Consider the following 72089-nt stretch of genomic DNA (forward strand, 5'->3'; position numbering starts at 1 on the left):
ATCTTTGCATGAATCTCTGAATTTTAGAATGAAATGTATAAATGAGGACATGATGAAGGCCATGATTGTACATACACAAGCCTTTTGACCAAAAAGCTTACCTTGAATGATAATTATATCTTTTGCACCCTTTTTGAGCTGAATGATATTGTCAAAAATTTGAACCCTAAACTTAAATAATTATCTCCAGATACCTTGTTTAGATTGTAGGAGAGCATATAGTTTAAGGCAAATTTACCCCAAATTTGGGGGAGTGGAACTAATTGGGATGCAAAGAAAGAGATAAAGCATCAGCACACACAACACACAAGTTGTCTGTTAAAAAAAAAGTGTGCTAATGTAACAAGGTCAAAAGAAAATGAAAGTGAAAAGCTAGTGAGCAAGCCAATTGTATTAAAAAGACCATTGGGATAAGTCTAGGATTGGTGCTCTCTTAGAATCTAAGCCTTTGAATCCTAGAAAAACCAATATATTTTTGTAGCCAAGCCTCACTACAAGCCTAAGAAAGTACTTTTGATTCTGTTTATACATTTATGAATTTATGGCATGAGATGAAATTCAAAGATTAGACTTCTTGCTAGTTGTTATTAGTGAAACAGTAGCCATGAGACTGTGGTTTAGGACACTTTCCTTAATATCTGTCTTATGATTAACTCCATCTAATTGTTCAGGTTACATTTTATTCTTCTCTTTGGATAACTACATACCTTGTGAAAGACAAGTGATCAGGGCATTTTACTTCATTCTCTTATCATGAAATCACTAACTTTTGTTGCATACACCTTTGTACATAGTCACTGCATGTTATTGTCACTTGAGGACAAGTGAGTTGTTCTCTTTTTGCTTGAGGACAAGCAAAACTATAAATTTAGGGGAGTTGTTAGTCGGTGCATACGACTAACTTTTGTGTATAAAACTTGTGTAAATTGTATCAAACTCTTCCAATTTATGGTTATTTTGTAGTGTTATAAGTATTTTCTGTTAAGTATAGGTAATAAATACTTAGTACTTCCATTTTGTGTGTTTAATAATCATTTTCTCTCAATTTCAGGTTAATTAGACAAGCTTTGAAAAGTGCTATTTTTCACCTTCTCGCAAAGCCAATCTACTGGCATAGCGAGTGTCCACTAAGTGCAACACTCATGGGCTAAGCGCGAGGAAGACTCTGGAAGAAGATGAGCTGTATAGGTTCACTAAGCGCACCGCTTCATCTCACTAAGCACACCGCTTCAGTCCATCCGCTAAGCGAGAAAGGCACTCACTAAGCCAAAATTCACTAATGTGTGCTAAGCGGTCCATAATTGCGCTAAGCGCAGGAGCACAAACAAGGCCACCTATTTAAGCCTGAAATTTGATTTTAGAGAGAGAGTTTGGACTGGGATTCAGAGCTTTGCATGTCTAGAGTTTCTAGAGAGAGAAAGGTCCAAGTTCCAGAGAGTTTTGAGAGATTTTGTTGTGTAAAGATCTGTATAGACTAGAGCTTGAAGCAGGAGCCGGTTTGTGAGCTTGAGATGAGTTTGTGAGTGATTGTGAGATCCTAGAGGTGAAGGAGACATCCTCAACACTTGTATTTTTGAAATCTTTCATCTTGTTCTTCTCTTGTTGTAAAGAAGGCTTCCTGGTTATGGAAAGTTAAATCCTCTGTGGGATCTTCCCTGTAGGTACATGATGTAAATGTATTTCTATCTATTTAATGATGTTTTGTGTGTTCTTTGTGTTATCTGCTTTTCACTCCAGTATGCATTTACCTTGATCACGTAGATGCATGCTTTGTTAGGGTCATTCAACAGTGGAAACTGGTCTGACTCTAAAGTTCTTGATAGTACAGGGCTAAGTTGTCATACTATCACGAGGAATCAGGGTGCGATAATTTAGTTGTGTATGTGTGTCTTAATGCGGTCCTGGTTGAGTTTAGTCCAACAATAGGAATCTGTGGACAATGCTTGATCAGGATTAGGCTAAACTATCATGAGGAATCGGGGTTTAGTATTTTAGGAGACACCATAGGAACACATTGAAATTCTGATACTGAGGACAGATGTCGTACAGGATGTCACGACATCGCGCTTCAGAACATGCAGATTGTATATGACAGTATGAACAGATTAAACAAGTAAATAACACAAGAGGATTGTTAACCCAGTTCGGTGCAACGTCACCTACATCTGGGGGCTACCAAGCCAGGGAGGAAATCCACTAAAATAGTATTAGTTTGAAGATCTAACAGCCACTGTATACAACCTTCTCACCTAACCACTACCCAGGCAACTTCTACCTAAGAGCCACTCTTAGATATGAGAGCCCCTCTCACTCCCTCTCAATCACTCACCCGTGTTTACAAACAAATCAAAGACACACCAGAGATTGCTCTCTGAACAATAGAGATCAACTCTACACACTCAGGTCCAACACTTGATGTTAGGGTAACATCAAGGTGGCTCACAAAACACTCAAGTCACAAAACTCACAAAATAACTCTTCAATCTCTGACTTGATTCAAAACTCGTGCAGCCTTCATGTTTATATAGCAGTGTACGTATCTGGGCTGCAACAACTTGCGCTGGATACGATCTATCATTCTCCTGAAAAATCTGCACTTAAAGATCTAAAAGATAAAGTTTTATCTTTTAGTTTTTATCTTCAATCTCTAATCCCTGAACGAAACTATTCAAGTTTGTAATTCAAACTTTAATTATCTTTTAATTCGTTCCTAAAGATAGAGCGCCTAATCTGTTGCTGACTGCACATTAATCTATTAAAGATATAACAGATTTATGTGTCCAGTATTTTCGGGCAGGATGTCCTGGACATTGTATCCGACATCGTGGATCCTGCAGCTTCAATTCTTCATTTGACCTTTTATCTTGCCTTGTGCATTGTGCAGCCCGATCTGATTCCTTGACATAATGTTAGACATCATGTGCAGCAACTCCAGCTTTCCTTCATTGTCTAAGTGCTTATGTTTTAACAAAATTTTAGCCAATCTTTTAAAACTTAGTAAAGCTAGGCACTAACAATCTCCCCCTTTGGCAAATTTTGTCTAAAACATACTTAGACACTTCCTGAGCAGGTACGAGCAGTCATGCAAGTGGGATCAGCAACTTTCATTATCAGAGTAATCAAGCACAGCAGTATCTGTAGTGGTGACAGCAAAATTCTGCAAGTTGCAAATCTACAAGTCTTTTCCAAGATGTCAAGACATCTCACGTGACATCAGTTTTCTGCTCCCCCTGTCTCCATGCTCTTACTGCTGTGAAGTGAATATTCTGCTAGGCAGCAGTTCACTGCAACATCTTCTATCAGCTACTAGTTCCAGTAGTTTACATCAATCATCATCAGCAGCAGCAGTATAAATACTACTCCCCCTCAAAATCATAAATTATGTATAATATCCTACTACTCCCCCTTTTTAGACAGAATTTGGCAAAAGTAGAATGCATGATGTGCAAATATTACAGACCAATAACAATCAATTGTTCAAAGGGACATGCCCCAATAGCTAGTAAGAGTAAAAGGCAAAAAAAACTAAAGGTCTGATGGTCATGGGGTGGCATCAGAATCATCATCATCTGATTCTGTATCCTCTGCTGCATCTTCTTCTTCCTCAGCTGCTTCTCCATCATCAACGCCATTGTCTGAGAGTCTTTTGATCAGGCGTTCCAGCTCCATTTTCTTCTCTGTGTTGGCTTTGATGGTTGCCTCCAGCACCTTGCATGTGTCCTTGAGTTCAGCAATCAAATCATCCTTGGACACAGCACCTGAAGCAGCAGCTTTCCCTGATGTCGAGACAATGTCTGGGACATGTGTCCCCTCAAACAGTTTGTAATGCAGGGATAGAGGAGATTCTCTCTTCTTCACAGAGTCAATGTTGTTTAAAATATTGGGATGTTGACTCAACATAATGCCACACAATACAGTTGGGAAGGCAATGGGTAATTTGACAGCAAAAGATTCTGAATGCTTAATAGTTTGATCAAAAATATAGTTTCCAAAATTAAATTTGGACTTGGTTCCAACAGCATACAGAAATTTTCCCAAACCTGTGGCAACAGTGGAAGTATGATTGGTGGGTACCCAGTTGGCAGTGCCAATCCTATGCAGGATTGCATACTTCACACTTAGCTTCCCTGCAGAAAGCTTCCCTTTCTTTGGCCAATGCTGGACTTGCTTGGCAGTGATTTCCTTGGCAATTTGATGCTCAGAAACAGCAATATCCACCACTCCTTCAGTTGGTCTGCCCAGGTATTTGTTGATTACAGCAGGGGAGAATCTAATACATTTTCCTCTAACAAACACTTTCTGATACTCATCACTCTTTCTGTTTGTTATGTCAGAGGGAATGTTGACAATGAATTCCCTGACTAGACTTTCATAACAATCTCCCAGCTTGGTGACAGTTTTCAGCAGTCCAGCAGCCTTGATGAGGTCCATGATCTCCTTGCAATCCAAGGCATCTCTTCCCAGTTCTCTTTCTAAAGCAAGTCTGCGTTGATATACAAATTTCCACCTTTCAACATTGCCAATGGAGTGGAATGAAATGTTGTCCAATGGGGCATCAGGGACATTTCCAGGCACCTTTTTCCCTGATTTCTTGGCTCTCTTGATGTCGGGAACATCTAGTTCGACATCATCATCAGAATCAGATGAGGAAATTTCTTTCCTCTTCTTGGAAGGGATTGCAACTTTGCTCCATCTGGATGTGGTAGGAGTGATTGGTGTGCTCTTCTTCTGTGCAATAGTTTTGATTCGTCCAGACCTAGTAATGGGGGTTTTTCCCTTTCTGCTTTGTAATCTTTCTGCAATGCCAGGTGCCAACTTTTTGGCAATGGGTTCCTCATCAGATTTTACTTCTTCTAGGTCAATGAGGTCACCTGGAGCAGGTTCTGGTGCCCTTGGTGCAGGGGTCTCCTCTGTGGCTTGATCCTCTTCCTCTGTTGATTTCTCTTCACTGGATGAAGAGAGGACTTCAGCATTTGGGGTGGAAGATGTTGGGACATCTTTATCAGCATCAGGGACAGAAGCATTTTTCAAAATGCTATTCACAAGACTGCGGATCTTCTTATCCATCTCAGTGTCTTCTTCCCTAGGGCTTGTTGCAAAGCTAGGGTTTTCAGAAACCTTCACTCTCTGTTGTCTTTTAGGGACCAGTTTCTCAGGAACAGGGACTGGACCAGGAATCATTTGTATGGGTTGGATATTGAATGCAGGTTGTTCCTGGTTTGATGGAGTTTTGGAGGATGATGGAGATGATGGTACAGAGGGTGAAACAGGGGATGAGGTTTCTTTTGGTGAGGTAGCCATGGAGAAGCAGAGCTTTGGGAGTGGTTTCGTGAATATCTGAGAAGTGTTGGGGAATGCTGTTGAAAACGAGATTGCTACGAAAATGTAAGTTTGAATGAGGAATGTAGGGGGATGAGTGAAACGAAGGTTGAATTTGTTTTGGCCCAGTAGTGAACGTGCTATTAACGTTTGAGCACGTTCAGATAGAAGTAATTGCTATAACTCCTCTAGCAGACAAATGCCCAGCTTGCCCCTCAGTTTTTCAAACTAATTTGCATCCAATGCCTTTGTGAAAATATCTGCTACTTGTTCCTCAGTGGCAACATGCTCCAGTGTGATAACTTTATCATCAACAAGATCTCTAATATAGTGATGTCTAATGTCAATGTGCTTGGTTCTGCTGTGTTGAACAGGATTTTTAGAAATATTAATAGCACTCATGTTGTCACAGTACAATGTCATGACATCTTGTTCGACATTGTACTCCTTCAGCATCTGCTTCATCCAAACTAGTTGTGAACAGCTGCTTCCTGCTGCAATATACTCTGCTTCTGCAGTAGATAGGGACACACAGTTCTGCTTCTTGCTGAACCATGAAATAAGATTGTTTCCCAAATAGAAACATCCACCAGAAGTGCTTTTTCTGTCATCTGCACTTCCAGCCCAATCAGCATCACAATATCCAACCAGCATTGAATCTGAACAATGACAGTACATAATCCCATAGTCACTGGTGCCATTTACATATTTCAGAATTCTCTTTACTTGATTCAAGTGACTTATCTTGGGATTGGCTTGATATCTTGCACAAACACCTACTGCAAAGGTGATGTCAGGTCTGCTTGCTGTTAAATATAGTAAGCTCCCAATCATGCTTCTGTACAGACTTTGATCAACACTGGTGCCAGCTTCATCCTTTGACAGCTTCAAGTGAGTAGGTGCAGGTGTTCTTTTATGGCTGGCATTTTCCATCCCAAACTTCTTGACAATGTTCTTTGCATACTTGCTTTGTGAGAGGAATATGGAGTCTTCCATCTGCTTCACTTGGAGTCCCAGAAAATAAGTCAGCTCTCCAACAAGACTCATCTCAAATTCAGATTGCATCTGTTGGACAAAATGTCGAAGCATCTCATTCGACATCCCTCCAAACACAATGTCATCAACATATATCTGTGCTATCATCAAGTTTTCAGCATCTTGTTTGACAAAGAGAGTCTTGTCAATTCCTCCCTTCCTATACCCTTGCTGAGTAAGGAACTCTGTTAGCCTTTCATACCAAGCTCTTGGAGCTTGCTTCAATCCATAGAGAGCCTTCTTGAGCCTGTATACATGATCTGGATGAGTTGGATCTACAAATCCCTTTGGCTGCTCCACATAGACTTCTTCATTCAGGTATCCATTCAGAAACGCGCTCTTCACATCCATCTGGTACAGCTTGAATTTGAGGATGCAAGCTACACCAAGTAACAATCTGATGGACTCAAGTCTAGCAACAGGGGCGAAAGTTTCATCAAAGTCTACACCTTCAATCTGAGTGTAGCCTTGAGCAACAAGTCTGGCCTTGTTTCTGGTTATAACACCTTCTTCATTGGTTTTGTTCTTGAAGATCCACTTGGTGCCAATCACATTAGTTCCCTCGGGTCTAGGAACTAGCTCCCAAACTTCGTTCCTTCTGAATTGCTCCAATTCTTCTTGCATAGCATTGATCCAGAACTCATCAGTCAGTGCCTCTTTCACATTCTTTGGCTCAGTTTTGGAGACAAAGCATGAATTGGAGACAATCTCAAACTCCCTTGATCTTGTAGTGACTCCTCTGTTTGGATCTCCTATAATCAGCTCCTTGGGGTGCATCTTCTGGATTCTAATGGAAGGACTCTTGTCAGGTTGATTGATGTTTGGTTCATCTGTAGCAGAATCAGAGTTTTCTGCATTTTCTGCATTTTCTGCACTTTTAGCTGTATCTGCTACATTGTCTCCCGATGTTCTGACATCGTCTTCGACATCCTTCTTTCTTGCTGGAGTTAGATCATCAACAACCACATTGATGGATTCCATCACAGTTCTGGTTCTGGAATTGAATACTCTATATGCTCTGCTGTTTGTAGAGTATCCCAAGAATATTCCTGCATCACTCTTGGGATCCATCTTTCTCCTTTGCTCTCTATCTGCCAAAATGTAACATGGACTTCCAAAAATGTGGAAGTGCTTGACAGTTGGCTTCCTCCCTTTCCAGATTTCATACAGTGTGGTTGGAGTCCCTCTTCTGAGTGTGACTCTGTTGTGGATATAGCATGCTGTGTTCATGGCTTCAGCCTAGAGATTATAGGGAAGTTCTTTGGCATGAAGCATGACCCTAGCAGCTTCTTGCAAAGTCCTGTTTTTCCTTTCAACTATGCCATTTTGTTGTGGTGTGATGGCTGCAGAGAACTCATGAGTGATGCCTTCAGATGTGCAGAATTCAGTAAACTTGCTGTTTTCAAACTCTCTGCCATGGTCACTCCTAATTCTCTTGATGACACAGTCTTTTTCTCTTTGAAGTCTTAGACTCAACTCTTTGAATACTTCAAAGGTGTCTGATTTCTCTCTGATAAAGTTGACCCAGGTAAATCTGGAGAAATCATCCACAACAACATAGGCATACCTCTTTCCTCCAAGGCTTTCAGCTTGCATAGGCCCCATCAAGTCCATGTGAAGTAGTTCCAGCACCCTGGAAGTGGTCTGATGTTGAAGCTTCTGGTGGGACATCTTGACTTGCTTTCCAATCTGACATTCACCACAGATTCTGCCTTCTTCTATTTTCAGATTGGGAATGCCTCTAACAGCACCTTTGTCAATGATTTTCTTCATGCCTCTTAAGTGCAGATGTCCAAATCTTTGATGCCATATTTTGACTTCATCTTCTTTGGAGGATAGACATGTGGAGGAGTAACTAGTTTCTTGAGGTGTCCATAGGTAACAGTTGTCCTTTGATCTGCTGCCCTTCATTAGAACTTCACTCTTCTCATTTGTCACCAAGCATTCTGACTTTGTGAAGTTTACATTGAATCCTTCATCACACAACTGACTGATGCTGATCAAGTTTGCAGTCAGTCCCTTTACCAGCAGTACTTTGTTCAGACTAGGAAGTCCATCATGGACTAGCTTTCCCATTCCAGTGATCTTTCCTTTAGAGCCATCTCCAAATGTCACATAGCTAGTGGAGCAAGGTTCAATGTTCACCAGGAATTCTTTAACTCCTGTCATGTGTCTGGAACAGCCGCTATCTAGGTACCAATCTTCCTTAGCTGATGCTCTAAGTGAAGTATGAACAACAAGACTAACAATCTTGTGTTTTGGAACCCACATCATCTTCCTTCCGCTGCTGCTACTTTGAGTTCCATGATGTGGATGGCCATGTAAATGATAGCAAAAGGGCTTTATGTGACCATACTTGCCACAGTAGTGACACCTCCACTTCTTTCTTTTGCTCTTTTTCTGCTGCGTTCCATGATGTCGAGACCGATGTTGTGACATCGTGGCTCCAGTGCTGTTTTTGGCAGGAACAAATTCTGTCATGGTTGTTCTGCCAGCAGATTTATGATTAAATCCAAGTCCTCTCTGGTTTCCAACATTCTTCCCAAGCTGTAGCACCTCATCAAGCATATCTGAGCCTTTATTCAGCATCTTTATTGATTTTGTCATGTTTTCCAGTTTAGAGTTCAGAAAACCAATTTCTCCTTTAAGCTCAGAGATCTCCTCTTCATGTGCCTCCTTCTCAGCCTCCAGATTTGCAATGATCTTCTTTAGTTGTGCTTCTTGCTGAAGAATCTTCTCACTTTTGATGCATAGTTCTCTATAGGATATAGCAAGCTCATCAAAAGTGATTTCAACATCAATATCACTTGAATCTTCATCAGATTCAAATATCCCAGTGAGTGCATTCACATCTCTGTCAGAATCACTTTCTTGTTCACTCTCTGTATCATCAGACCAACATACAGAAAGTCCTTTTCTCTGCTTCTTGAGATGGGTGGGACATTCAGCTTTGATGTGTCCATAGCCTTCACACCCATGGCATTGAATTCCTTTGCTGTGACTGGGCTTTTCATCTGACTTCTTCTGGTATTCACTACCTTTCCTGATGTCGAAAGGAATGTTTCGGACATGTGGTTTCTGCCTCCTGTCCATTCTTTTCAGCACTTTGTTGAACTGTTTTCCAAGGAGCACAACTGCGTTAGTCAGACCTTCATCAGTATCCAGGTCATACTCATCTTCTTCTCCTTCATCATTGGACACGAACGCCAGGTTCTTGCTCTTCTTTTCAGTCCTATCCGAGAGTCCTAGCTCGAAGGTTTGAAGGGAACCAATGAGTTCATCTACTCTCATGTTGCAAATGTCTTGGGCCTCCTCTATTGCAGTGACTTTCATGTCAAATCTCTTAGGCAAAGATCTGAGGATCTTTCTCACCAGCTTTTCATCTGTCATCCTTTCTCCCAAGGCAGTGCAAGCATTGGCAATTTCAAGAATGTTCATGTGGAAGTCATGAATGCATTCTTCCTCCTTCATCTTCAGATTTTCGAATTTTGTAGCCAATAGTTGCAATCTGGACATCTTCACTTTGGAGGTTCCTTCATGAGTGGTTTTCAGAATCTCCCATGCATCCTTGGCAACTGTGCATGTGTTGATCAATCTGAAGATATTCTTGTCAACTCCATTGAATAGGGCATTCAAGGCTTTGGAGTTTCCAAGTGCCAATTCGTCTTCTTCTTTTGTCCAGTCTTCTTCTGGCTTCAATTCATCAGTGGGCTTTCCTTCTGTGTTCAGCATCTTGGGATGTTCCCAGCCTTTGATGACAGCTTTCCAGGTTCGGCTATCCAGTGATTTGAGGAAGGCCACCATCCTTGCTTTCCAGTATTCATAGTTGGTTCCATCCAGAATTGGTGGTCTGTTCACTGGTCCTCCTTCTTTCTCCATGTTCATCAGAATTTATCTCCCTAGATCTCACTCAGTGATTTCGAGTGCCTGCTCTGATACCAATTGAAATTCTGATACTGAGGACAGATGTCGTACAGGATGTCACGACATCGCGCTTCAGAACATGCAGATTGTATATGACAGTATGAACAGATTAAACAAGTAAATAACACAAGAGGATTGTTAACCCAGTTCGGTGCAACGTCACCTACATCTGGGGGCTACCAAGCCAGGGAGGAAATCCACTAAAATAGTATTAGTTCGAAGATCTAACAGCCACTGTATACAACCTTCTCACCTAACCACTACCCAGGCAACTTCTACCTAAGAGCCACTCTTAGATATGAGAGCCCCTCTCACTCCCTCTCAATCACTCACCCATGTTTACAAACAAATCAAAGACACACCAGAGATTGCTCTCTGAACAATAGAGATCAACTCTACACACTCAGGTCCAACACTTGATGTTAGGGTAACATCAAGGTGGCTCACAAAACACTCAAGTCACAAAACTCACAAAATAACTCTTCAATCTCTGACTTGATTCAAAACTCGTGCAGCCTTCATGTTTATATAGCAGTGTACGTATCTGGGCTGCAACAACTTGCGCTGGATACGATCTATCATTCTCCTGAAAAATCTGCACTTAAAGATCTAAAAGATAAAGTTTTATCTTTTAGTTTTTATCTTCAATCTCTAATCCCTGAACGAAACTATTCAAGTTTGTAATTCAAACTTTAATTATCTTTTAATTCGTTCCTAAAGATAGAGCGCCTAATCTGTTGCTGACTGCACATTAATCTGTTAAAGATATAACAGATTTATGTGTCCAGTATTTTCAGGCAGGATGTCCTGGACATTGTATCCGACATCGTGGATCCTACAGCTTCAATTCTTCATTTGACATTTTATCTTGCCTTGTGCATTGTGCAGCCCGATCTGATTCCTTGACATAATGTTAGACATCATGTGCAGCAACTCCAGCTTTCCTTCATTGTCTAAGTGCTTATGTTTTAACAAAATTTTAGCCAATCTTTTAAAACTTAGTAAAGCTAGGCACTAACACACATGAGCATTGTTAGATGGAGAATATCTTTTTAGCATCAAGCACCTATTAGGAAGGCCAACGTGTTTTCTACTTGTTTTTACACATCATTTCTCTCGCTTGATTTTCTTACTTTTTGCACAGATAGTTTACACACCCGTTCATATTCACACTTATCTTTACACACCAGACACCTATTTGCTAAAATAGATTACCAAATAACACAAGTTCCCCGAGAGTTCGATACTCAGTTCTTACCGTTTTATACTACTTGTGCGATCTGGTGCACTTGCCGGAAGTGAACAGTAAATATACCTCGTCCGTGATCAAGTGCAGAGTCTTCAAATTTTCATAAAATTGTGCAATTTTCAACTCTTTCACTCAATTGAGTTGTCGTGCTTTTGCAATACAAAATTAGTCTCCAAACATGGGTTGTGCCAAGAAAATGCATGTAAAATGGCATAAAAACTCATACAAAATATCACAAAAAGTTATCTATCAGGGATCATAAGGAACCACTCATATTGTGTTGAAACTCCATGGAGTAGAGTTAGTGTTGACATCTGAGTTTGGGGTGGCCTAGTTGTCTATTGGTGTATGTAGTAGTGATAATTGGTTTAGTTAGTTGTCAATGTGTGTCACTTGTTATAATTATGTATGATGAGAATCCATGATAGTTGACATCAGCTATGGCTTATGTGAGGTATGATGATATGAATCCTAATGACAAATGGTGATGGAATTATGTTGTTGTTGATGGTTGAGGCTATTGTTAGAGATAGAGGAAGCAACATGAAGACTTAGCCTTGAAGCTTGAAGAAGTTTTGTCTTTTACATAGTTCTTTTTGAGACAATGATTGATTTTTAAGGAGTATCTGCTTTAACCGATTACCAGGTGATATAATCAATTAATTTTCTCTTAAAAAGTATTTCAAAAGTGATCAAGGACACTTTAATCGATTACATTGTTCTTGAAAGTTTTCTACTTTTTGGGAAGAACACTTTTATCGATTGAAATGATAACATATTCTCGTACTTCTTTGAAATAATCGATTATGTTGTATATTTAATCGATTACAGGTGGTTATAATTGTTTTCTCTATAAATAGCCACCTTGTGTTCTCACTTCTAACAAGTTTTAACAACTTCTGAATGAGCTAGGATTACGAGCCAATATTAGTAAAAGAAAGACGAGAAGAAAAAGTGCTTAAAAACAGTGTGACTCATAATTTCTAGTCTTTGATTATGAAGATCATATTGTGAAAAGTGAGTTGTGATTTTCTCTTGAGTTCAAGAAGACAATCATTCATTCAAGCAAGGTTCTTGCAAAGGATTGATCAAGTTGTGTCTATCTTTGACTCTACTTTTTTGTGTGATTTACACAATTGTTAGTTTGTGCATGAATTTCTACAGGCATGGTAGAATAGGTTTTTCTAGTTTGGGTTAAGGGTAGGTTTCTCTTAGGCTTTTATTCACAGAGAACTCTAGGGTTGAGTACCTTAGTCTCTTTTTATGGGGTAGGAACTGAGATTTTTTGTTATTGCTTGTAAGGATTCTGTGTGCATAGTGGAAATCTAATTCGATTTCGATTAGATAACTGGATTAACTTCTCTAGAGATAGAGAGTTAATCAGTATAAAAGTTGGTGTACTTCTTCTCTTGATCTTATCTTTCTTTCTCATTCTGGTCTTGATCAATTTACCAAAGGATAAAGAAAATATCCTTTTGGAAGAAAGAACTTTAACAAAATGTTTTTGTGTAAAGGGTAAATGATTAAATATTGGTTTACCAAAGTTTGTGATACGATCCGCACAAGGAAGTTTCTTTTAACTCTGGTTTTAAAAGTCTGTTTTGTTTTAGAAACCAATTCACCTCCCCCCGTTCTTGGTTTGTGAGTTTGATTGTCTTTTTCAATTGGTACCAGAGCTACATCTTGTAAGTTACTCAAGATCACAGTCTTTCTCAAAACGGGATCAAAACAAAGAACTTTCAAAGATGGTGCATCTTTAAATCGACCTCCGTTTTGAGGGAGAACATTTTTTTTTGGCAAAAGAGAATGGAAATCCTTATTCAGTCAATTGATCCCAGTGCATGGAGTTCTATTGTTAAAGGTCATTTTATACCAACTAAAGAAGTAAATGGTGAATTGGTACCTAAAGAATGAGATGAAATGAAAGATGATGAGAAAAGAAAAGTGCAAGATGATCAAAAGGCTAAAAACATTTTAACTTTTGGTTTATCTTTTGATGAATTCTTTTGTACTACAAGGTGCAAAAGTGCAAAGGAAATATGGAAAATGCTTGAAGTCACTCACGAAGGCACAATGGATGTAAGAAGAGCAAGAAATCACATTCTTGTATCCAAATATGAAGCTTTTCGAATGAAGAACGGAGAAACCATTTCATGACTTCAAACAAGATTCACCCATATTTTGAAACAGCTTCTTGGTCTTGGAAAAATGTTTGAAGATGATGAACTAAACATCAAAATCCTCAATTGTCTTATAACAACTTGTGAACCAAAGATCACAACAATCAAAGAATCCAAGGACTTGGCATCAATGTTGATGGAAGCTCTCTTTGGAAAATTGCTTGCATATGAACACAAGTTTATTCAACAATCTCATGCAGAAGAAAAAGAAAAGAAATTAAAAAGAATTTCACTAAAAGTTAACTCTTCAAAAGAAGATTACGCCCCGGTGTTACTTGTTAATATGGATGCGTAAATCTAACCGGCAAGTGTACCGAGTCATGCAAGTAATAATAAAATGGTAAGAGCCGAGTATCGAGCTCAGGGAACTTGTTTCATTTGGCAAAGCATCATTCAGTAAGCAGGCATGTGTGCAAAGAATTGATTATCATGAATTAAAAACAATTGTGGTTTCTATTCTAATCAAAACAGAAAATGTGAGCAAGTGGTTGTGAAAAAAGATATGTAAAAGCGTTGGGTCCTCCTACTGAAATACATGATGCAATTAAATGTATTTCTCTATTTAAGGTTATTTTTGTGTTTTATGTCGAGAGCTAAAATACCAAACACCGATGTCTCGTGAGTTTGGACTAATTCTAATTACACCTCGTTCTCAGATGTCTCTTGTTGAACTTAGCCTAACCGAACAGCGTTACGACTACAACATAATAAAAACTAAATTACCGCACTCCATCTCCAGATTATATGATAACCTAGCCCTATTCTATCCAGTTCTATGGATGCAATACATTTTCCAATGCTAAAGCTCCTAACAGCACATACAAATGGGTGATCAAGCCACAAGCATGCGATAATTAAGCACGGATAAAAACAACGAACACAAAAAAACAACTTCAAATAGATATGATAAGTATTTACATCAGGTACTCAACAAAATTTCCCAACAAAGGATTTTACCCCTCCATTACAAGGGAGCACTTTTCACAAGTAGGAGAAGGGTTTCAGAGAAAATACCAGATTGCAAAATAGTAAGGATGTCTCATCCACCTCTAGGAACCTAGAAATTACTCCTAAACCTAAAATCCTCCTAAAAGCTAAGGTTTTTGCTTCCTTACTTTGCTTTTCGCCTCTGTTCTTCTACCAAGCTCTTAGTCTATTCAGACCCCCTTTCTTTCTCTTCACTTCAGGCTTAAAAAGGGCTTTCTGTCCTCGAAGGCGCGCTTAGCGCCATTTTTGCACTAAGCGCGAGTAAGTGAGCTTTGGCTCAGTGAGCCAGGCGCACTTAGCGCAAGAAGAGACAAAAATCTCATTGGGCGAGCTGGTGACGCGTTGAGTGCTTGCTGATGAGGCAGATTCTCTCCAAGATTCCTCTTACTCGCTAAGCGGGCTGATGTCTCGCTTAACGGATGAATCTCGCTAAGCGCATGGACCAGGCTTAGCGAGACAACAACTTCAGCACCTTCCAAAATTTCTCCTTTTTACCTAAAATTGAAGTGAAATTTACATTAATTCCATAAGGAAGGTCTCTACTGAGCAAAAATAAAAACTAAACAAGAAATATTTACATTCCTACAAAAAGAACCATAAATTGGGGAAAATATATACATTTTGGAAAACTTTTCTATACAAAAGTTAGTCATAAAAGACGAATAACAATTAAAAAGAAAGTTACAGTGATAACAAAGATGCAGAGAGTTTCAGCTTAATGGTAAAGAAGTTTGGAAAATTTCTCAAAAAGTCCAAAGACAGAAAATTCTCTAAACCTTCAAAGAAGATGGAAAGCAACAACAACACCTTCACATGCTTCGAATATGGAAAGCAAATCTGAATGTCTTATCTACCTTAGAAAACAAATCATTGAAAAGAAAGGGAAGAAGGATGGAAAATAGAAAAAGGCCTACATAGCTTGGGAAGATAATGCATGGACATCCTCCGACTCTTCTAGTGATAAGAAGTTGCAAATGTATGCTTGATGGAATATTCAATGGATGACTCATCAACTATTGAAGAAACTAAGGTAAATTCTGAATTTGAAGAAGTTTTGGAAGCATTTAATAAAATGCATGAAGAAGATCAAAGTCTTATTGTTTTTTAAAAAAAAAAGCTGAAAAGTGATATAAAACTGGTTATCACTAAAATCACTTCAACACAAAGTGAGCTAGATAAATTGAAACAAGAAAATGAAAAACTTGTTTCAAGATATAAAGCCACTGGTTGTGTTTGTACCTCTACTTCTCTTAATATGGATGATTACAAGTCTTTGCAAACTGAATTTGAAAATTTCAGAAAGGATCACTATGCAGAATGTATGAAGTTGCAAGCTGAGCTTTATTCGTGAAAATTAACCCCATTGGACCTAACTTAAATTGGGTACCACCTCTCTCTAATTGATTTTGTCTTATCGGTGTGCCTAAAAACAAGGGACTCATTATGGTGCTTGGATAGTGGCTGCTCTAGGCACATGATGAGTGACAAGTCCAAACTTACTAACTTTGTGTCAAAAGAAGGAGGATATGTCACTTTTGGAGACAACAATAAGGGAAAAATTATGGGAGAAGGAAACATTGGAAATCAGTACAATACACTAATAAAGAATATTCTATATGTTGATGGACTAAAGCACAACCTTTTGAGCATTAGTCAACTATCTAACAAGGGCTTCAAAATTGAATTCAACAAGAATTGATGTCTTATTAGTGAAGCTATGTCCAGTGAGATTGTCCATATTGGCAAAAGGATAGGTAATATCTATATGTTAAACATTGAACATACATCATTTCATGAACTTAGTTGTTTGGTAAGGAAGATTGATGATTCTTGGTTATGGCATCACAGGGATGCACATATAAACATGCATCATCTTAATCATCTAGTTAGAAAAGACTTAGTAATTGGTATTCCAAAACTCAAGTTTGAGAAAAATAAATTGTGTGAAGCATGTCAAAAATAGGAAGCAAGTTAAAAAAGTTCTTATCAAAGTAAAAACATTGTTTCTACTTCAAAACCCCTTGAACTACTTCACTTAGAGTTATTTGGTCTATCTAGAACTATGAGTTTGGGTGGTAATTACTATGTTTTAGTTATAGTAGATGATTACTCAAGGTTCACATGGACTTTGTTTTTGAAAACCAAAAATGAAGCTTTTGATGATTTTCACAAACTTGCCAAGATTATTCAAAATGAAAAGGGTCTCATCATTTTTTCACTTAGAAGTGATCATGGAGGTGAATTTAAAAATGAGTCTTTTGAAAATTTTTGTGAAGAAAATGGAATTCATCATAATTTTTCTGCCCCAATAACACCTCAACATAATGGTGTTGTGGAGAGGAAAAATAGATTCCTTGAAGAAGTAGCCAGAACTCTTCTAAATGAAACAAAGTTACCTAAGTATTTTCTGGGCTGATGTTGTAGATACTATTTGCTACACTTTGAAAGTACTTATTAGACTTATTCTAAAGAAAACCCCTTATGAACTTTATAAAGGAAGAAAACCAAATATATTTCACCTAAGAGTTTTTGGTTGCAAATGTTTTGTTTTAACCAATGGTAAAGACTCCCTTTGAAAATTTGATGCAAAGGCCAATGAGGCTATTTTCTTGGTTACCGATGATAGGGGTCAGGTGCGGCTGCATGAGACTTTCTACCAGTGCAGGGCCAGGATTCCAGCCCATACACGTGGCCTACTATGGAGCAGTTTGAGGCTGCAGTAGCATGGCCGGGGGATTGGCCCGAGGATCAGACAGAAACCGCCGGTGCTCTTGGAGGTGAGGACAAGGTTGAGGATGATCAGAACATAGAGGACCCGATAGATTTCCTCCTGTGAGAGAAGCAGGGACGGCCGGATCGTGAAACTTGTGATTTGCCTCTTTCGACATTAGTGCTTTCATGTGTTTGACATTGTTATTTTCATGTGTTCAACATTAGTGCTTTCATGTGTTTGACATTGTTCTTTTCATGTGTTTGACTTTATTTGCTTTCGGTTGTTTGACATTATTTCTATTAGTTGTTATGTCCAAACTGAATATGCCGCTATCACTTTCAGTTATCTATCGCGCATTGTCGTATTTACTTCGTGATATTTTGCATGAAACGCTAAAAAATGTAGGTCTTGTGTACTTTCAGTTGCACACCTTGTTTTCCATAACATGTAATCATGGATGCCAACTGTACCCGATTTGCAAACTATCTCTAATCTTTTCTTGAAGCGATTGACCAAAAGAAATAGACAGAAACAAAAAATGATAAAGATAAAAGTTTTGGTCAACTAAAATCCAACACGCTTTTGAAAAATGAACTTGCCAAAATTTCACCATTCAGAACACGAGCAAATTTTTGAGAAAAAATGTGTGTACCCCTGAAGGGTGAATGCTGTGAATTTTTCCCGAATGCCCAAATGGACTCGGATGAATGCATGAATTGATAAAGGAGCATGTTTTGGAAACACTGGGTTGACTTAAATAGAAAAATGAATCCTGAGCCTTAGTGTCACATGACCACAAAACTTGGTGCTTGAGCGTCCACATGGGTGCATGCATGACCAATTTTGCATAAAATTTCTAAATCCTCATTGTTGCATGCATGTCATGGAAATAACATGGAACATTCCCTTATCCCTGAACCACTAGTCGAACCAATGCCCCGACATACATCATGTTCGGTCTTTCTACAAGCCTTTTGAGCCAAAATCTCAACTCATTGGCCATAAACCTTGACCTAGGATAAGAATTTCCATCCTTGCCCTCAGAGGAAGGAATAGAGGGATCTCCCAAGAAAGAAGATCCATTCACTGTTAAGCTACAAATGTGCTTCAAAAACAAAAGAAAAAGAAAGTTCCCGGTCAAAGATCAGAAAAAGGAAGAAAATTCACGATTAAAGATCGGAAGAAAACGAAAGAAAATATATAGAAAGGTCTTCGAACCAGACAATGTCTAAACAAACATACAGGATTGTCACAAGCAAATGAGAAAAAAAAGGAAATCATGACCGGCGACACATGAAGTGGTCCTCTCCCTTTGATTACCAACCAAAATTTTGTGCGTCGGCGACTCTTTCGCCCCGCACTAAACAAAAACAGGAAAGGAAAAGGCCGAAACACCCAAAAGCAAAATTCCCCCACCAAAATCCAACTTTCTAAATGTCCTATTGATCCATGATTATGCATATTATCTTTGATTTGATAGGAAATGATTTGCAAAGTCGAGTCATGACATATCTATGGTTCGGAATTAGGATGAAACACTTGCCTGTGTGAGATTTATACACTTTGAGTGATTTTCTTCTATTTCAGTTGGACCTAGTGTTTCCTCTAAATGTTCGTTTAGAAACGAAATTCGAATATCCTGAATCTCATTTGTGGTTATGAGAAAATTTTATCAGCATACTTTCCTTCCCCAATAGACACCTTGTTTTTCTTCAAATATATGTTGTTTTGATCGGTTGGAGGTTTTGTTTCTTTGTTAAAGCATGTTCGCATTTTAGTGAGAGAACACCGAGACTACTTTAGTCTCACCTTCGTCATCCAGAGACGGAAAGTCCGATGACATGTGGAGACACCTCATGGTTATCCGCACCTTTGTCAACCAGAGGCAAGCGAGCCCGTTGGCGCGTAAAGACCAACGTGGTTGCCTACATCCTTTGTCGAAGACTCAACGTCTATCGACTGAGACTACTTTAGTCTCACTTTCGTCATCTAGAGGCAAATGAGCCCACTGACACGCAGAGACAAATTATGGTCATCCGCACTTTGCTATCCAGAGACAATCAAGTTTGATAGCACGCGGAGACAAATCATAGTTATCCGCCACCTCGTCAACCAAAGGCAAGCAAGCCCGTTGACACGCCGAGACAAATCATAGTCATCTGCCACCTATCGTCAACCAGAGGCAAGCGAGCCAGTTGACATGTCGAGACCAATGTGGTCATATGCGCCCCTTTTGTCGAAGACTCAATGTCTATCGGCCGAGTCTACTATAGGCTCATTTTGCTATCCAAAGATGTAACATCCCATTTTTTTCATAAATAAATTTAAGAATTTTTTTAGTAAAAATAATAAAAATAAATAAATAGAGTAAATAATAGGTTGTAAATGCCCCTAGCTATAAATAGCAACATGCTAGGTTTTTCAGACAGACTCCTCAGTCTCCTCTGCCTCTCATTTTCGTTTTTCCCCTTCTCCTCTCAAAACCCTTTCTTTTTCCCGCAGCCCACAAAACCTGTCTCAGAAAAATGATGATCTCGGACTCATTCACCGTTGGATCGTCGTGAAATTTGAGCACCACGTTCACAACCAAATTTTGAGCATTCTCACCGTTGGGAATTGCAAAATCATGTCTGCGCTTAGAGGAAAACCCTTCGCATTGTAACTTTTTATTTTCCCGCAGAAACCCAAAACTGTCTCGGTAAAACTACGATCCCGGTTTCGTTAACCGTTGGATTTTCATGACATTTGGATATGTTGCTCAAAATTCAATTTCGCACACTCTCACCGTTGGGATTTGCTAGATAATATTCGTGGTGGGAGAAAAAGGAATCGCATGAAGACAGTACAAGCGGGGGCTTCAATCTCTTCTCCGTCTCTCTGACGTTCGAGACTTCTATCGGAGCAGTCGGAGGAAAAACTTGAGGAATCTCAGGGAACCACTATAGATGCCGCTATCGTTGTCGGAAGACACGTGAGTCCGCTTAGAGGTAAGGGATGAGTTATTCACAATTGGGAACTAGTGAGAACATGTGTAGGGATCCTTAGAGATATCAATTGGAATGGGTTTTTGGGTGTTTTTGCAATTTCATTTTATCCTTATAATTATTACAGTGAATTATATATGTTTGACAAACCAATTGTTGTGAAATTGATATGCTATTGTGTTGAGCGTGAACCCTATAAATTGAGTATTTTTTTCTAATTAATATGAATTGATAAAATAAAGTAAGGAGAAATTTAGAGAGAGATATTGATTTTGTATTTACTCTTTTTCTTGCTATTTAGGTTTTTATATATAATTAAAAAAATTAATATCATAATTGAAACTGACCAAAGTGTTCATATAATTATTTAGAATTTGTGCATTGAAAGCTTACTTTGAAATTTGTGATTTAATATGATGTATGCTAGTTTATATATAGAGAGGTAGTTATTTATATTAATAATTTATGTAAATAATATTGTAGAGTGTTATAGTATGATTCCAAAAATTATTAAGTGTTGGAATTTGAGAATATTATGGTTAAATTTTATGAACATGTGTATGTTGTACCTTATGAATATCATTGGGAATGTTATGAGATGGTTGATGTGATGTTATGAGATGTTAATGTGTGGACATGATATTCGATTGTGAATAAGTGGATGTGTTAACATTTGATGTTACGTTAATTATATCATGAGCTGTGAATTATACAATAACCCGACCAGTGTTTATGCGCAGTGTTAAAGAGAAAGTGTAGGTTCCTAGTTAGGAACCAATGTTAAATTGTAGCGCAATTGCGTTAAACATGTTTGAAACATGAGTGTGAGGTCGTGATATTGTATAATTCATGAGCAGTGCTCATAAATGAAATATGTGATGAATTGTGGAAGGATATGTTGCCTTGAGATTATAATATTGTTATTGAGATTGAGTAAAAGTGTAAAGTAGAACAGATGTTGAATTGTGAGATATGTGAAAACATGTGATGGTGGATTGTGACATTATGAGATGTGAAATTGTGAATGGGTTTTGGTTGTGAATAAGTGTGTGGTTAACTCTTGATGTAACATTATTTGTGTTGTAAGCTGTGAATTGTACAATAACTCGACCAGTGTTATCTTGAGAAAAGTGTAAATGCGCAGTGTCAAAGAGAAAATGTAGGTTTCCTATTTAGGAACCAGTGTTAAAGAGAAAGTGTAGGTTCCTATTTAGGAACCAGTGTTAAATTGTAGCGCAATATGTTGTACGTGTTTAAAACACGAGTGTGAGGTCGTGGGTATTGTATAATTCACGAGCAGTGTCTGTGTGCTAAAATGATTTTAGGGGTTGGACTTGAATCATGAGGGAGAGGCCCTGACGGACTCTTCGGAGTGTAGGCCTTGGGGGTCACCGGGTTTGAGTGCTCCTTTAAGCCTATGTTGATCCCATATGGTTGGAGCATTCTCGCAAAACATCGTGACCCTGACTGGTCTCCCTATGATCTTACTTAGTGAGAGTGACCTGACAAACCCATTGTGTGGTGTGTCTTGTTATGTACTCCTAAGCGCCCCAGGGTGGTTTTTCACTGACATGGTACCACATTGCATATAGGCTTGAGTCTTAGCATAACTGTCTCATGCGTTTGCTAATTCTTTATTATGAATTTGATGTGTTATTATATCTTGATCAGAGAATGTGATTTTTGTGTAATGTGATTGATGGATGAAAAGTGAACTTTGAATGACAAAGTGGTGGAATTACGTGAATTACGTGTAAGTAAATTTTATTTAGTTTATATGATATGTATATCTAGTTGTCTTGTTTCTCTATTAGTTAGGAATGTGATAACTCACTCCCCGTGTGTTGTTTGTGTTTGGATCCTGTGATGATCTTGAACTTTGTGTTCGGGGGAGCAGACAACTAGGTGAATTGCTTTAAGGAACATTATGCTGAAGGACGTCGAGACAAAACACTCTGATAGAATGTGACAGTGGGACATAAGTTTTTATATTAGTTGCATGATGTTAGTCTATTTTATTTTATTTCACTGATTTAATAAAATATCTATGTAAATTTTGATGGCCTTATTTTGAACCAAATATGTTTTAATAAGTTTTAATTGATAATAGTGAAGTGAATGTGAACCTTTTACCCGTGTGAATTTGGTTACCAATATTTTTATATATTTTGTTTATTTATATATATGTCGGGGTAGAGGGTGTCACAAAAGACGATCAAGTCCAATAGCATGTAGGGACCGTAATGGTCACTCGCTTTCGTTGTTCTGAGACTATCAAAGTCTCTTTCCCCATCCAGAGACAAACGAGTCTGATGGTGTGCGGGGACGATGATGGTCGTCCGTTTCTAATTATTTTTTTTGAGATTGTCGTAGTTCCTTTTGTCATCCAGGGACAATCAAGTCTGATGATGTGCAAAGACTCTCTTTTGTCATCCAGAGACGATCAAGTCTGATGACGTGCAAAGACTCTCTTTTGCTATCCAGAGACGATCAAGTCTGATAGCATGCGGAGACCGTCACAGTTATCCATTTTTATCGCTTTCGAGGCACCAAGGCTTTTGCTGTTGCACCTGATGTCTTTTATGCTCTTTCTTTTTACAGGTTTCGCTGATTTAGCTATTGGTTGGTCGGGTGGGAATTCAGCTCCAACGAAATTACTATCTTATCTTTACTTCCCTTTTATCTCCAATAAAAGATAAGTAAAGAGGGGCAACTGTCATACCCTAATTTCGTCCGTGGATGATTATCTGTCGGCATGTGGACCATAATTGACCACTTTGAGATGCTTGACACTCGCTGTCATGTAATCCATAAAGTTTCACGATGTTTCGAAAAGAAATCAACTAAAAACACAAAAATGGGGGTGCACTAATCAAACTGGGGGGTGTACCTAGCACCTGGGCCCATCTAAAATATTCCAGAAAAAGGGATTGCTTCAGGTGGAAACAACCCTGCTCGCCTGGGCGAGCTGGGCAACAACCACCTCCCCCATTTTCTTATAAAATAGCATGAGGGGGGCTGAGTTTTGGTGTTGAGTTCCTTGATAGCTCAGAAATCACTTAAAATTAGTGAGGAGAAGAGGGAAGGAAAAAATCCAAGCCGAGACGCTTCCGTAATGCTTCTGAGACATTTTCGTGATCGATTCCGTGAAAGTTTCTTCGTCATTCTTCGTCGTTCTTCATTCGTTCTTCATCGTTCATCGAGCTTCAACCGGTTATTTTTTTATCTCGAAGCTTTCAATTCATTCTATGCACCCTTAGTGGTCCATTCTTGCTTTGTATGCTTTCATCTTCATCTCGTTTACTTTCGGTTTCCTTTTCTTCCATTTTTAACGAGCTTCAACCGATCGTTTAAGCCGTTATCTCGCCTAATAAATGATAAAATGAATTTCAACCAATCGTTCACACTGTAACCTTGGTTAATCAAAAAGGGGTAAATAAGCTCCAATCGGACATTTTACTTTGAAAGTTCTTTTGAATGAGTTGATAAATAAGTGAAACTAAGGCTAAAATCAACTCACAAACCAAGTTTTGGCCGCGAAAAGGTCATTTGAAACCATTTTAAGGTCCAACGCCTTAAATGGTCCTCTTTGCTTTTATTGGTTAAAATGGACCGTTCAAAAGTATAAAATCAACACACCGCATAACTTTCTTGCTTTCTTAGAACTCCGAAGGTCTGAGTTCCTCACCGCAATTGAGGATACGTAGGAGCAAAAGCCCCACTTTTGTCGACCCCAAAAAATAAAAAACGTAAAAAAAGGGAAGATCAAATAAAAATGAAAGTCATGATTCTGCACATTTTGTTTAAGGTTGTCGTCCCTTGTGACGGATGGGTGGGGTGCTAATACCTTCCCCGTGAGTAAAAACAACTCTCGAACCTTTCATACTTAAAGTTTGTAGACCCGCTTTTGGTTTTTCTAACATTTTCCTCAAATAAACATTGGTGGCGACTCTGTGCATTTTCCTCCCTTGGAAGACGCTCCTCTGAGTCTCGCGTCACCCTCCCGCTGAAGGGTATGTTGCAACAGTTGGTTCCTAAATAGGAAACCTACACTTTCTCTGTAACACTGAGCATCAACACTTTTCTCAAGATAACACTAGTCGGGTTATTGTACAATTCACAGCTTACAACACAAGTAATGTCATATCAAGTGTTAACCACACACTTATTCACAACCAAAACTCATTCACAATTTCACATCTCATAATGTCACAATCCATCATCACATGTTTACACATATCTCACAAATTAACACATGTTCAACTTTGCACTTATACTCAATCTCAATAACAATACTATAATCTCAAAGCAACATGTTATTCCATAATTCATCACATATTTCATCCATAGACACTGCCCATGAATTATACAATACCCATGACCTCACACTCATGTTTTAAACACGTTTAACACATTGCGGTACAATTTAACACTGATTTCTAAATAGGAAACCTACACTTTCTCTTAACACTACGTATAAACATTTTATCAAAATCAACACTGGTCGGGTTATTTATAATTCACAGCTCACAACATAATTATTCTCACATAAGTGTTAGACACACACACTTATTCACAACCAAATATCATGTCCATAATTTAACATCTCATAACGTCACAATCAATCATCTCATGTTTATATGTATCTCGCAAATTGACACATTCCACTTTGTACTACTCGATCTCCATAATAATATTATAATGTCATTATAATAATTTATTACACCTCATAACTCATATACACATCACACAGTAATCATATTGTCATGACACAAAACACACACACACACACACACACACACACACACACACACATATATATAGCAAACCAAGCTACATTATTTTTAATCAAGAGAGATTTTATAACAATTAATTTAATATTACATCAAAAGAAATTACCACTAGGCATTAACCTTACAACTTTCTTTAATTTAGGATTTTAGTATTACAAGATTCACAGTTATAATTAGAACAATATAATAATTCGTATAAAATACGTCATTGAATAATATTCTTTAGAATATAATTCACGTTAATAAAAAGAGCTCAATTTTTTTTAAGGGTTCACACTCAACACAAGAACACATCAATTTCACAACAATTTCTCATTGGGACATCAACTGGTTCATCAAACATATATAATTATAAGGATAAAATAAAAAATTGCGGAAAGACCCCAAAACATATTCCAATTGATACTCTAAGGATCTCTACACATGTTCTCACTAATCCCCAATTGTGAATAACTCATCCCTTACCTCGATGTAGTTGCTCAAGCATTCTCTATTATCAATTGTGACGTTTCTAGTGCTCTCTAGAGCTCCTCCTCTGGTTGCTCTATTAGGATTCCCTAACATTAGAGAGAAGGAGAAGGGATTGAAGCCTTCATTCCACTGTCTTCGTGAAATTCCATTTTCTCCATACACAGATATTATTTTGCAAATCCCGACGGTAAAGACGTGCGTATTTGAATTGCAAACCACATATAACAATTGCATGACAATCCAACGGTTAACGAATCTGGGAACGTAGTTTTACTAAGACAGTTTTGGGTTTCGGCGGGGGAAAGAAAAAGTTACGATAAAAAGAGATTTTCTCTCCGCTCTGACATCTTTTCGTAATTCCCAATGGTGAGAATTTTCAGAAATGTGTTCGGACCATGGTGCTCAAATTTCACGACGATCCAACGGTGAATGAGTCTAAGATCATCATTTTTCTAAGATAGGTTTGGTGGTATGCGGGAAAAAGAGAGGGTTTTGGGAGGAGGAGAGGGGAAAACGAAATTGAGAGAAAGAGAAGGCATCGTCAGTGTTAAAACTGACCTAACACGTCTCTGCTTATAGCTAGAGTACTTACAACTTATCGTTTACTCTATTTATTTATTTTTATTATTTTATAAAAATAAACTCTATTTTATTTTCTATCAAATGAATAAATAAAATACCCTTTTTATTTTCTCTCAAACTATTATTTTAATTAATAAAGTTATTTATCATTATTTATTTAATTATAAAAACTTCATCATTTTTCTAAAACTCTGTTTGTTTACAAATAAAAATCATTTTTAAATTAGTTTACGAGAAATGGGATGTTACATGATGGACGTGCCAAATTCTGCCATATACGGGTATTTTTTCCTTTTGAATATTTAACCAAAAATGATTAAAGTAGACTTAAGCAAAAATGATAAAAACTATTTTTGCTAAAGTTGGTAAATCTTATCCTAATATTAATTCTAGATTAGTGTGTTAACTTCCTAAGTTAGTGTGCTAACCTCCCATCAGATATATGTACTCAGAGTGAACCTTGCATAGAGTCCTCTCACATAGAGACAAATTACCTTGCGACTCAATGCACAATGTAATTCTTGCACTTATGGAAATCTAGCTTAGACAATTTCTATTTCTCGCCCAAGCTTTAGTAAACCAATGACACACACACACACATACATAGTACAAAATTCGATTATTAAAAACATATAACCGATGAAATTAAATTCATACATGAATGGATGACACAACACAGAGTTTTCTCTATCAGCATGAGTTGTAATTTTTCTAGGTGTTACAACTCTAACTTATTTTAATTATTCTACGTCATATAATCAAGCACTTTAATTAGTCACCAACTAATTAAACTAAAATTCTATTTTAAACTAGTTGTATAGTCATTTAGGAAAATGTCCTCCACTTTAAACTAATTAAATGTTAATTATCCCCACTTAATTTCTAACTTACTCACACTAATTACTAATTTTCTTCTTTCAAGCTTCTAATTTCTATTTCCAGACCAAAATCCAATCATTAACATCTAAGCCATTAATGAGTTTACCATTATTGACTAGAGAATTTTCTTTAAACTATCCTTATTCTCTCTAGACTTTAGCTTAAAAACTTAAGAGTTTAACCATGCTTAGGTATCCTACGATAATATCTAATTTTCTACCATTTCAATAGTTTAAAAACACTACTCAATCACACAACAAATAAATAGCACTGCCTACCACATACACATGAAAAATTGGGATGTTACATTAGCTGTGTCGGCAAGTATTCTGATTATATTGGCTACTAGAAGAAATAATGAAGAGCAAAGGAATTGAAAACCCAAACTATTTTCTACATTCTCTTCCCCATTTCCTTGGAGTTACTCCTACTCGAAAGGATCCCTTATACCTTTGCATGAGTGCTCTCGAGTGGATTAACCCCCATTTTACTAGGGATAAATTAGACAACCCTAAACTTCAATCCATGGCCACTCACTTTCTTTCACAAAGTGGTCCAATCAAATATTTGGCTTTGATAATTGTGAATTTCGAGTCATTAAGTGCCACAATGAGCCATGTAATAGTGCGGTGCTTCACAGCTTTGCAATGCTACCCTATATTGTGTCTGGATTTACCTTTTCACAAATATTGATAGTGCTATGGGCATTAAGATTAATTGATTCGTTCGGTAATGATCTAACACGTAAGGAAAAAGACATTTAGGGACCATAACAATGGCTGGAGCAGCGGGGCAAGAATGGAAAGAGACAAGTTGATATTTGGTTAAAAGGGATGATTATATGAATATTTCTGTGGCTAAGTTTGAGTAGACTGACCTCTTGTATGGACGGAAAATTCTGCAATTGACTGAAGAAGTTTGAAAGCATGAGGAACACAATCCTTTAGTGTTGTCAAGTGATTTGGCTGCTGAAAGAAAGTTTTGAGGAAAAATACAAAGAATGTGTGGAAAGTTGTAGCGAATGACCAGGTCAAGTCTTCATTGACATAGATGGAAAAGGAATAATCAAGTTTTAAGTTAATGCCACAACTTTTAGCGTGGACGAATCCCAGCAGTCTTTTAAGATAACACATGTTAGACGCAAGGCCAAAGTCTGGTCCCCTAACCAACAAGTCAAACTGAGTAGAATTATTAACTGCACAATGGATTTTGTGTATGGGACAAGAAGCATGTGGGAAGACTTTTACAAACCAGTCTCAATTTAACTAAGAACTTGATTAAATGGAGATAATGCTGGTAACCAGGGCAAACACAATGGAGAGCCAAAAAGTGCTTATGCTCATGATGTACACTACTCTCTTTTGCTTCATGGCCACTTTCTCTAGTCAACACACAGTTACTATTACTCTAAATCAGTCTCTCCAATTTAATGACACCCTCGTTTCTTTAGACGGAACCTTCGAAGCAGGATTTTTCAACTTTGAAAATTCAAGACATCAATATTTTGGTATATGGTACAAGAGAATATCAGCTAGGACTGTTGTGTGGGTTGCCAACAGAGATGTCCCAGTACAGAACTCAACAGCAGTTTTGAAACTTACTGATCAGGGAAATATCGTTATTCTTGATGGCTCCAGAGGCAGAGTCTGGTCCTCTAACTTATCAAGAATTGCAGGGAAACCAGTTATGCAGCTTTTGAAAACTGGAAACCTTGTTGTGAAAGATGGAGAGGGCACTAAGAACATCTTGTGGCAAAGCTTTGATTATCCTGGCAACACATTCCTCCCTGGAATGAAACTGAAAAGCAATTTAGTTACTGGTCCATATAACTATCTTACATCTTGGAGAGACACTGAAGATCCAGCTCAAGGAGAGTTTTCGTATCGCATCGACATTCGTGGCATGCCTCAACTGGTTACTGCAAAAGGAGCAACAATTTGGTACAGGGCCGGGTCATGGAATGGCTATCTTTTCACTGGAGTTTCTTGGCAGAGAATGCATAGATTCTTGAATTTCTCTTTTGAGTCCACTGACAAAGAAGTTTCTTATGAATATGAAACATGGAACAGTTCAATACTCACTAGAACTGTGCTCAATCCAATGGGAAGTTCAGAGCGTTTTCTATGGTCAGATGAAACACAAAGTTGGCTCACTATAGCCACCCGTCCTGTAGACGAGTGTGAATATTATGCAGTTTGTGGTGTTAACTCTAATTGCAACATCAATGATTTTCCAATATGTAAGTGCCTCCAAGGTTTCATACCAAAATTTCAAGCAAAGTGGGATTCGTCAGATTGGTCTGGTGGGTGTGTCAGAAGAATAAAATTAAGTTGTCATGGTGGAGATGGGTTTGTGAAATACTCAGGAATGAAGTTGCCAGACACGTCTTCTTCGTGGTTTAACAAGAGCTTGAGCCTTGAGGAATGTAAAACATTGTGTTTGAGAAACTGCTCTTGTACTGCATATGCAAATTTAGATATCAGAGATGGTGGGAGTGGCTGCTTGCTTTGGTTTGATAACATTGTTGACATGAGAAATCACACAGACCGAGGACAAGAAATTTATATACGACTTGACATTTCTGAACTCTGTATTTTCTGTTCCAATTCTATCGCATGCATTATAAGTCTGATATTACAGAAATATATTATATGTTATGTTGGGAGTGATAGAAATGAATGGAATGGAATATTACTGAGTTCCATCATAGAATGCTTTCTATTCCATTTCATCCAAAACGCCGTTTTCTCTTTCTCCAATTTGGAGTATGAGATGGGAAGTTTTTTCTGCCTTTTGGTTTTGCTCATTACTTTCCACTCTTTCACACAATATCTAAACAAGAGAATAATTATTTTATTCCATTCCACCAATTTCTTGCATTCTCGCATAAAATTTGGTTTTGTTAGAAGTTGGAACAATCATTTACCATATTACCTTCTAAGCTCTGTATAACATGCCTTTTACCTTTTCTCTGTTTTGCCTAAACTGCAAGCTTCTAGCAACTTGTTGATTGACATTAATTTCAATCCACAGATCAGAGAAGGAATAAGAACATGAACAGAAAGAAGCTTGCAGGGATTCTAGCAGGACTTATTGCATTCGTTATAGGACTAACAATTCTTGTGTGGGCCACTTCCTCATTTATAAAAAGGATGAATCTAGGCAAGCCAGGTGAAAATTTATAAGTGAACTTTTAATGATATACTCTTGATAGTTTTATATTCTAATGAATACATAATTATATTGACATAAAAGAAGTATTCTTCAATTCTGAAGTTTATTTTCTATTTCATGTATATCCCTCTAAATAGTTAACATTATAACCTCCAATATATTAATTATGAGAAATTCATGTCTCCCACAAAATCAGAAATTATAAAAAAGCTAATTCACTGGAAGCACATGAAAGAGACGGAAGAGAATGACATACAAACAATATTTGATTTTTCAACCATTGATATTGCCACAAATCACTTTTCTGACAGAAACAAGTTAGGAGAAGGTGGATTTGGACCGGTATATAAGGTAGTCAAATTTATTCATACAGGCCTTGGTTACCAAGTTATTCATATTCTTTGCCAACGAATTTGCAAATCATTGCAGGGAATATTGGAAGATGGACAAGAGATTGCAGTCAAGAGGCTTTCTAAAACTTCAAGACAAGGAACTGAGGAGTTTAAAAATGAAGTAAAGTTGATGGCAACTCTTCAGCACCGTAATCTTGTAAAACTTCTTGGTTGTTCTATTCAACAAGATGAAAAGTTGTTGATCTATGAGTTCATGCCCAACAGAAGCTTGGATTACTTTATTTTTGGTTTGAGATTTCACGCCATCAAATTTATTGCTTTAAGTTTGCTGTTGCCATCTTGTAGTTTCCATGCTAACGTTCAAACTGATTTTTCAGATACAATGCGAGGTAAATTACTAGATTGGACTAGGTGCTTTCAAATTATAGAAGGAATTGCTCGTGGACTTCTGTACCTTCATCAAGATTCTACACTAAGAATCATACATAGAGATCTAAAAACAAGCAATATTCTGCTTGATATCAATATGATTCCAAAGATATCAGATTTTGGTCTAGCTAGAACATTTGGAGGAGATCAAGCTGAGGCAAATACAAATAGAGTGATGGGAACATAGTAAGAAACTTATTTTTGTTATACTATGCTACATCCTCTGCTAATGTCTCCTTTCCTAACTAATATTGTTTTGCAGTGGTTATATGCCTCCAGAATATGTAGTGCATGGGTCTTTCTCAACCAAATCTGATGTTTTTAGTTATGGTGTCATCGTACTTGAGATAATTAGTGGGAGGAAGAATCGTGGATTTCGTGACCCTCACCATAATCATCTTAACCTTCTAGGCCATGTAAGCTTGAAGTGGATATATTTCTTTCTTGTGATATTCAAGCAACTTTAGTTTACGTATCACTTTTTTCTATCTCAATAAATTATTAAGGATTTAAAAAACTTGAATGAAAATTAATTCATGCATACTTAATGTAACTAATTAAGGTATAGAATAGTTGAAAGTAAAACACTACACATGCAGCCTGCCCCCAATAACAAAATCCACCAAAAATGTTTAGGACACAAAGGTAAGAAAATTATTAGCTTTAATCAATAATTCACACCTATATTGCTTTTCAATCATGTCCTATTTTTTTTCTCCTCCAAATCATTGAACATCTCATATTCCACTTTTGTAACTCGCCTACTCTTTCTATTTTATTCAGCGTTCAGAGCACCTTTAACTTTTATCATCCACTGAAACTCCCACATGTTTATAACAATACATCGATTGATATTTTGAGTAGGGAATGAACTCACTCTTGTTATGACTTTCATGTCATTTCAGGTATGGAGACTATGGACTGAAGAAAGACCCCTGGAGTTAATAGATGACATGTTAGATATTGATACGACCATATCTTCAGAAATATTACGGCGTATTCATGTGGGTCTACTGTGTGTACAAGAGAATCCAGAAAATAGGCCTAACATGTCATCTGTGGTTTTGATGTTAAATGGTGGAACGTTACTCCCAAAACCAAGACAGCCTGGGTTCTACACTGGAAAAGATAATACAATTGACACAGGATCGTGTTCAAAGCACCGTGAAAGGTGTTCAGTAAATGAAATTTCAATCTCATTGTTAGAGGCACGATAGAACATCATTGTTCCACTGGTGATTCATGAGTGAAACTTGTGTATGGTTATGTGTATTTTAAATTTTAATTGTGAAATTTTAAAATATAGAAATTTATTACTTTTTCTTCTTAGCTGCTAGACCTGTAGCAGGTATTTGGTTTACTGCTTTAGGTATCAGCACTATGGCTTTCAAATGAAATGGTTCCAATTTCAACCAATCCATAGTTGATAATTAGTAAAAGAATGTTTAGAGAGTAAACACAGGACCACAAGGCTTTTCTATGGGAACAATACAATAATCTTACAACATATTTTACTCACCCGTTTGTTCGCTAAGACCTCGTGGAAGATTTCCATCTGCTCGCAAAGAGAATGAAACGAACACATCCATGCCAGGGTACTGAATCTAGAACACTTTTTTCCTTTGCAAACTCCTCCCTAATGTTGTCAGTATGAAATAGAAAAAGTTCATACCTTGTGCCAAAGGAAAAATTGATATTGGCAAATCCAAGATCTTAAAACCATAATGCAAGTGTAACGTTGAGTTTACTACTAGTTTCTTGACCAGAGAAAGGAAGAGTTTTTCGATGTTCTATTTTTATTTATACTGCCGCACAAATTTCATCAAGCAAAGCAGCCAAATAAATAGTAGTTACTTGGAGGTTTAATTAGTATACAAATGAGTTGATGGAAAAATAGACTCTGAGTTCATGAAAGATCTCTTCCAAATTATATAACAACGTTATCCTTCCTTGCTAAAACAATCATTTTATTGTGCTTTCAAATCAAATTTATGATTGTCAGATCCCAATTGTGAACCTTTAAATGATGGCTTCTGCTGTCTTATTCATATTCATAAAAATGTAGAACTAAATTGAAATGCAAGATAAAATTAGGTTTCTATGCACATGTGCACACAACAACAAAAAAATCAAAACAATATATATAATTTTTTATTCCGATACAAGATAGGAGAACCAATTAGATTATTAACAAAATTAATAAAATAAGATTTTTGTTAGGGAAACATTTTTTATTTGTATTCATGTTTGATGAATAGATGGACCTGACCTTGACGTTGGCTCTGTCGTTGCAGGGGCCCCTCTCCATGTTTGCTAGTTATTTCTATCTCTGCGTGTTAATTGGTCTGAGTTTCAAAAGCCAATTTTTATTGTAAGGTGATGAGAATGATGATAATAATATCCATACAGAATCTTATCAAGTAGGGGGAGCATTGATTGAGTTGTTGGCATTCCAAAATCCTTGAGATTTCAAGAAGATGATTGATAGCATATGACATGTTAAATTGAGTAATGATTGAGTTACTGTGATTGATTGTTTTGCGTTTTGCTGGGAATTGAACCAAACAACTAAACAAATGTCCTTTCAAATCTAGAGGAGCCCGGCTTTGCTAATCAATCCAACAAAGCACCACACTCTTTGGTTCTTGGGAAATGTCCACATGTATTTTGGCAAGGCTCATGAATATTTCAAGAAAGCTGGTGGATGAGGTAATGCATATGCTCTTTTCATATATTATTATATGTCTTACTTGTAAAACTACAAGTTAGGTAGTCACTACTACAATAAAAGCATTTCACGATGCTCCATCGACGACGGTTCCCAGAAAATTGTCATTGAAGAAAATACGGTGGTAATGTTGTAAATAAAATTAAATGCACAAAGTCGGTTTTAACAAAACCTTCCTTGTTGATTATGTTCCATGACTTTTTTTTCGAAAACCGTCATGTTCTTTTGGAATTCTCCACATGCCAGCTTCTATATAGCGTATAGAAAACCGCATACCACAATATCTTTTTTGTTTTTTCTTCTTTCTTGAAGTGTATGGAAAACCACCAAAACCACAAGCGGGTAAAACTCAACATACTTGAACCTGACATAGAGAAGAACCACTGTCACTGCCACAAATAGCAGCAACAACATTGTAACAAAGTGTGGGGCACGCGGAGGAGTTGTTGCTAGCATGTGTCGTTAACCACCATGGCTTCAAGGATTGCAACACGATCGCCATGGAGGTCCATTCGTGCACCACACGCCTTCTCACCACCACATGCCACTATGAGCAAAAATTTCATGATCTTAGCCGTCATGGTGGTTCTTAACCTTTTTCTTTAAATTCTTTTGTTTTTTTTGTTTCTGTGAAGGTCGTTGAAGTTGGAGGTTGTCATACCCTAATTTTGTCTGAGGACTATTGTTTGATGGCATGCAACCTTTGGTTGACCGCTTCGAGGTACTTGGCACCCTTTGTTGCACAATACGTGAAGTTCCGAGACATGCCGGAAATCAAAAGAAAGCATTGTTACGCAATCCATGAAATTCCGTAACATGCCAGAAATCAAAAGGAAGTATTGTTACGCAATCCGTGAGTTTCTGTAACATTTCGAAAGCTAAAAAAGGGAGTAATTACATGACCCGTAAGGTTCCGTAACCTTACGGAAAGAAAACAAGTATCGTTACAAAATTCGTAAAGTTTCATAACATTACGGAAAAAGAATCACCAAAAAATGCAAGGGGGTGCATTTAGTAAAAAAAGGGGTGCAAATAGCAACCAGGCCCACTTGGGCCTTCCAGGATGTTCCTACAGAAGGCGGTTGCTTCTGGAGGAAGCAACCTGGCTCGCCTGGGTGAGCTGGGTGGCAAGCTCCTCCCCTGTTTTCCTATAAATAGAGGGAGGAGTGAAGAAGAAAGGGGTTCAATGTGGCGTCCCTAAATTAATGACTGGTTTAATAGTAATGATTTAAATAACAAAAACCATGGTAAATGCCAATTTAGAAAATCCCTCAATAAATTTTCTATAATAGCCAGCTAACCCCAAGAAACTTCGAACCTCCATTGGAGTTGTCGGTTGTTGCCACTCCATAACCGACTCCACCTTGTTCGGATCCATGGCAACCCCGTCCTTGGAAATCACGTGCCCCAAGAACTGCACTTTCTCCAACCAAAAGTCACATTTCGACAGTTTGGCGAACAACTTCCTGTCCCTCAGGATATGCAATACAATCCTCAAGTGCTTCTCATGCTCCTCCTTATTCCTCGAATACACTAGGATATCATCAATGAACACAACCACGAACTGATCCAAGTAATCATGGAATATACGGTTCATATAGTCCATGAAAATGGCAGGAGCATTAGTCACTCCAAATGGCATGACTAAATACTCGTAGTGCCCATACCGGGTCCGAAACGCAGTCTTTGGGATATCTTCCTTCTTAACTCGGATTTGATGATACCCCGATCGCAAATCTATCTTTGAAAATACCGCCGCTCCCCTCAATTGGTCAATCAAATCATCTATCCTTGGTAGAGGATATTTGTTCTTGATAGTGACCTTGTTTAACTGCCGATAGTCTACACACATCCTCATACTTCCATCCTTCTTTTTAACCAACAAGACCGGCGCTCCCCACGGTGATGCGCTTGGACGAACAAATTGTTTGCTCAAAAGATCCTGTACTTGTGCCTTCACCTCTGCTAGTTCCACCGGAGACATTCTATAAGGCGCAATCGACACTGGATTCGCCCCAGGCACCAAGTCAATAATGAATTCCACTTCTCTCTCAGGTGGCAATTCACAAATGTCGTCAGGAAAAACTTCCGGAAATTCCGACACCACCGTTATACTATTAACTTCAGCGTCCTCTTCCACATACATAGAGAACAACACCATGTAAGTTCGAACATCCCCCGTTCCTTCGTTGGCCGCATCCCCTTTCAAAGATTCACTTGGAACTACATCTCCACCAAACACTAGCATCTTCTCCTTACAGTCTAGAAAGATATGGTTAGTAGATAACCAATCCATCCCCAAGATCACATCTAGATGAGCTAAAGGTAGGCAAATCAAATCCGCCATAAAAGATCGACCCTCAACAATTATAGGACACTTCAAACACACCCGAGAGGTGGTTACAGGCTCGCTCGTCGGAGTAGACACCACCATGTCATATGGCAACTCCGTCGCACATAACCCCAACCTCTCTACACATGCATGAGATATGAAAGAATGCGTGGCACCTGAATCATAAAGTACATCTAGTAGTTTATCAGCAATCAAACACTTACCCCGTATCAAATCGTCGGAGGCAGCCGCTTCTGAACCACTCATAGCAAATACCCGAGAGGGTACTTTTGGTCTTCAACCACTAGTGTTGTTGTTGCTAACATTACCGCTCCTTGTGGAATTAGTGGGTCCACGATTGATGGTGTTGGAATTGGCAGTTACCGTCGGTCTCCTGGTCACCCTACATTCTCGAGCATAATGGCCCACCTTGCCACACACATAACAACGGTTCTCCTGTGTCTGCTGGAGCTGTGGGCAATTCCTCTTAATATGCGGTCCTCCACACTGAAAGCATTGTACCCCAGTTCCCCTTGACTGGCTCATGTTGGAGGTAGCCATAGGTTGCTTCCCCTTGTTGCTAGCATACGGCTTCATCCTCTTGTTACCATTTCCTCTAAAAGGATGGTTCCTCTGAGGTCCTCCAACGCCTCTAGCTTGCCTCTCCTTCATCTTATCTTAAAAAATCCTGCACTTTGTCACCAACTGATTAAAATCCGTGATCTGCATATAACTAACCGCTTGTTGGATCTCCAACCGAAGCCCATTCTCAAACTGAGCGCATAAATCTTCCTCATTCCGAGCATCTTGGTATTGAGGCCAATACTGCAGAAGCTCGTTAAACTTAGCCGTGTACTCCCCAACAGACATGTTTCCTTGCTTCAAGTCCAGAAATTCCCTCGCCTTCCGCTTCCTGAGATCTCGCGGGAAGTAATTCTCCAGGAATTTGTCCTTGAAGGCATTCCAAGGAATCACGCCTCCAGGTGCAACAAATGAAGGCTTCACGAACTTCCACCAATTCTCGGCCTCCCCTTGGAGCATAAATGTTGCATAAAGGACCTTATGCTCCTCAAGGCAACCCATCGCCTCGAAAATCTTTTCCGTCTCAGCTAACCACAACCTAGCACCTTCCGGATCATAGTCTCCACTGAACTTTGGCGGGTGGTTCTTACGGAAAGCCATGAGTCCCCGATACTCCGCCGGCTCCACATCACGTTCCTGCACTAGAGTTTCCAGCACAGAGGTGATGCGGTCAAGGACATCACGGTTCTGATCCCTACCATGTCCTGCCATACCTATCCTGTAGGGAAACTATTAGCACCCAAGAAATCCTAAAGAGAGAGTGTACCACACAGGCTATGATAGTTATAACAACATCCTTCTCTTTATACATACTCATACACACAACAATCCTATGAATCAGTCACACATCCATGCTCAAGACAAGAAGGCAGAAATACACACAATGTGTGACTTAACATCACTCCCCGAAACCTACTCCCAAGTTTCAGAGATACACAACATTCACACAGCAAGACCATAACAGGTTCACTAGAATCCAACTTTTGCTCTGATACCACCAATTGTGGCGTCCCTAAATTAATGACTGGTTTAATAGTAATGATTTAAATAACAAAAACCATGGTAAATTTTTTTTTCTTCTTTTTCTTTTTCATTTCTTTCTCTTTTCACCATAACTAGGTTTAGAAGGAAAATCCTCACTATAAAGTCCTGAATGCCCAGTTCACAACTCTATTCGGAGTCATTTCTTTCTTACCGCTCATAATCTCTAAACTAATTTGCTGTTTCAAAAGGAAGAAAGTACCAGCCATTACTTTAGGTCGTCACGTGAAAATAAAAGTATAAAATACGGTCGATAAACTCTTTTACAAATAAAGTTGCAAATGCTTTCATTTCGAGTAACAAGATTGATCATAAATACATTCATCATTTAAGGCTGTCCAAAATATGGGAGTTTTACAAAATACACAGTGTCATCCAGAGCAAAGGTGTCCATAGTGGTGGCTTTAGCCACCTGTATACAATCATCAAATTCCTATACATCAGGCCTACCCATACAAAAACAAAAGAGTAAACCTAACAGTCAGTCCTAGATACACCCACCCTCAAAAAGTATATAAAACTAATCCAAAAAGCTGTCCACTAGGATGAAGAGCCTCCGCTGATCGCCATCTCCCCCGGGCCACTATCCTCCGTAGAGTTTGCCTCAGATGCCGACATGACTTCCTCGGGAGAATCCACCTCAAGAAGTGGATCCTCATCACCCTCTATAAAGTCAAGGGCATCCACAGCAGGCTCAGGAGGTAGCTCCTCCAGATCCTCCTCGGGGTCTTCCACGGATGACGTTACCTCGATCACTTGGACGGGCTCCACTAGACGATATGGTGTAGGCGTGGGTAGTATCCACTCCACCGTGCGCTGAAGCGTCCGTGCAGGTTCATCTAGATGCACCAAAGAAGTAGCCGTGAATCGAATGGTGCCCCGAAATCGGCACCTCGTGTTGCCTTCGAGGGTCTCCCAAGCTCCCTCTAGGCACTCCATCTCCACTCGATCACGAATTAGCTGTGCCGCCATCACGATCTACAAGAAGGAAAAGAAAGGGGTAGACTCTTTCACAAGAATCTAACTATGCCGCCGCACAATGCATCTCATAACCACTACATGACATTAAAAGGAGTATCTTAAGGCTTTTTATCTCTGGTAATCGATTACACAGCCTTGGTAATCGATTACCAGAGGCTAAACTTGAATTACACAGCCTCAGGACATGAAATATGCAAAAATGCACTGTGTAATTGATTACACATACCTGGTAATCGATTACCAGTGACCCATCCCTCTGTGTAATCGATTACACAGGCTGGTAATCGATTACCAGAGGCTCCCTTAGTTTCCTGACTTCGTTTTCAAGCCTGGTAATCGATTACACCCCGTGGTAATCGATTACCAGAGACCATCTTAGCCTCCTGTCTTCATTTTTAAGCCTTGTAATCGATTACCCACCCTTGGTAATCGATTACCAGAGGCCATAACCCACATATCAATCAAAGTTCACAGCTAGCCAGCCACCACAAGCCTCCTTGCTTTGTGATCTTTGTTCCTTTTATCTGTTGACTGCCAGGAGCTCGCCTGCTTAGGTACATCACAGGTTCTCACTGACCGACTATGCCCGGGTTGGGTCGGGATTGGTCAAGCTTGGTTTTGGGCAATAGCACCCCACCTGACATCCCCAAGGTCTCCTGACCCCCGCAACATATCTCCAGGTACCACTCTGTGGTCAACAATAAAAGCAGGAAGTTTCACCCTTCAACACTTCCTCATCTCAAGCTTGTAGGATTATGGGGTACCCATCACATGTGGTACTAGGTGGCGGTCGGGCGATGGTGCACAACAAGTTTTCCACGTCCACAATGCGCGCATAAACCCTCCATCCCCTGTTGCCCACCTCCATCTGAGCTCACGTACTCCCACGTAGCCCATATCCTCGTTTCTCTCAACACCGGGTCCCCATCAATCCTCCCAAGCTTCCACAACATCCAAGCGAAACAACATTCAAACAGCACAAGCTATCACAGCCAAGCAAAACAGAGCAAAGGCAGAAAACTCTGCCAAAACACCAACCAAATCACAGCTTTTCTCACTTAAAGACCCCAGTAACAATTCCTTCGATCCAATTCGTTAACCGTTGGATCGACTCCAAAATTTTACTGGAAGTCTATAGTACATAAGCCTACATTGTGACCGTTGGGATCTACTAGCAAACATCCAGAACTCATTCTGCACTAGACTTTCCACAACCAACCACACACAAGCATTTTTCTGCACAAAGCCAAAATCCTGCTGCACCTATTTTGACAGCAAAATTCTACATAAGTGCAGATTTCGAAAATCACACTTTCCCTCATCCAATCTTGCCCAAATCAATTCCTACAAGTCCCAAATCATGTATCAATCATGTCTAAACCAAAGTCAAGCTTTAAAGCATAGCAACACAGTATCTAGGTGTCCAACACCCCTCCATTCAATGGGTTTTCTAGGTTTGAAAAGTGAAATTTAGAATGAGGTAAATTTGAAGCAAACTCTCACCTCACACCAGTCCATAACATCTATTTAGACTTGTTCAAACTGGATTTACACCTAAAATCTCACCGAATCAAAATTTGACTCTTCAACACCCAAATTTGCCCTAGAAATGGCTCTTTGTTCACTTTGGTCATTTGTTTTTCTCTCTAGCACAGTCCAAGCTTTCTCATAAGTCCTAAATGACATTTCAAGCTAGGATTAACTCACTTTAACCTCCATTTACCACAGAATTCAGACTTAACCTTCCAACTCTCAAAGGCTCACTCTTTTTCCACTCATAACATCACATTCTCACTTTCTAACCCTAGGTTAACTCTACCTTTCATCTCTAACAGTTTTCCATAAGTAATTTCAGCATATAATCATCACAAACATCATCACAAAAACCCTAAAACAGAATGGGTATGTCTAACTCATCCAAACATGGCAATTTCAACAAGCTTTCAGCAAATGTCTTCACAAATAATCATCACACAGCAGAAACCTAGCAAGACTACCCATCATATCTCCCCAAACCCCATACCCACGAAAATTAAAGGAGAAAGAAGTCCACCCAAACCTGAAATTTCGAAGTCCCACTCGTAGCCACGCACTTCACGACTCCAAAAACGCCCTCCTTTCACGATTTGGGGCAGAAATGATGGCCAAAGGTTGGAGCTTTGTTGGGGTTTCAGTGGAGAATGGAGAAGAAGAGAATGGCAACGTGAGGGAGAGAGAGGGCTGTCTGAAATTTTCTGTTTTGCTGAGTGAGGAGAGATAATAGCTTTTTGGTTTTAAATAAAGGGTTTTCTCTTTTTCTATTATTTTATTTAAGCAATGCCACATGTCTCCATTTGAGTGGAGCAAAAAGGGCCCACTTTCCCTTTTTGACTGTGACCCATACTCAGCCACAAAAGTGAGAAAAATCTAACCTTTGAAACGCTAAAATCCTACCTCGGTTTGCGTGCCATTTCTCTGGTTTCAGTTCCTCGCGTTTCTCTGCGTCCGTCGGGGCCAGTTTTCGAAAGAAAGCAATATATATATCAAAACGCTCAGAATAAAACCCCGAGCGTGGTTCAAAGGTTGGTTTCGTTAAATTTTAAGTCGCGCGCAAAACGATGATTTTTAACTAATTAATTAGGAATTAACCCATAACCTCCCAGTTATGGATTTCTCTTCCTTAATTAGCCTAACCCGCATATCTTGCCCCCACTACTCCTATTTCTACCAAGAACATATATGCATATACACTGAATAATACTTATATATATATATATATATATATATATATATATATAATCATTCAAAATACATCGTTTCCAAAAATTCCGGATAGAAATTTCCAGGATGTTACATTCAACCCTCCTGGTATCTGAGATTCACTTAAAATTACTGAGAAAAATTGTTTCCGTGAAGAAAATCCTAGCCGAGGCGCTTCTGTAACGTTTCCGTGGGTGATTTCGCGAAGAATTTCAACCGTTCTTCGACGTTCTTCGTTCGTTCTTTGGTCTTCAACCGGTAAGTTCCCGAAATCGAACTTTTCAATTCATTCTATGTACCCTTAGTGGTCCTCATTTGTTTCACGTGCTTTTATTTTCATTTCATTAACTTTCCGTACCCCCTTTTGACTTGCTTTAGTCATTTGCTTAAGTCATTTTCTCGCCTAATCAAAAATAAAATAAATTTCCACCGATCATTTGAATTGTAACATCCGTTAATTTCTGTTAAAATGAAATCCGACCGTTTGGTCATGCTGTAACCACATTAGAAACCAAAAAGAGGTAAAATAATAATATAATAATCAAAAAAATCTTTTAGTAAAATAAAAATAAAAAAACAATCGGACGTTTTTTCTTTGGGGTTTCTCTTTCACTTAAAGTTCGTAAACCACGTCTTTTCCGGTTTTTCTGACGTTTTCCTCGAATAAACGTTGGTGACGACTCCACACGTATTCCTCCCATGGAAGACGCACCCGCGAGTCATGCGTCGCCCTCCCGCCGAAGGGTAGGTTGCAACAGAGGTGAAGAGGTTAGAGAATGGGAAAGCAAAGTAGAGAGACGGAAAAGGTAGATGAGAAGGTTCACATTCACATCAGTATTACCAAATAAAACTTATTAAAAATATATTCGGCTCAAAACAAAACCGTCAAAATTTACAAAAATATTTTGTCAAATCAGTGAGGTAAAATAAAATAGACTAACATCATGCAAATAATATAGAAACTTATGTCCCAATGTCACATCCTATCAAAGCAATGTGTCCCGACGTCCTTCAGCACAAGGTTCCTTAAAGCAATTCACCTAGCCATCTGCTCCCCCGAACACAAGGTTAAACATCATCATAGGATCCAAACACAAACAACACACGGGGAGTGAGTTATCACATTCCTAACTAATAGAGAAATAAGACAACTAGATATACATATCATATAAATGAGATATAACTTATTTAAACATAACTCACGTAATTCCACCACTTTTTCATTTAAAATTCACTTTTCAATCATCAATCACATTACATAAGAATCACATACTCCGATGAAGACATAATAACACATCAATTTCATAATAAACAATTAGCAAGCGTTATACAACAGTTATGCTAAGAGTAAAGCTTGTTGGATCAAATGGCCTCGAAATAATTAAGAAGCAGGGGTTGAATTAATTATTAATGAGCCTTTACTAATTAAAAAACTTATCCTTCTTAATGTTACTAGATTTAATTAGGCTTTTACTACTAAGTTAAGAAAGTAAAGAACATAAATAGAAACTTAATCCAAAGTAAAAGCGATAATTAAAGTGCACAGCGGAAATTAAAGAGTGTAGGGAAGAAGAAGACAAACACAAGAATTTTATACTGGTTTGGCAACAACCCGTGCCTACATCCAGTCCCCAAGAAACCTGCGGTTCTTGAGATTTCTTTCAACCTTGTAAAATCCTTTACAAGCCAAAGATCCACAAGGGATGTACCCTCCCTTGTTCTCTTTGAAAACCCAAGTGGATGTACCCTCCACTTGAACTAGTCCACAAGAGATGTACCCTCTATTGTTCTCAGTATAACAATTCCCAAGTAGATGTACCCTCTACTTGTACCACAAATGATGTACCCTCCAATGTGTTGGGACAAAGAATTCTCAAGCGGTTAGTCCTTTGAATCTTTGTAAAGGGGAAACAAAAGATATTTCAGTCGGTTAGTCCTTTGAGATCTTTTGTTTAAGGGAAAGGGAAGTCAAAAGAATTCTCAGGCAGGGTCCTTTGAATTCTCTTGGGAAGGGAGAAGAGAGACACAAAAGAATTCAGGCGGTTAGTCATTCGTTCTTTTGTTGGCCAAGCAGGTGCCGAGGTGATGGCATAGGTGTCTCCTTCCTTTCTTTTTGCCCCAACTGCTCCGATCCTTCTATTGTTGATGCTAGTAGGGAAGACATAGTCAAATTTCCCTCTCTTCAAGCCCACTTTAATCCTCTCGCCTGTGAACACTAAATCTGTGAAGCTAGAGGGCATGTAACCTACCAACTTCTCGTAGTAGAACACCAGCAGAGTGTTTACTATCATAGTAATCATCTCTCTTTCCACCATGGGAGGTGCCACTTGAGCCACCAAATCTCTCCACCTTAGGGCATACTCCTTGAAGGATTCATGTTCCTATTTGCTCATGTTTTGTAATTGAGTCCTATCGGGAGCCATATCAATATTATATTGATACTTCCTACTGAAGGCAGTAATCAAGTCCTTCCATGAGCGGATGCGCGATGCTTCCAAGTTGGTATACTAGATGACTGCCGCTTCGACCAAACTATCTTGAAAGAAGTGCATCAATAGCTTCTCGTCTCTAGAATATGCCCCCATTTTCTGACAATACATCTTTAAATGATTCTTGGGGCAAGTGGTCCCCTTGTATCGATCAAAGTCTGGCACCTTGAATTTTGGAGGGATGACGACATTGGATACCAAGCACAAGTCCGTCATATCGGTGAAGGGGTAGTCACTGAACCCTTCTCTTCCTTCCACTGCCAAAGACGGCCCCCCTAAGGAGAAGAGTAGTGGTTGCATCAGGCGGGGTTGAGAGACTCCTACGATATTAGGCTGAGGCAAGGCATTGGGTGCCGGTCCCTTAGTGGGAAAAGGGGGGTAGGAGTCGACGTCCCCTTGGGCATGCTCCCGAGGCTCTTCGTGGGCGCCCCCTACAGGCTGGGGAAGCTGCCCCTCGAAGTTAAAGGGAACGGCATGGTCCGTGTTCTCATGCACGGCAGGTGGCGTAAAGTTGGGGGGTAGTTCGCAGGGGTAAGCACTTCAGTTGTACCCCAAAAATGGGCTGTTGGTATTCCCCAATGTGTCTCTTCCTTATCCCATAATATCTGGGGTGAGTTGATGTGCTAGCTTGGCTGTAGACGGAAGGACTAGGTCTGCTTCAGCGACGGTGCAAGCGGCGATAGCTGTGGCTGCATTACTTTCTATTAATCTTTTCATACCTAGCATGGCCTCCATCATGGAGGCCATTTGATCTTTTAGAGCCAACATTTCGGCTTTCATTTGTTCTTGCACTTCCTCTACGTCACCCATAGCCCTAGATTTAGAATGGGTTCGATAAGGGTGCCTTGGAGCGCTCTTAGTTATGGTGTTACTCCCTAAAGAGACAAAATGTGGTGAGTATGCGACAAGGAATTTAAACATGGATGCATGCTAGAGATAAATTGTCGGAGCATTGGATTCACACAGGTCCTTTAAGCAAACTCATGGGATCAAATCATCCTCATTTTATTTAAGGAACAAAAAGGGCTAACTAGCCAAAATCAGAGTGACGATACAAATGCCTTAACGACTCCTAATTATGTGAGCCATTAGGTCAATCGGGTGCTGACAATAGTTGAGGAGCCTGTAAATTTCTTTGGGGGCTGTGTAGACGTCCGCCATTGCTTTGGCCTTAGCTAGCATTCGAGGAAGCTCTTGACTTCCATTCAAGGTGAAGGCGAACCTATCCATCCACATCATTGCCTCTCCGTGCAATGAATCGATCACCCTTCCCCTTGATTCCTTTTCCGCTAATACCTTGGCGTACTCATCCACTAGCCTATGCTCATGAGCTACCGCTATGTTTAGCTTTTCTTTGTACTTATCAATGATGGCCAACATGTTTCCTTTTGTCTCGCTTAACTGCTAGGACAAACTCCTCTTGGACCTAAGACAAGCCTTCAACTTATCCTTCAAGATCATGCCTTCGACTCACGACCGATCCCGTTCGTCTCTTCAGAGTTTAAGCTCGTTGTTGCTACCCCATAAGGCTCCTCGGAACTTGTTTCGGTCGTGTTCTTCCTTCCGAGCCCTCTTGGTTTCTCGCTCCAAGGCTTCGACAGTGGCCATGTTGATGTCTTTCAGTTCATCATACTCCTTTCGAACTTTGATGGTTGTTGACTTTAACTTTTCCTTGACAGCTTAGGCTTTCTCAAGCTCTGCCTTTAGGGCTTGTACCTCCTCGCTCTCTTCCGGAGCTTCGGCCTTTTCCTCTCTTGAAGCCCTTAGCTTTGGGAGCCAATTCAAACCTTATGCGCGGACTCTCAGCCACTTATGATAGACGCCGATGATTCCATTGTTGTTTCCCCTAAGCTCTTTGTCCTTCCTTCGCAATGCATCCCATGCCTTGTGGATTCCTCAAAGCACCCTCGCATTGGGGTCATTGAAACCCCGTGCGATGAAAGGCGTGAGGCTTTCCTCCGACGACGCTCCTCTCATGGGGTAGCCAAGCTGTCTTATGGCGAGGACAGGATTATAGTTAATACAACCCCTCATTTACATCAAGGGAACATGTGGAAATCCTTCGCATGAAATTAGAATCTCAGTCCTTCCTTCCTTCCAGCGAGGGAACCAATTAACGGATGCTCCTTCCATGCTAGCCAAGAATTGGTCCCAATTCGCCTTTCCTTTTTCAGAGCACGAGCGGTGACCTTGTAATGGATAAACGTGCCTCCCTTCTTGGCGGAAAAGGTGTGAAACCAACCACACATAGAGGGCCGGTGTGTAGCAAACAATTTTGGCGCCGCTCTTTTCACATCTTCGGTCGAACGTATCGTACATGTCGGCTAAAATAGTGACGATCGGGCTTTTCTTGCTATGGTGAAAGGCGAGAAAAGCGCCAATCACCGCTAGGTCCACTAACCCTTCCACGTTTGGAAAGAGGACAGCTCCGAAGATCAAAAGTGCCAAGATGTCAATGAAAGGAGCCCATTCGCCTTGACTTGCCAAGGCCTTTGCCTTTTCTTGCAAACACCTCCTTAGTACTCCGAATACTCCATTTCTATTTTGCTTCACCCGGTCCAATTCTTGCGCCGAGATTTTCACTACCTTGGCAATTATGGCCATGGAAGGATAGAACCCGAAGAAAAGATATGGCTTCCTTCCTCCCAGCAGGCACCCAAGGATTTCTTCAAATTCTTGTACAGTCGACACTAGCTGGAAATCCTCGAATGTGAAACACCTCAAGGGTTGATGATAATATTGGGTAAGGGATGCAATCGCCTGTATGGAGACTTCTATCGTAGCCAAGTTCCAAATCTTACCATATGCTTTGCGGAAGGCTTTCCGTTGAAGCTGACCCATCAATTGCCCCAACTCTCGTAAACTGGTGACCTCTAACTCTTGATTTTAACTTGGTAGAACCTTTTCTTGAGCAGTGATATTTGATCTGATCCCATGTTTACTAGAATAAAAGTCCTGTTTGAATCAATACTCCAACATCTATCATGGGAGAAATGGATGAATGCATGAAGAGATGCTTATGTGGTGCATGGTATAAATGTATTTTACGGACACGAGAGCCCGAAAAACCGTCTCTTCTTACTTGCAACATTTGGCAGCACAGTGCCCCATGTATATATGCACTTAAGAAAGTGACACAGACCTTCTAGCTTCTCGTGACAAAAATGATGAGACCGACATACAATGTGCGTGCGACGACACGATGCAGACACGAATGCGCAAAAAAAAAAGTGTGGTTTATAGCACAACAGGGGGACATACAAGCATGGCAATATCATCAAATAATCATACAGCAGAGACGTACATGACATTTAGAGGATATGCATGGCAGTGCAAAAGAAAACAAAACACGCATTGTGTTCGCTTTGTGCCCCTATTTTAGGAACCTAAGCGAGAGGAACAAAATGACTTTTAGTGATAACTTCCCAAGGCAGTTATATCTTTCTTAATGGTTTCTGGCGATATCATTCCCTTTGACATCAACGTTGTGGCGGTAGGGACTACCAGCAACAACATATCATCAAAGAGAAAAACTCTAAATGAGGTTCCACTGTCATCAAGCAAGTCAGAGACTTAGCATGATCACAGATCCACCTCTGCTTCCTATGTTCCCACGGACCCGGGTATAGGGCCCTTTTTTCAACTCACCGTGTGTGCAAAAAGTGTCGGTGTGTGTGTGCATCAAATGAATAAATATTTACCTCATGCATACATTAAAAACATGCTAAAGGCATCCAAGAGTTATATACAAGAACATAAGAGAAATAAAAGGAAACCGACAAAAGGGAAAGTCATGGTATTGCACAAGATTTAGAAGGCCCAACTCTCTAAAAATAGTCCCGAGTGGAGTCACTAACTATCGCAACCTACCCTTCGGCGGGAGGGCGACGTGAGACTCAAGGGAGTGTTTTCCAAGGGAGGAAAATGCACGGAGTCGCCACCAACGTTTATTTGAGAAAAATGTTAGAAAAATCAAAAGCGGGCTTGTGAACTTTAAGTATGAAACGTTCATGAGTTGTTTTATGCACAGGGAAGGTATTAGCACCCCACGCGTCCATCATAAGGGACGACAACCTTAAACAAAATGTGCAAAATCATGACTTTCATCTTTATTTGATCTTCCCTTTTTTATGTTTTTTATCTTTTGGGGTCGACAAAAGCGGGGCTTTTTGCTCCTACGTATCCTCAATTGCGATGAGGAACTCAGACCTACATAATTTTAAGAAAGCAAGAAATTTATGCGGTGTGTTGATTTTATACTTTTGAACGGTCCATTTTTACCGATAAAAGCAAAGAGGACCGTTTAAGGCATTGGACCTTAAAACAGTTTCAAATGACCTTTTCACGGACAAAGCTTGGTTTGTGAGTTGATTTTAGCCTTAGTTTCACTTGGTTATTTATCAACTCATTCAAAAGAACTTTCAAAGTAAAATGTCCGATTGGAGCTTATTTACCCCTTCTTCATTAACCGAGGTTACAGTGTGAACGATCGGTTGAATTTTATTTTAACAGTGATTAAACGAGATTACAACACAAATGATCGGTTGAAATTTATTTTATCATTTATTAGGCAAGATAACGACTTAAACAATCGGTCGAAGCTAGTTAAAATCAGAAGAAAAGGATACCGAAACTAAAAGAGAAGAAGATGAAAGCATACAAATCAAGAATGGACCACAAAGGGTGCATTGAATGAATTGAAAGCTTCTAGATTGAAAACTAACTGGATGAAGCTCGACGAACGAACGAAGAACGATGAAGAAACTTTCACAGAATCGATCACGGAAACATCTCGGAAGCGTTACGGAAGCGTCTTGGCTTGGATTTTTTCCTTCCTTCTTCTTCTCCTCACTAATTTTAAAGAAAGTGGTAAGGTTAATGCCTAGTGGTAATTTCTTTTGATGTAATATTAAATTAATTTTTATAAAAACTCTCTTGACTAAAAATAATGTAGCTTGATTTGCTATATATATATGTATATATATATATATATATATATATATGTTTTGTGTCATGCAAATATGATTATCGTGTGATGTGTACATGAGTTATGAGGTGTAATAAATTATTATAATTACATTATAATATTATTATGGAGATCAAGTAGTACAAAGTGGAATGTGTCAATTTGCGAGATACATGTAAACATGAGATGATTGATTGTGACATTATGAGATGTTAAATTGTGGACATGATATTTGGTTGTGAATAAGTGTGTGTGTGTCTAACACTTATGTGACAATAATTATGTTGTGAACTGTGAATTATAACTAACCCGACAAGTGTTGATATTGAGAAAATGTTTATGCGCAGTGTTAAAAGAAAGTGTAGGTTCCCTATTTAGGAACCAATGTTAAATTGTAGCGAAATGTGTTGAACGTGTTTAAAAAACAAGTGTGAGGTCATGGGTATTGTATAATTCATGAGCAGTATCTATGAATGAAATATGTGGTGATTTATGGAATAACATGTTGCGTTGAGATTATAGTTTGTTATTGAGATTGAGTATAAGTGCAAAGTTGAACATGTGTTAATTTATGAGATATGTTTAAACATGTGATGATGGATTGTGACATTATGAGATGTGAAATTGTGAATGAGTTTTGGTTGTGAATAAGTGTGTGGTTAACACTTGATGTGACATTACTTGTGTTGTAAGATGTGAATTGTACAATAACCCGACTAGTGTTATCTAGAGAAAGTGTTGATGCACAGTGTTACAGAGAAAGTGTAGGTTTCTTGTTTAGGAACCAGTGTTAAAGAGAAAATGTAGGTTTCTTATTTTGGAACCAGTGTTAAATTGTAGTGCAATTGTGTTAAACGTGTTTAAAACACAAGTGTGAGGTCATGGGTATTGTATAATTCATGAGCAGTGTCTGGATGCAAAAATTATTTTAGGGGTTGGACCTGAATCAGGAGGGAGAGGCCCTAATGGACTCTTCAAAGTGTAGGCCTTGGGGGTCACCTGGTTTGAGTGCTCCTTTAAGCCTATGCCGATCCCACGTGGTTAGAGCATTATCGCAAAACTGCATGACCCTAACTGGTCTCCCTATGATTTTACTTAGTGAGAGTGACCTGACATACCCATTGTGTGGTGTGTCTTGTTATGTACTCCTAAGCGCTCTAGGGTTGTTTTTCACTGACATGGTACCACATTGCATATAGGCTTGAGCCTTAGCATAATTGTTGCATACGCTTACTAATTGCTTATTATGAAATTGATGTGTTATTATGTCCTGATCGGAATATGTGATTCATGTGTAATGTGATTGATGATTGAAAAGTGAATTTTAAATGACAAAGTGGTGGAATTATGCTAGTTATGTTTAAGTAAGTTGTATCTAATTTATTTAATGTGTATATCTAGTTGTCTTGTTTCTCTATTAGTTAGGAATGTGATAACTCATCCCCTGTGTGTTGTTTGTGTTTGGATCCTATGATGGTGTTGAACTTTGTGTTCAGGGGAGCAGATGACTAGGTGAATTGCTGTAAGGAACCTTATGTTGGAGGACGTCAGGACCCATTGCTCTGGTAGAATGTGACATTAGGGCATAAGTTCTATATTAATTGCATGATGTTAGTCTATTTTATTTCACCTCCCTGATTTAATAAAACATTTTTTGTAAATTTAGACGGCCTTGTTTAGAGCCGAATATATTTTTAATAAGTTTTATTTGGTAATTGTGAAGTGAATGTGAACCTTTTACCCACGTGAATTTGTTTACCAATATTGTTATATATTTTATTTATTTATATATATGTCAGGGTAGAGGGTGTCACATGTAGTGGTATCAGAGCCTAGTTGAACTTTTCGGCAAGTGTGTTATGTGTTTGCCATATTCTAGTGTGCACTCTGTGTGGTTACTTATGAGTACTTTTGCTTAGCATGCTTGGATTATTGTTTGTATTTTCTTCTGCATGATCAAATGAGACTAAATAATAATGCTTCTATGTGCGTTGGATCCTTAATGACTTCTATACCATAAATCCACTGTTGAGTCATGAGTTATGAGATTGGCCATCTCTATAATTTGTGAAGTGCGGTTGGACATTATGGCAAGCCGTTAGGTGATGCCGATAGTCTTGATATTGATGGATAATGCCTTAATTAGCCCTTATCTTCTTGCTTGTATGTTGTTAATAAACTTATTTCTCTCGATGTGTGGATTAGTGTTGTGAAAACCTTTTGAACCGTATATATATGCCTTGGATGAGTGTGTCTTTCTTGATGTGTAAACACATGACTACTTAACTCCCTCTTTTTTGTGCGTAGTCATGAATCTAGTTGTTGAAGTTTGTGATTCCTTAATACATCTTTATTAACTGTTTAATTCTTAGTTCTTATATGTATATTATATACTTGTTATAGGAACCTTATAATTCTAAGTATGCTTGTAGTATGGTGTTCTTCCTTAATTGCATAGATAGTATGGTTGTTTGTGATTCCCTGTTCTTAGTGATGCTAATACTCTATAGTTCGATTACTCATATCGAGATATAATTCATAAAGAATACTCTTTGATTGTACCTTCTGATTCTAGTGCAACCTATTCTTTGTGTTGTGTGCTTAAGTCAAGTAATTCGATTACACTTGGAAGCTTGAGTGTGGAAGCAATGACTTCCAAGATTATTTTGATGATGCTAAAGAATCAAGAGTTAAGCAAATTCCAAAGTTTCAAGAATCAAGTTTCAAGAATGAAGATTCAAGATTCAAAAATCAAGTTTCGAGAATCAAGATTCAAGTTTCAAGAATTAAGATTCAAGAACAATCAAGATCAAGAGAAGACTCAATCAAGATAAGTACTAAATTTTTTTTTCAAAACATTGAGTAGCACAAGAATTTTTCACAAAATTTTTTACCAAAGAGTTTTAGTCTCTGGTGATCGATTACGAGAAGGTAGTAATCGATTACCTGTAGCCAACATTGTTTTCAAAACTGTTTTACAAAGTTGTAATCGATTACCATGAGCATGTAATCGATTACCAATGTTTTAAAACGTTAGATTTCAAATTTCAAGAGTCATAACTAGTGATAAAACATTTTCAAATCATTTTAAACTTGTGTAATCGATTACACAATACTTGTAATCGATTACCAATGTTTCTAAACGTTTTGATTTTCAAAATTTAAACATGAAGAGTCACATCTGTTGATGTGTAATTGATTACACCCTGATGGTAATCGACTACCAGTGACTGATTTCGAAAAATAAATTTCCAAAAGTCACAATTCTTAAAGTGACTTGTTTCTGAAGATTTTTTCAAAAGTCACAACTTTTTAAGTGACTAGTTTTCAAAAGAGTCACAATTTTTAAAAGGTGACTAGTTTTAAAGAAATTGCCAAGAGTGACAAACTTTAACTTGAGTCATCAAATGATTATAAATATGTGACCATGGCATGAATTTAATAACAAGTTTTTTTTTTACATAAATTTCTTATTCGTTTCTCAACTTCCTTCTAAAAGTTTTTGTTCAATACTTTCTCTTCCAAGAAAAGTTCATTGTTCGAAAACTTGTGCTATTTTTTTTTTCATTCTCTTCTCCCTTTGCCAAAAGAATAGAAGGACTAACTGCCTGAATTCTTTTGTGTCTTCCTTCTCTTTTTCCAAGAAAATTCAAAGGACTAACCGCCTGAGAATTCTTTTGATTCTTCTCTTCCCCTTAAACAAAAGATTTCAAAGGACTAACCGCTTGAGATATCTTTTGTTTCCCCTTACAAAGATTCAAAGGACTAACCGCTTGAGAATTCTTTGTCTAAACACATTGGAGGGTACATCCTTTGTGGTACAAGTAGAGGGTACATCTACTTGGGTTGTTGTAACTGAGAACAAGAGAGGGTACATCTCTTGTGGATCAGTTCAAGTGGAGGGGTACATCCACTTGGTTGTTCAAAGAGAACAAGGGAGGGTACATCCCTTGTGGATCTTTGGCTTGTAAAGGATTTTACAAGGTTGAAAGAAACCTCAAGAACCGTTGGTTGCTTGGGGACTGGATGTAGGCACGGATTGTGGCCAAACTAGTATAAATCTTGTGTTTGTCTTCTTCTTCCCTACACTCTTTAATTTTCGTTGTGTACTTTTAATTGCCGCTTTAATTTTAATTAAGTTATTGTTCTTTACTTTCTTAACTTAGTAGTAAAGCCTAATTAAATCTAGTAACATTAAGAAGGATAAGTTTTTAATTAGTCAAGGCATATTAATATTATATACTTGTTATAGGAACCTTATAATTCTAAGTATGCTTGTAGTCTGGTGTTCTGCCTTAATTGCATAGATAGTATGGTTGTTTGTGATTCCTTGTTCTTAGTGATGTTGATACTCTATAGTTTGATTACTCATATCGAGATATAATTCATAAAGAATACTCTTTGATTGTACCTTCTGATTCTAGTGCAACCTATTCATTGTGTTGTGTGCTTAAGTCAAGTAATTCGATTACACTTGGAAGCTTGAGTATAGTTCATTCCTTATGTTATGAGCCTACATCAATCAGTTGGATTATTGATGTTTCTTACACAATCAAACGATTGTTAACATCTCCACATGGGTGTACATTGTGGTCATGTTTTCTTTTATAGAATTCATTTGGAATATTTGTTTTTGATTATGAATAAGTGATCATTCTTGATTTAAAATTATCGTCTCCTAATCAATCGAGTGTTCATCTCGTTTTGAATTACTCAACTTCCAATCATGTCTTGTTAAACTGCTTGATATATTTTCATGTTGTTACTTCTATTACGAATAGAGAGAGACTTTGTCCTAGTCAATCACGTTAAGATGTTTTGAGAGAAAATACTTGAGAAGGCATGGTCCTCGTTACCTATAGATGAAAGTCAAGTACCTGTGTTCCTTGAGGATGTGCTTAGTTACTACCTAAGTGTGAGATTGAAAATATTATAAGTGTAGTACCCATAGAAAATTGTAACTGTAGTTCCTAGGAGATATATAGTATAAAGTTGTTTGAGAACATAGAGTAGTTTGAAAAGTTATGAAGTATAATTAAGAGGTTTAGTGTGAAACCTTAAGAAGAGTGTAAGGTAGTTAGTTAGGCGTTAATTACAAAGCATGAAAGGGTTCGAGAGTGAGTGTTCTTGTGTAAGGTAGGTGACCTAAAGGATTATGGATGATAGTTGTATGATTAACGAGATAAATCTTAGTTCTCTTTACCTTAATATGAGAAAAGTTTAAGGATGCTATGATGACTACCTTAGTACCTGTTGTGGCCTCTACGTGTACTTGGTCATGCCTAGACAAGATCAATGCCCTTGTGTGTTCATGGGATGCATGGACAGGATCTCCCACCCTGAGTTAACCCTTGTAGTGGTTTCGATTATTAGTGCTTAGTGTATTTCCAGTTAAGTTGAATTATGGGGTGTATCTTAAGGTTGTTATAGACCCTTGGGAATCATGTTTCGTGCTAAGAGTTTTGTTATGCATTTTAGTTAGATGATGATGACCCTTAGAGTATGCTACGTCTAAGTGAGAGATAACTTTAAATCCTTTTTGGGTAAAAGTTGTTTTGAGATGAAAAGAAACCTAAGATTAAGATGAGACCCCATTAACTAGTAGCCGAACTAGAAAGTTATTTTAGGATTCCTTGAATTAACCTTAACCCTTGTAAAGATGACTCGAGTAAGTTTAAGTTTTCTAGTGAAATTTCTGTAAGGAGTAAACCTTAAGTTTGAACAAGTTTACAGAACTGAGAAGTGATCTGTTTTGTTTATTCAGTTAGCAAAGTTTACAGAAGTCAAAGTTTCAGGGACGAAACTTTTTTTAAGGGGGTGAAATTGTAACATCCCATTTTTCGTAAACTAATTTAAAAATGATTGTTATTTGTAAATAAATAGAGTTTTAGAAAAATGATGAGGTTTTTATAATTAAATAAATAAGAAGAAATAACTTTATTAATTAAAATAATGGTTTGAGAGAAAATAAAAAAGGTATTTTATTTATTCATTTGATAGAGAATAAAATAGAGTTTCTTTTTATAAAATAATAAAAATAAATGAATAGAGTAAATGATCAATTGTAAGTACCCTAGCTATAAATAGAGACATGTTAGGTCAGTTTTCACACTGACGATTCCTTCTCTTTCTCTCAATTTCGTTTTCCCCTCTTCTCTTCCCAAAACCCTCTCTTTTTCCCGCATACCACCAAACCTATCTCTGAAAAATGACGATCTCAGACTCATTGACCGTTGGATCATCATGAAATTTGAGCACCACGGTCAGAACGCATGTATGAACATTGTCACCGTTGGGAATTTTCTAAAGATGTCGGAGTGGAGAGAAAATCCTTTTTATAGAAACTTTTTTCTTTTCGCATAGAAACCCAAAACTATCTTAGTAAAACTACGATCCTGGATTCTGTAACCGTTGGATTGTCATGCAATTGTGATATATGGTTCGCGATTCAAATTCACACGGCTTTACCGTTGGGATTTGTAAATTCACACGGCTAAAACAATGACCAACATGTTATGTGTATATATTTATTGTAATACTAAAATCCTAAATTAAAGAAAGTTGTAAGGTTAATGCCTAGTGGTAATTTCTTTTGATGTAATATTAAATTAATTGTTATAAAAACTCTCTTGATTAAAAATAATGTAGCTTGATTTGCTATATATATATATATATATATATATATATATGTTTTGTGTCATGCAAATATGATTACCGTGTAATGTGTATATGAGTTATGAGGTGTAATAAATTATTATAATGACATTATAATATTATTTTGGTGATCGAGTAGTACAAAGTGGAATGTTTCAATTTATGAGATAAATGTAAACATGAGATGATTGATTGTGACATTATCAGATGTTAAATTGTGGACATGATATTTGGTTGTGAATAAGTGTGTGTGTCTAACACTTATGTGACAATAATTATGTTGTGAGCTATGAATTATAAATAACCCGACCAGTGTTGATATTGAGAAAATGTTTATGCGCAGTGTTAAGAGAAAGTGTAGGTTTCCTATTTAGGAACCAATGTTAAATTCTAGCGCAATGTGTTGAACGTGTTTAAAACACGAGTGTGAGGTCGTGGGTATTGTATATAATTCATGAGCAGTGTCTATGAATGAAATATGTGATGAATTGTGGAATAACATGTTGCTTTGAGATTATAGTATTGTTATTGAGATTGAGTATAAGTGCAAAGTTGAACATGTGTTAATTTGTGAGATATGTGTAAACATGTGATGATGGATTGTGACATTATGTGATGTGAAATTGTGAATGAGTTTTGGTTGTGAATAAGTGTGTGGTTAACACTTGATGTGACATTACTTGTGTTGTAAGCTGTGAATTGTACAATAACCAGACCAGTGTTATCAAGAGAAAGTGTTGATGCACAGTGTTACAGAGAAAGTGTAGGTTTCCTATTTAGGAACCAGTGTTAAAGAGAAAATATAGGTTTCCTATTTAGGAACCAGTGTTAAATTGTAGCGCAATTTTGTTAAATGTGTTTAAAACACAAGTGTGAGGTCATGGGTATTGTATAATTCATGAGCAATGTCTGCAGGCAAAAATTATTTTAGGGGTTGGACCTAAATTAGGAGGGAGAGGCCCTGACGGACTCTTCGGAGTGTAGGCCTTGGGGGTCACCTGGTTTGAGTGCTCCTTTAAGCCTGTGCCGATCCCACATGGTTGGAGCATTCTCGCAAAATAGCGTGACCCTGACTGATCTTCCTATGATTTTACTAAGTGAGAGTTACCTGACATACTCATTGTGTGGTGTGTCTTGTTATGTACTTCTAAGCGCTCTAGGGTGGTTTTTCACTGACATGGTACCACATTGCATATAGGCTTGAGCCTTAGCATAACTGTTGCATACACCTACTAATTGCTTATTATGAAATTGATGTGTTATTATGTCTTGATCGGAGTGTGTGATTCATGTGTAATGTGATTGATGATTGAAAAGTGAATTTTAAATGACAAAGTGGTGGAATTACGTGAGTTATGTTTAAGTAAGTTGTATCTCATTTATATGATGTGTATATTTTGTTGTCTTGTTTCTCTATTAGTTAGGAATGTGATAACTTATCCCCTGTGTGTTGTTTGTGTTTGGATCCTGTGATGATCTTGAACTTTCTGTCCAGGGGAATAGATGACTAGGTGAATTGCTTTAAGGAACCTTGTGCTGAAGGACGTCGGGACACAATGCTCTGATAGGATGTGACGTTAGGGCATAAGTTCTATATTAATTGCATGATGTTAGTCTATTTTATTTCACCTCACCGATTTAATAAAACATTTTTTGTAAATTTTGACGGCCTTGTTTAGAGCCGAATATATTTTTAATAAGTTTTATTTGGTAATGGTGAAGTGAATGTGAACCTTTTACCCACGTGAATTTGTTTACCAATATTTTTATATATTTTATTTATTTATATATATGTCGGGGTTAAGGGTGTCACACACCATGGCTATCAAATGGTCATTCATGTTGTCAATTTGATCTTGTCAACTTTAACCCTAATCATGTCTCATTTGAACCATGCCTGAAGCCTTATTATCTCTTCACTTCTAAAAAAATATCACACTTGGAACCTTCATTCTCCATTGTTGTGCACGAGTTCTTCAAGGGAGGGAGGGGAATCCATTTTCTTCTTCTTTTTCCAAGCTTCATACAAGTGTTCTTGAGACTTCTTTTCTCAAAGCTTTGGTAAAAGGCTATTAATCTTCATTTTCTTCTTGTTTCCTCACCATTTTTGTGCAAAACCTTTATTCTTGGTTCCAAATTTCTTTTATCATCCTTTGAAGCTTGGGAACATCCAAATCCGAGTTTGTGTTTCATCTAAGCATTTTTTTGCAAGCTTCATGAAGGGGGGTCTTTCCACTTCTTGAACCTTGATCTTGTTACCATTGGAGGCTAGACTTCATTGCATGACGTGTTGATGTTCAAAATTTCATAGCAACTTCCTTTTCTGGAACTGTGTGATATGTTGTTTTTATTGAAGTTTTTAAGATTAAAATGAGTTCTTTGGGTGTCTAAACTTAGGGTTAGTCTTAAATTTCACTTAAATCGGAGTTTTCTAGCAAAAATTATGAACAAAACCAGTTCAAGGATATTTTCTAGGATTAAATCTGTCATGAAATTAAAATGGTGGTTATGGCTGTATGGACTCTTTTTGTTAAATTTTTTACTTCAAAAATGAGTTTGTTAGAAGTGAAAATATAGCGTAGCATGTAAAATTTATGAAAAACTGATTTCCAGAACACTTAGAAATTTGAAGACAAGTTTAAGAGTGAAACTTTGTCAAACAGGGCAACAACTTGATGCTGGACATTAGATGACTTAATTTGGTAATTCTAAGACTACAAATGGATTTAGAATGAAGAAAACCATAGGTAGAGTGTCAGGGAGCCCTAAGAACCACTATAGGATCCACTATGAACTTGTAAGCTAAGACAAAGAAAATTACTAAACCCATGAGGATCAACTTGTACTAATTCACAAATTTGTAATTTGATGTTGTATGTAATGTTTGTGATTTGTATGATCAATGTTGAAATTAATTGCAATTGTTCTCTAATGGTTACTATTATGCCTCAAAATGTTATGGATACTGTTAATGTGATTGTTAAGATATAAGGTTGATCGAGGCCGTACCTGAATCAAATAAACATTAAAATGAATTAACTAGGAAATGATCCTAGGTCGTCTCCCAACGAGCAATGATCAACCAAACGTTCATAACAGATAGTAGGAAAATAGTAACGAATTGGGGGGGGGGGTTGTTTATGTAAATTAAATAGCGAGTAAAATTGAATTAGAAAATATCAGAATTAAAACATGTTGCTTCCCCTTGATTCACAAGCAAGTCTCTTATCCTAGGTTACGCGAGTTTATCCTTTATCAGTTCAACCACTTAATCCAACCCTAAATTAAATTACTAAGCGAAATTTAACATAAGGCATTCATTATGTGATTAAGCAACACATACACCAATTAATCATAAACGATCATTAAGCATGAACGTAATTAAGCGTAGAGACAATTAATCAAGCACTAAGCATGCATGAATTAATAGCAACAAATTCAGAGTAATTAGTGAAGAGGAAAAACTGAACAGAACTTAACAGTAATAATAGAACCTCAAAGAGAACTTAGTTTTCCATTAATCAATAGAGAACGAAATTATAGATTGAAGAACGGAATTTTATTGCTAAAATGAAAAGTCAAAACTGGAATTGCAAAACGAAAAAGTGTCTAAGAAAAGCCTAAAACTAAAAATGAAAATAGGAGAGAGAGAAGAGAGAGGAGAGAAGGGAAGGGCCTAAACTAGAACCTTGGTGCTGTTATATAGTTTTCCAGCCCCAAAGCTTACAAATTTGTTTTAAATCCAAGCCCATAAATAAAATAAAATCAAATCTAGATAAGATAAGATAAGATAAGATCTAGATGAAATAATATCTAGATGAGATCAAATCTAAATAATATATAGATAAGATAAAGTCTAGATAAGATAAAATTTTGTAGAATAAAATAGTCTACCCTCTTCAAGTCCAAGCCCAATTCTGGATTCAAGCCCAATGCTTCATTAATTCTTGAAATTAGATTAAAAACATCAAATTAGCTGAATGGACCCAAATAATAAAACTCCCTAATTAATTTGACAATTAAGACTAATCAATACTTAAAATGGTGCAAAAAAGGTTAAGAAATAGGAGAAAATAATGGCACATCAAAACCCCCATACTTAGCCTTTTGCACTCCTGGGCAAAATGAAATAAAGAACAAAATCATAGGATATCAAAGAGAGATAAACAAAAACATTTACATATTTCTCAATGAACATCAAGGAATGAAAGGAATGGGTAACATCTAACATGAAGAGATCCAAAGAGTCAAGACATTTGTGAAAATCATCCAAGCAACCCAATCATGGCAAAATAGTAAATCAGCTCAAGAATGAAAAGTGATAAAGCTTCACAAGATATACACTCTATCTCTCAAGTGTCTAGGCTACTATTTACCCTCAAAGCACCCATGAAAACCAACACCACATAAACTTGGCAAGATTCTACAATTGACAATCAACCCATAAACACAAGCACATGAGGATCAAAAGGTCTTTTAAGGTTGTAATGGGGCCAAGGACAAGGTAGGGAAAAATATGGAATAAGTAGCTAAATCCCAAAGGAATAGAGGAGCAATGGGGAATAAGTGCATATTAAGAAAAAATAAGAAGACCTAAAGATAAAATTTAAACATAAAGAGTAGAACCAAGAGTCTCATCATTCTTCTTTTATTTAAGATCTTATTCACTCAACTTTATTGCTTTTTTTTTAATTGATTCAACTTGAAACTTGAATTTATTTTCGAACAGTAACATTTGAGAACTAGCATATCATTCAGCAGCATGTCCAACATTTAACCCATATACAATGTACATCAATATGGCCCAAAAATACATCATGAAGCATTGCCAACAAAACATGTTATCCAACAAAACCCCCCACACTTATTCCCAAAACAATTCCAAAGCTCCAAAATTCCTTAAGGGTAAGGTGATATCATGGTTTTTCACTTAAGGCTTGTAGTGAGCTTCAAAACAAGGAAATGGAAACAAGGCTCAAAAGGGCTATCAAAGGAATTAATTCAAGGTAGGTCCATTTGGCTAGAGGCTTATAAGAACAAAATTGCCTAAATCATTTCCAAATATGCATGTGAATTAGGAAGCATCAACAAGAATCAAGCCAAGGCTATTGTGCAAGCAATCAATAGGGCAAAACACACCAAAAGATTATGATGATGGATGGCTCAAATTCTCACAAAGGTAAACTTATCACTTCCAAATTGAGCTTTCAAAACTATCATGACATGTTGAGGAAAAACAAGGATTTCGAATCCCAAAATGTCAAGAGACTTTTATTTTCAAAATATTTACCCATTTCTTGAACATATCCTATAATTCAAAGAAAAATATGCAAAGTTGTACATGAAAACAGAATTGACCTAAAATATTAAACTAGAAACCCAACAAAACTAACAAAATTAACAAATTTAACACAACTAACAAAATTAACAAAACTAGCAAAACCAAAACCAAAGAACACTGCCCCCCATACTTAAACAACACATTGTCCTCAATGTAGCACAATTAAAAGATTAAAAGCAATTAAACCATTAAATAGAATCAGACAAATGTAATAAAAGTAAAGAAGGAGATAGGAAAAGAAAAACTCCCTAAGTCATGGCGGAAAAGAAGTAAGCTAAAGTAAGGAGATCTTTTGAGCAAGGACAACCCCCAACGTGTAATTGGATGCATCGCACATTAGCTCAAATGGGGCTGTCCAATCAGGTGCCTGAATGATAGGGGTGGTAGTCACCGCACGCTTGAAGCAATCAAAAGCCTCTTTGCATTTATCATTAAAGTCAAACTACACCTCCTTTTGCAACAAGTTGGATAGTGGAAGGGCTACCTTGCTAAAATCTCTTATAAAGCGCTTGTAGAATCCTGCATGACCAAGAAAAGATTGCACCTCTCGCACGCAAGAGGGGTAAGGCAATTGTGAAATAACAGAAATTTTTGCAGGATCTATTTCAATGCCCTTATTGGAAAGAATGTGGCCTAAAACTATACCTTGCTCAACCATAAAATGACATTTTTCAAAATTTAGAAAAGATTAGTTTCAATGCATCTATTCAAAACCTTTTCCGGACTATCCAAACAAACATCAAAAGAGGATCCATATACAATGAAATCATCCATAAACACCTCTATGCAATTTTCTAAAAAATCACTAAAAATACTAATCATGCACCGCTGGAAGGTACCAGGGGCATTGCACAGGCCGAAAGGCATCCTCCTATAGGAAAAAGTGCTGAAGAGGCAGGTGAATGTGGTCTTTTCCTGATCCTTAGGAGCAATGGTGATTTGCATATAACCAGAAAAACCATCAAGGAAACAGTAGTGAGATTTACCTGCTAGGCATTCAAGCATATGGTCAATGAATGGCAGTGGAAAATGGTCCTTTTTGGTAACCTGGTTGAGCCTCCTATAGTCAATGCAGACTCTCCAACTGTTCTACACCTGAGTAGGAATCAACTCCTCATTCTCATTTTTTATCACGGTGAGGCCGGTTTTCTTCGGGACTCACCCATTGGCTGTCGGAGATAGGATAAATGATTCCAGCTTGCAAAAGCTTTGTTACCTCCTTCTTCACTACATCAAGAATCACCGGGTTGAGTCTTCTCTGTGGCTGTCTTATTGGTTTAGCCTCATCCTCTAAATTTATCCGATGCATACATGTGGATGGGCTAATATTAAGAATGTCTACCAGGGTTCAGTGTATAGCCTTCTTATGCTTCTTGAGAACTGATAACAGCTTCTCCTCTTGCTCATCAACAAGGGAGGCAGATATAATTACTGGGAAACTTTTGCTATCATCCAAGTAAGCATATTTAAAATTTGATGGCAGAGGCTTTAATTCTGGTGTGAGCGGCTGGATAATGGTAGAAAGAGATGGTTTCTTAGCCTGTACCTCATAAAGAAAGTCAGAGGTATGTGTACTTCCTGAAACATGGTTAGTTCTATCTGACTCTAGAAAATCAATCTCAAGAGGTAAAACATCACCAAACATGTAATCAATATAAATTTCAGATTCACTCTCAGCATTAAATTCAGACATATGATCAAGTACAAATTCTGATTCAATGCATGAAGAGTGACAGGCATGCAGATTAGAATGAAGATCAGTCATGTATTCATCAACAATATGGTCAATTATTTCAACATGAAATACAGAAAGATCTTCAGATGGGTGTTTCATAGCATCAAGAATATTAAAATGAACAGTTATATCACCAAACTCCATAGATAGTGTGCCTGCATATACATCTATCTTAGTTCTTGCAGTTTTCATAAAATGTCTGCCTAGAATGATGGGAACTGATCCTTTAGAAAATCCCTCCTCCATATTCAAAATATAAAAATCAACAGGGAAAATCAGTTCACCAACTCTAACTAAGACATCTTCTATGAAACCAACAGGATAGGCAACACTTCTATTAGCTAAATGAATTACCACATCAGTTGACTGCAAAGGACCTAGAGATAGAGAATTAAAAATAGATAGAGGCATAACACTAACAGGAGCTCCTAAATCTGGCATGGCATTGTCAAACTTAATGTTCCCTATAATACAAGGTATGCTGAATGTACCTGGATCTTTACATTTTTTAGGGATTTGGGGAACAGATTTACCAATCAATGTGGAGACATTTCTGCCCATACTAATTCTTTCACTTCCCTTAAGCTTCCGCTTATGAGTGCATAACTCCTTCAAGAATTTAGCATATCTTGTAATTTGCTTTATTGCATCCAGCAGAGGTATGTTTACCTCTACTTTTCTAAATGTTTCCAAGATCTCCTTCTCTGCCTCTTCCATTTTTTTGTTGGAAATTGATCTTGGAGGGAATGGAAGAGGGATATGCTGCTTTTGTAAATCAGAATTACCAGTGGGAAATTCACCTGCATAGAAATTGTTAGGTAACTTACTCTTTAAATTTTTGTCATTATCTTTTTCTGGAGTAGAGTGAAGTTTGGTAGGTTCATTTGCGGATGAGGAAGATGTTGCTGGTTGAGGTCCTTGACACTGCTTTCCCGACCTCAATGCAACGACACTCATATTTTTGGGATTCTGGACAAATTGAGAAGGTAATCTGTCAGAATTTTGGGACTATTGTTGATTTAATTGTGTAGCCAATTGTCCCATCTAATTAGTTAAGCTCTGAATGGAGGCTCTGGTCTCTTGCTGAAACTGCATGTTTTGCATAGTCATTTGCCTCACAAGTTCTTCAAGGGAAGGTTGCAGAGGAGCCTCAACTGTTTGCTATTTCTGGGGCTGCTGTTGTTGTTGTTGCTGGATTGGTGGAGGAACGTATGGTCTGCTTGGGCCAGGAGCATTTTGAAAATAAGGTTGTTGTTGTTGTTGTTGCTGCTGTTGTGAAGGATTCGACCATCTAAGGTTGGGATGATTCCTCCACCCAGGATTGTACCTGTTGCTGGAGAGGTCATAATTATTCTGTTGTGGCTGATTTTGCTGCTGAGGTTGAGGAGGTCGGTTGTAGATGTTTGCAGCATAAGCTTAAGGTTGTTCAATTGCTTCAGATTATTGCACAGAAGGGCAAAGGTCTGTGTGGTGGTCGGCAGAGGAGCATAAGCCACATAGTCTGGCGGCTGGTGCAGATTTTTTATTCACGGCCAGTTGGGTTACCAGGTTAACCAAGGCATCTAGTTTACCTTCAAGCTTCTTAGTCTCGGCTGATGAAGATGAATTCGTGGCTACTTCATGCACGCCTCTAATGACAATAGCATCACTTCTGGCACTAAATTGTTGGGAGTTGGAAGCCATCTTCTCAATTAAATTTCTGGCTTCAACAAGGGTCATGTCTCCAAGGGCTCCACCACTGGCAGCATCTATCATGCTTCTCTCCATGTTACTGAGTCCTTCATAAAAATATTGGAGAAGAAGCTACTCTGAAATCTGGTGGTGAGGGCAACTGGCACATAATTTTTTAAATCTCTCCCAGTATTCATATATGCTCTCTCCACTAAGTTGTCTAATACTTGAAATATCCTTTCTGATGGCCGTCGTCCTGGAAGCAGGGAAATTTTTTTCTAAGAATACTCTCTTGAGGTCATCCCAGCTCGTGATGGACCTTGGAGCAAGGTAATATAGCCAGTCCGTTGCCACTCCCTCTAAAGAATGAGGAAAGGCCTTCGGAAATATGTGATCCTCCTGGACATCTGGTGGTTTCATGGTGGAGCAGACAATATGGAATTCTTTCAGATGCTTGTGTAGGTCTTCACCTGCAAGGCCATGAAACTTTGGAAGCAAATGGATCAGTCCAGTTTTAAGAACATATGGGACATCCTCGTCAGGGTATTGGATGCACAAGCTTTCATAGGTGAAATCAGGTGCAGCCATTTCCCTTTGAGTCCTCTCACGGGGTGGAGGTTGTGCGATGTTCTCAGAATGTTCAAAATCAGAATGTTCAAAACTATAATGCTCAAAATCACCAATAACTGAATGCTCAGGATGCTCAAAAGGTACTAAATGATGTCTAACTAATCTATGAAATGCCCTATCTATCTCAAGATCAAAGGGTTGTAAGTCAGATGGATTACCTCTAGTCATACACTACATTCGGCATGCACAACTAGTTACCTTCTTATGAAAGTAACAATGTAGGTTTGAACTACAACTACCATTAAATGATATTCAAATGACTTGAAATTTTGTGAGCAACCTTATAAAATGATGAGAAGATAGCACAAAAAATTTCAAATGAAAATTCAAAGTCTAACTATAGAAGCTAAAAATGATAAGTTAAGAAAAATAAGAGAATAATACTTGGAAAATAAAAAACTTTTGACAGAATTGCAATTTTTGGAAGAAGGAGACCTCAGCTGGCCAAATACATATATAATAATAGTCATTTTGATACCCGGAGCAAAAGTTATGGTCGTTTGAAGTTTTGACAAAAATCAAATTTGCTACTTTTTTGGAACTTTCAAATCTGACAAAACTAAGGGCTCCAGCTATTTTTCCCACAAAATATGGATCAAAATAAGTGACCACAAAAAAATTCAGCCAAAAATAACAACTATAGCTACCAAAACAAAAAATCCCAATTAATTCAGCAAGGGTGGTCTCTAAAATCTATCGCTAAGGGATTTCCACTACTACCCTGTTTTTCAGTTCAACAAAAGTGGTCGCTAAATCCGTCGCAAAGCACTATTCACAGAAAAACACAAAAACTGAAACAGGGGAAGCGCTGAACAGAAAAACTAAAAAAAACAACACACTAAACAAAATAACAAGACACTAAACAACACTTAAAGCAACACGAACACAACACACAAAAGCATAAAACAACTAAACATAAAACATGAATCACTAGCTATTATGAACCTTTGGACACTGCTCCCTGGCAAAGGTGCCAAATTTGATCGAGGCCGTACCCAAATCAAATAAACATTAAAATGCAGTTACTAGGAAGTGATCCTAGGTCGTCTCCCAACGACCAATGAGCAACCAAACATTCATAACAGATAGTAGAAAAATAGTAACGAATTGGGGGGGGGGGTTGTTTGTTTTTGTAAATTAAATAGCGAGTAAAATTGAATTAGAAAATATCAAAATTAAACCACGTTGCTTCCCCTTGATTCACAAGCAAGTCTCTTATCCTACGTTACGCAAGTTTATCCTTTATCAGTTCAACCACTTAATCCAACCCTAAATTAATTTACTAAGCGAAATTTAACATAAGGCATTCATTATGTGATTAAGCAACACATACACCAATTAATCATAAACGATCATTAAGCATGAACATAATTAAGCGCAAAGACAATTAATCAAGCACTAAGCATGCATGAATTAATAGCAACAAATTCAGAGTAATTAGTGAAGAGGAAAAACTGAACAGAATTTAACAGTAATAATAGAACCTTAAAGAGAACTGTGCTTGATCCTCAAGAGAAAGCAGCGTTGGAGACTTAACCTTCCATTAACCAATAGAGAACGAAATTATGGATTGAAGAACAAAATTTTATTGCTAAAACGAAAAGTCAAAACTGGAATTGCAAAACGAAAAAGTGTCTAAGAAAAGCCTAAAACTAAAAACGAAAACAGGAGAGAGAGGAGAGGTGAGGAGAGAAGGGAATGGCCTAAACTAGAACCTTGGTGCTGTTATATAGTTTTCCAGCCCCAAAGCTTACAAATCTGTTTTAAATCCAAGCCCATAAATAAAATAAAATCAAATCTAGATAAGATAAGATAAGATAAGATCTAGATGAAATAATATCTAGATGAGATCAAATCTAAATAATATCTAGATAAGATAAACTCTAGATAAGATGAAATTTTGTAGGATAAAATAGTCTGCCCTCTTCAATTCCAAGCCCAATTCTGAATTCAAGCCCAATGCTTCATTAATTCCTGAAATTAGATTAAAAACATCAAATTAGCTGAATGGGCCCAAATAATAAAACTGCCTAATTAATTTGACAATTAAGACTAATCAGTACTTAAAATGGTGCAAAAATGGTTAAGAAATAGGAGAAAATAATGGCACATCAGTGCTCTAAGAGTAAATAGTAGGCTAGACACTTGAGAGATAGAATGCATATCTTGTGAGGCTTGATCACTTTTCATTCAATTCTTGAGCTGATTGACTACCTTGCCATGTTTGAGGTGCTTGGATGATTTTCATGACTGTCTGGATTCTTTAACTATTTTCATGTTGGATGTTGGCCATTCCTTTCATTCCTTGGGATTCGTTGAGAAATATATAAATGTTTTTGTGTTCGTTTGTCTCTCTTTAATGTCTCTAGATTTGTTCCTTGCTCTGCCTTTTGATTTTTCCCAAGAGTGCAAAAGGCTAAGTGTGGGGGAATTTGATGTGTCATTATTTTCTCATATTTCTTAACCCTTTTTGTCACCATTTTAATTACTGATTAGCCTTAATTGTCAAATTAATTATGCAGTTTTATCATTTGGGCCTACTTGACTAATTTTGTGTTTTTAATTAATTTCAGGAGAATTATAAGCAATTGGGCTTGGATCCGAAATTAGGCTGAACCGGCTTGGACTTGAAGAGAGCAAACAATTTTATTTTATTTTGTCCAGTTTTATTTTATTTCATTTTTGGGCTTGGACTTTGTCGCAACCTACCCTTCGGCGGGAGGGCGACGCGAGGCTCACGGGTGCGTCTTCCATGGGAGGAAGATGCGCGGAGTCCCCACCAATGTTTATTCAAGGAAAACATCGGAAAAACCAGAAAAGGTGTGGTCTACGAACTTTAAGTGAAAGGTTCGGGGGTTGTATTTACGCACGGGGAAGGTATTAGCACCCCATGCGTCCATCACAAGGGACGTCAGCCTTTAATCAAGTGTGCAAACATGACTTCAATTTGTTTTATGTTCCCTTTTACGTCTTTATGTCTTTTTGTACCTTTTATATTTTTTATTTTTTTGTGGTCGACAAGGGTATTTCCCTTGCTCCTACGTATTCTTCAATTGTGGTAAGGAAATCAGACCTACGTAGTTCTTCGAGAACTAAATGTTGGTTAAGTTGTTTTTTATCTTTTTTTTGCAAGATATATTTTGACTGAACAAATGTCGTTTAAGGCATTGGACCATTAAACGATCTTTTGTTTTTGAAAGGAGAGAAACGTTAAGGCGTTGGACCATTAACGATCTCTTGGTTTTGAAAGGAGAGAAACGTTAAGGCGTTGGACCATTAACGATCTCTTGGTTTTGAAAGGAGAAAAACGTTAAGGCGTTGGAACATTAACGATCTCTTGGGGTGGTCGACAAAAGCGGGGCTTTTGCTCCTATGTATCCTCAATTGCGATGAGGAAATCAGACCTACGTAGTTCTTGCAAAAGCGGTAAAGTTACATGTTGATTTTATGCTATTGAATGGTCCATGTTAACCGATAAAAGCAAAGAGGACCGTTTAAGGCGTTGGACCTTAAAACGGTTTTAAGTGACTTTTGCGGACAAAGCTTGATTTGTGAGTTGAGTTTGGCCTTAGTTTCACTTTGGTTATTAGTTAATTGATCCACGGAAACTTCCAAAGAAAAACGTCCGATTGATTTTTTTGATTATTTTATTCAAAGATATTTTGATTATTTTATTATTATTTTTCAAGATATTTTGATTATTTTATTATTATTTTGCTTTTTTTTTTGTTTAACCGAGGTTACAGCGTGAACGATCAGTTAGATTTTGTTTTAAAAGTGATTAAACGATATTACAACACAAATGATCGGTTGAAATTCATTTTATCATTCATTAGGTGAGAAAACGGCTTAAATAAACGGTAAAAGCGCGTTAAAGAGGAAAGAAAAGAAAACCGAAAATGAACGAAATAAAGATGAAAGCCAAAAAAACAAGAAATGAATTGAAAGTCTCGAATTTGAAAACTTACCCGTTGAAGAACAAAGAACGAACGAAGAACGGTGAAGAACGACGAAAAACCTTCACGGATTCGCTCACGGAAACATCTCAGAAGTGTTACGGAAGCACCTCGGCTTGTATTTTCTTCACGGAAACAATTTTTTCCACCTAAAACAGCTGAAATACATAGCCAGGGGGCTGAGGGATATTTAGAACAACCCCTTTTTGCCTATTTATAGGAAAAAGGGGGAGGAGGTTGCCGCCCTGCTCGCCCAGGCGAGCTGGGTTGCTTCCTCCAGAAGCAATCCTGCTTCGAAAATACTCTGGAAGGCCCAAATTCAAATTTTCAAAATTGCTATTTGCACCCCCCATTTTGATAAGTTCACCCCTTCTTTCTTAATTTTATGGAAAAGTTATGGAAGCTTTACGGAAGCATATAGGACTTGAATTTCTTCTTTTTTCTCTTCCTTCTCACCCATATTATGTGAAATATGTTTATTTAGGGTTTTAGGAATTTTACAGAAGCATTACGGAAGCTTTAAGAAAGCATATAGGACTTGCTTTCCCACTTTTTCCTCTTCTATTTCACCAATATTAAGTTAAATAGGCTTAATCAAAGTTTTAGGAATTTTATGGAAGCGTTACAAAAGCCTCGGAAGCTCCAGAAACCCTCCCCTTTGCTAAATGCACTCCTCTTTATTTACACACCCCTATTTACTAAATACACTCCCCTTTTGCTTTTTTTTTTTTCTGATTCTTTTTCCGTAACGTTACGGAACTTTATGAATTACGTAACGATACTTGTTTTCTTTCCGTAATGTCACAAAACCTTATGGATTACGTAACCGTCCCCTCTTTGGCTTCCAGAATCTTATGGAACTTTACGGATTATGCATTAACACTTCCTTTTGACTTCCGGCATGTCACAGAACTTCATGGATTGTGCAACAATGCTTCCTTTTGACTTCTGGCATGTCATGGAACTTCACGGATTGTCTAACGATGGGTATCAAGTACCTCGAAGTGGTCAAACGAGGGTCGCATCCCAACAAATAGATAGTCCCCGGATGAAATTAGGGTATGACAGTTTCCCCTCTTTAGTTGTCTTTTATTGGAGATAAAAGAGAAGTAAAGATAAGACACTAATGTTGTTCGAGCAGAACACCATTCGGCCGGTCAATATCCCCGCCAGTGGCACCTGCAAAAATTTTGAAAATGATCAGCACCGAACAACCAACATCATCCTGATACTGTCGAATTCGTTCGTCTTGGTTGACACAAGGCACAGAATGAACATAATTTTTCTCTGCGTGCCATCGAACACGATCGAGCCTGGATGGAAAAAAAGGTGTGCAGAATGACCATAATTTGTCTCCGCCTACCACTCGACTCACTGTCCCTGAATGACAAATGGCGCAGAATGACCATAATTTGTCTCTGCGTGTTTATCACTCGACTTGCTGCTCCTGAATGACAAAGGGTGCAGAATGACCATAATTTGTCTCTACGCGTTTATCACTCGACTCGCTGCTCCTGAATGACAAAGGGTGCAGAATGACCATAATTTGTCTCTACGCGTTTATCACTCGACTCGCTACTCCTGAATGACAAAGGGCACAAAATGACCATAATTTGTCTCTGCGCGTTTATCACTCGTCGAGTCTTACAGGCATCAAAAGTGTGCGGATGACCATAATTTGTCTCTGCGTATCATCGAGCACAATCGCTTCTGGACGACAAAAGGGCGCAGAATGACCATAATTTGTCTCTGCGTGCCATCGGACACGTTTGTGTCTGAATGGCGAAAAGGTGAGCGGAATGACCATAATTTGTCTCTGCGTGTCATCGGGCACGATCGCCTCTGGATGACAAAAGGGGGCAGAATGGCCATAATTTGTCTCTGCGTGCCATCAGACACGTTTGTGTCTAAATGACGAAAAGGTGAGGGGAATGACCATAATTTGTCTCCGCATGTCATCGGGCCCGCTGCCTCTAGATGACAAAAGGCGTAGAATGACCATAATTTGTCTCTGCGTTCCATCGAACACGATTGTACCTGAATGGCGAAAAGTGAGCAGAATGACCATAATTTGTCTTCGCATGTCATCGGGCCCGCCGCCTCTGGATGACAAAAGGCGCAGATGATCATAATTTGTCTCTGCGTGCCATCGGACACGATTGTGTCTGAATGGCGAAAAGTGAGCGGAATGACCATAATTTGTCTCCGCATGTCATCGGGCCTGCCGCCTCTGGATGACAAAAGGCATAGAATGACCATAATTTGTCTCTGCGTGCCATCGAACACGATTGCGTTTGAATGGTGAAAAGGTGAGCGAAATGACCATAATTTGTCTCTGCATGTCACATGACCTCAGGGTCAGTATGACAGAGATTGTGGGGCGGCCGAAAAAAGTGAGGCTCTTGCTCCTACGTATCCTCAATGAGGAACTCAGACCTACATAGTTCTGGATAACTGTGAGACTAAAATAGTTTCAGTGTTTTCTTCACTAAAATGCGAACATGCTCTAGTAAAGAGACAAAACTTCCAACTGATCAGAGCAACATATGCTTTTCGGATGAAAAACATTGCGTCTACCGGGGAATGAGAGTATGCTGATGAAATTTTCTTATAACCATAAATGAGATTTTGGACGTTAGCATTTCGCTTCTAAATGACCATTTAGAGGAAACACTGGGTTCAACAAAAATAGAAGAAAATCACTCAAAGTGTATCAATCTCACACGGGTAAGTGTTTCATCCTAATTTCGAACCATAGACATGTCATGACTTGATTTTGCAAATCATTTCCTATCAAATCAAAGATTACATGCGTGATCATGAATCAATAGGACTTTTCTTTGGGAATGGTTTGTTTTCATGGTGGGAAATTTGGCTTTGAGTGTTTTTGGCCTTTTCCTTTTATGTTTTTGTTTAGTGTGAGGTGAACAAATCACCGACGCACCGTATTTTGGTTGGCAATCAAAGGGAGAGGACCACTTTAGATCATGGTTTCCTTTCTTTTTTGTTTACTTGGTGACAATTCTGTATTTTTCAAATGTTGTCTGGTCCAAAGTCCTTTCTGCATATTTCTTTTGTTTTCTTCCGATGTTTGATCGGGAATTTTCTTTCGTTTTTGCATTCTCCCACTCTTTGGTTGGGAATTTTCTCCTTTTCTCCTTTTTTTTCTTCT

General features: G+C 38.1%; 1 protein-coding gene and 1 non-coding gene across 3 annotated transcripts; both read left to right on the forward strand.

Moving 5' to 3' along the window:
* Positions 1-28364: 28364 nt before the first annotated feature.
* Positions 28365-32401, forward strand: LOC114409528 (G-type lectin S-receptor-like serine/threonine-protein kinase At4g27290). Of its 2 annotated transcripts, XM_028373015.1 has the most exons (7): positions 28367-29706; positions 30150-30287; positions 30487-30641; positions 30720-30930; positions 31021-31258; positions 31335-31488; positions 31978-32401. In XM_028373015.1, the coding sequence occupies exons 1-7, from the start codon at positions 28398-28400 to the stop codon at positions 32287-32289; spliced, it is 2517 nt and encodes an 838-aa protein (XP_028228816.1). In that variant the 5' UTR covers positions 28367-28397; the 3' UTR covers positions 32290-32401. The 2 variants fall into 2 exon arrangements, with proteins under 2 accessions (XP_028228815.1, XP_028228816.1); XM_028373014.1 differs by having other exon boundaries at positions 28365-29706; positions 30720-31258.
* A 32072-nt stretch (positions 32402-64473) lies between these two features.
* On the forward strand, positions 64474-64580 carry LOC114411015. Its single transcript, XR_003666402.1, has one exon. It is a non-coding gene; the product is annotated as a small nucleolar RNA R71 (small nucleolar RNA).
* The last annotated feature ends 7509 nt before the right edge of the window (positions 64581-72089 follow it).

Source organism: Glycine soja, chromosome 4, assembly GCF_004193775.1.
Source record: "Glycine soja cultivar W05 chromosome 4, ASM419377v2, whole genome shotgun sequence".
Classification (NCBI taxonomy): Eukaryota; Viridiplantae; Streptophyta; class Magnoliopsida; order Fabales; family Fabaceae; genus Glycine; species Glycine soja.

What these genes read in the sequence shown, in the direction of transcription:
- LOC114409528 (XM_028373014.1), top strand. Translation starts at nt 28,398, where the DNA reads ATGGAGATAATGCTGGTAACCAGGGCAAACACAATGGAGAGCCAAAAA. An exon ending in ACTTGACATTTCTGAACTCT is followed by an intron (nt 29,707 to 30,149) that starts GTATTTTCTGTT and finishes TTCAATCCACAG; the next exon opens with ATCAGAGAAGGAATAAGAAC. An exon ending in ATCTTAACCTTCTAGGCCAT is followed by an intron (nt 31,489 to 31,977) that starts GTAAGCTTGAAG and finishes ATGTCATTTCAG; the next exon opens with GTATGGAGACTATGGACTGA.